The sequence below is a fragment of the Medicago truncatula genome, chromosome 4 (assembly GCF_003473485.1).
Source record: "Medicago truncatula cultivar Jemalong A17 chromosome 4, MtrunA17r5.0-ANR, whole genome shotgun sequence".
In the NCBI taxonomy this organism is placed as follows: domain Eukaryota; kingdom Viridiplantae; phylum Streptophyta; class Magnoliopsida; order Fabales; family Fabaceae; genus Medicago; species Medicago truncatula.
In genome coordinates this window covers 3,771,615-3,840,257 of record NC_053045.1, presented here as the reverse complement: position 1 = coordinate 3,840,257, position 68,643 = coordinate 3,771,615, and the positions used below count along the sequence as shown (strand labels likewise).

General features: G+C 33.4%; 7 protein-coding genes and 2 long non-coding RNA genes across 13 annotated transcripts; all 9 read right to left on the bottom strand.

The window, feature by feature from the left end:
* Nucleotides 1–846: 846 nt before the first annotated feature.
* On the bottom strand, nucleotides 847–6,630 carry LOC25491415 (solute carrier family 40 member 2). Its single transcript, XM_013599325.3, has 8 exons — nucleotides 6,194–6,630; nucleotides 5,338–5,488; nucleotides 4,484–4,680; nucleotides 3,565–4,050; nucleotides 2,610–2,781; nucleotides 2,384–2,521; nucleotides 2,138–2,248; nucleotides 847–1,546 (listed from the first exon to the last, which is right to left on the bottom strand). Exons 1-8 carry the CDS (start codon nucleotides 6,313–6,315, stop codon nucleotides 1,412–1,414), a joined length of 1,512 nt encoding a protein of 503 aa, XP_013454779.1. The 5' UTR covers nucleotides 6,316–6,630; the 3' UTR covers nucleotides 847–1,411.
* Nucleotides 6,631–7,944: 1,314 nt separating this feature from the next.
* On the bottom strand, nucleotides 7,945–16,167 carry LOC25491414 (protein SCAR2). Of its 2 annotated transcripts, none has more exons than XM_013599324.3 (9): nucleotides 15,768–16,167; nucleotides 13,936–14,099; nucleotides 13,651–13,774; nucleotides 13,414–13,543; nucleotides 13,014–13,075; nucleotides 9,075–12,918; nucleotides 8,900–8,986; nucleotides 8,703–8,807; nucleotides 7,945–8,609 (listed from the first exon to the last, which is right to left on the bottom strand). In XM_013599324.3, exons 1-9 carry the CDS (start codon nucleotides 15,920–15,922, stop codon nucleotides 8,559–8,561), a joined length of 4,722 nt encoding a protein of 1,573 aa, XP_013454778.1. In that variant the 5' UTR covers nucleotides 15,923–16,167; the 3' UTR covers nucleotides 7,945–8,558. The 2 variants fall into 2 exon arrangements, with proteins under 2 accessions (XP_013454778.1, XP_013454776.1); XM_013599322.3 differs by having other exon boundaries at nucleotides 13,014–13,072.
* An 831-nt stretch (nucleotides 16,168–16,998) lies between these two features.
* LOC120580265 (uncharacterized) lies at nucleotides 16,999–17,761 on the bottom strand. Its single transcript, XR_005645963.1, has 2 exons — nucleotides 17,649–17,761; nucleotides 16,999–17,309 (listed from the first exon to the last, which is right to left on the bottom strand). It is a non-coding gene; the product is annotated as an uncharacterized lncRNA (long non-coding RNA).
* Nucleotides 17,762–22,688: 4,927 nt separating this feature from the next.
* LOC112421043 (uncharacterized) lies at nucleotides 22,689–23,870 on the bottom strand. The gene has a single exon (XM_024781019.2). The coding sequence runs from the start codon at nucleotides 23,769–23,771 to the stop codon at nucleotides 22,695–22,697; it is 1,077 nt and encodes a 358-aa protein (XP_024636787.2). The 5' UTR covers nucleotides 23,772–23,870; the 3' UTR covers nucleotides 22,689–22,694.
* Nucleotides 23,871–24,513: 643 nt separating this feature from the next.
* On the bottom strand, nucleotides 24,514–25,427 carry LOC25491412 (glutathione S-transferase T2). The gene is made up of 2 exons (XM_039833822.1): nucleotides 24,768–25,427; nucleotides 24,514–24,648 (listed from the first exon to the last, which is right to left on the bottom strand). Exons 1-2 carry the CDS (start codon nucleotides 25,425–25,427, stop codon nucleotides 24,514–24,516), a joined length of 795 nt encoding a protein of 264 aa, XP_039689756.1.
* Nucleotides 25,428–37,555: 12,128 nt separating this feature from the next.
* LOC120580024 (uncharacterized) lies at nucleotides 37,556–38,267 on the bottom strand. Its single transcript, XR_005645642.1, has 2 exons — nucleotides 38,129–38,267; nucleotides 37,556–37,862 (listed from the first exon to the last, which is right to left on the bottom strand). It is a non-coding gene; the product is annotated as an uncharacterized lncRNA (long non-coding RNA).
* A 1,194-nt stretch (nucleotides 38,268–39,461) lies between these two features.
* Nucleotides 39,462–49,782, bottom strand: LOC25491411 (malonate--CoA ligase). 2 transcript variants are annotated; one of them, XM_024781960.2, is made up of 17 exons: nucleotides 49,427–49,771; nucleotides 48,129–48,298; nucleotides 47,073–47,225; nucleotides 46,556–46,745; nucleotides 46,362–46,450; nucleotides 45,996–46,065; nucleotides 45,806–45,858; nucleotides 45,565–45,672; nucleotides 45,198–45,296; nucleotides 44,869–44,961; nucleotides 44,664–44,741; nucleotides 44,329–44,433; nucleotides 42,409–42,499; nucleotides 41,979–42,052; nucleotides 41,717–41,896; nucleotides 40,575–40,628; nucleotides 39,462–39,859 (listed from the first exon to the last, which is right to left on the bottom strand). In XM_024781960.2, the coding sequence occupies exons 1-17, from the start codon at nucleotides 49,569–49,571 to the stop codon at nucleotides 39,815–39,817; spliced, it is 1,797 nt and encodes a 598-aa protein (XP_024637728.1). In that variant the 5' UTR covers nucleotides 49,572–49,771; the 3' UTR covers nucleotides 39,462–39,814. The 2 variants fall into 2 exon arrangements, with proteins under 2 accessions (XP_024637728.1, XP_039689117.1); XM_039833183.1 differs by lacking the exons at nucleotides 39,462–39,859; nucleotides 40,575–40,628; nucleotides 41,717–41,896; nucleotides 41,979–42,052 and adding an exon at nucleotides 42,620–42,722 and having other exon boundaries at nucleotides 42,403–42,499; nucleotides 49,427–49,782.
* A 2,406-nt stretch (nucleotides 49,783–52,188) lies between these two features.
* On the bottom strand, nucleotides 52,189–59,568 carry LOC25491410 (probable plastidic glucose transporter 3). 2 transcript variants are annotated; one of them, XM_013599313.2, is made up of 14 exons: nucleotides 59,366–59,568; nucleotides 58,967–59,093; nucleotides 57,976–58,069; nucleotides 57,817–57,884; nucleotides 57,587–57,719; nucleotides 56,975–57,074; nucleotides 56,597–56,709; nucleotides 56,115–56,208; nucleotides 54,872–55,025; nucleotides 54,560–54,703; nucleotides 54,390–54,463; nucleotides 54,134–54,222; nucleotides 53,853–53,967; nucleotides 52,189–52,630 (listed from the first exon to the last, which is right to left on the bottom strand). In XM_013599313.2, exons 2-14 carry the CDS (start codon nucleotides 59,034–59,036, stop codon nucleotides 52,442–52,444), a joined length of 1,437 nt encoding a protein of 478 aa, XP_013454767.1. In that variant the 5' UTR covers nucleotides 59,037–59,093; nucleotides 59,366–59,568; the 3' UTR covers nucleotides 52,189–52,441. The 2 variants fall into 2 exon arrangements, with proteins under 2 accessions (XP_013454767.1, XP_039689687.1); XM_039833753.1 differs by lacking the exons at nucleotides 57,976–58,069; nucleotides 58,967–59,093; nucleotides 59,366–59,568 and having other exon boundaries at nucleotides 57,587–57,667.
* Nucleotides 59,569–61,296: 1,728 nt separating this feature from the next.
* Nucleotides 61,297–64,881, bottom strand: LOC25491409 (protein CURVATURE THYLAKOID 1C, chloroplastic). Of its 2 annotated transcripts, none has more exons than XM_013599312.3 (7): nucleotides 64,727–64,881; nucleotides 64,433–64,559; nucleotides 63,435–63,529; nucleotides 63,240–63,326; nucleotides 62,670–62,732; nucleotides 62,317–62,354; nucleotides 61,297–61,598 (listed from the first exon to the last, which is right to left on the bottom strand). In XM_013599312.3, exons 2-7 carry the CDS (start codon nucleotides 64,533–64,535, stop codon nucleotides 61,544–61,546), a joined length of 441 nt encoding a protein of 146 aa, XP_013454766.1. In that variant the 5' UTR covers nucleotides 64,536–64,559; nucleotides 64,727–64,881; the 3' UTR covers nucleotides 61,297–61,543. The 2 variants fall into 2 exon arrangements, with proteins under 2 accessions (XP_013454766.1, XP_024637029.1); XM_024781261.2 differs by lacking the exon at nucleotides 64,727–64,881 and adding an exon at nucleotides 64,672–64,694 and having other exon boundaries at nucleotides 61,340–61,598.
* Nucleotides 64,882–68,643: the final 3,762 nt, after the last annotated feature.

Genomic DNA, 68,643 nt, shown 5'->3' with positions numbered 1-68,643 from the left:
GGAAACTTCTCTATGCTTTAGGAATTATCATATGTGATTGTGCAGAACCGTTGCCCATTGCTTTTATATAAATTCCCATGATCAACTCCTGTAATTGTAGTGTTCACAATTCTAATAAAATATAGCTTCCATTCCTTTCTCATTTTTCTTCTCCAACAACCTCCCAAACATCCCATGCTCCTAATAGAGTCTTATTAATTTTGATACACCAATTATCATAAGTACTCGATTTTAGAAGTGGAACTTGAAAGGATGCCGCTTAATGAAATTGGAGGCCTAACTCATCCTTAAAAAAACCGGTTCAGAAGGTGAGGATTGCCTCCTCTATTTAAACTCTTATCAAGAGTCTTATCTATCCGATGTGGGAGATGAGTTTTTCCCAATACACCCCCGTCACGCCCAGCACTCTTTGGGCTTTGGTGCGTGAATCGGCCGTCACGCCCAGCAGCACTCTTTGGGCTTGGTGCGTGGATCGGTAGGTGGCCCTTGAATTCGACAAGGCTCTGATACCATAATGAAATTAGAGGCCTAACTCATCCTTAAAAACCGGTTCATAAAGTGAGGATTGTCTCCTCTATATAAACTCTTATCAAGAGTCTTATCTATCCGACGTGGGACATGAGTTTTTCCCAATACCGCTTAATTGCACGCCATAACTATGGAAGGATTTCTTATCAGAACCTAAGCTCTGATGTCACTTTGTTGAAAAAGGAGAACGTTATAGTGAGCTTTTGGGAGAAATTGAGGAGGAGAGAATATTAAAGAGAAGGACAATTTCTATTCCGTGAGAGAATGCTTTGATTTCTTACTTGTTTGTTTTAATTGCTTGCTTTACAAACGACAAGCTTTCACCTATTTATAGGCTCCAAGAGAGAGTTCTGCATAAATTAGGAGATAATTCTACACACTTCAAGAGAGAGTTATACATATTATCTACTTACATTTAATGCCAAGTCTCTCATTTACTTCTAGACCTTTCTAGAACTTTCTTTGGACTACAAAAGTCAAACTAAAATGGACCTAACACTTAATTAGTTCAATGGACCAAATGATATGAAAAGTGAATACAAGAATTATGCTTCACAATAGTCAACTGGGGAGACCCTAGCACAAAGGGAGGAACTTTCCCACCACCGAAAGCACTTTGAAAGTAGATATCGGAAACACAGTTTTTGTGCTGTCTGAAGGTGTATTTCAGACAAAAACACGATTTTTTTCTCTGTGCAGATGTGTATTTCCGGAATCCTGTGCGGTTTTTTTAGGACCTCAGCCTCCTATGTAGCCTACTAATTTTATGGTTTCACCTTCACTGTGACATCCAACAAATTTGTACATGATCTTATGATTTGCTCACTTTGAGACTTCGCCTAGCTTTAGGCCTCAACTTGCCTCGCCCTACAACTTATGATGCTCATGCAGAAGAATTAATCGACCATACTTTATCAAAGTGAAATATATGCTTCCGCACACGGAACACATGGATGCAGTAGAGGTATGCAGCTAATGTGACCGCCAGAAAGGATAATAAACTCAACTTCCAGAACTCCTGAACAGATATAGATAACAGGATCAGATTCAAAGATATAGCCAGTTTTTTTTATAACCGAAGACAAATAAAAGTCAAATTGTTTTCTATGTTATCTTGGAGAGCTTATGGACTTGTCATAAGCTGTTTCTATCAGCTCTTCCAAATAATCTCACAGGTGCTTATGTCGGTAGATAAGCTCAAATAAGCAAATCCAAATATGCCCTTAATGTATGACGGGTTATTTTGACGTCTATTGATCCATGTTAGCCTATTTCACCAAGTGGTGAAAGGTTTGGCTGTTTTGTGGTAAAGTTCGTTTGGATGGGAGAAAGGAAGTATATGTGCTACTACAACGAATGAATATCTAGTCAAAGACATTAAGATGTTTTTTTATTTTTTATTTTTTATATATCCGATTTCATGCAGTTGAGATTGATAATTCTCTTTCAAATGATGAAAAGCCTAGAGGAAGACTTATCATTAGTGAATCTTACTCCATAAGAAAGGAAATTATGAAATATAGTAAGTGATGAACTCCCAATTTTCTAACTCATTCACTATTTATATACATTTGGATTGGACAAGAATAGTTTTAGTTTTTAAACTCACCTTTGGATCAGATATTATGATTCCCATAACATAGGCCAATAGATCCATAAAGGACTGAAGTGAATTCTGAACACCTCCAACAATCATACGATCCGACTCGGGAACAAGGTTCTGTACAAGAAAAGTGAAATAGAAACAATCAGGCCAAGATGATTATGAACAAAGGAACTTTGGTTCATCATAAAAATTTAAATCTAGATATCACATACGAAACAATATGGAAAAATATGAGCCATTATTTCTTGCCTGCATTTGTTGAAGTACAGATAAGTCAAACATCCACAGTCCAAGCCGAGATATTGCGACGCTTCCCATCAATATATATGATGTTAAAATGCCATTTTGGATCCATAATGCAGCTAAACATGGGAGGAGGCAAGTCCACTGCATCCAAATCACACATAAACATGTATAAATCGCAGAGACATCTAAAACTTCGATGTTGCGATCCAGATCATTTGTGAGTTTGTACCTGAGACCAAATAGACCAGAGTCCAGTTCTAATAGCTGAAATCTGATATTGTAGAACAGGATATAAAACTGTTGCAGCTATTCCAATTACAGCGCTTATTCCTCGTGCTATTCCAATAACATATGCAGGTATACCTTCCCATTCTAAAGTTGCAGTCATCAATGTTCCAAAGCTGAAGCAAGTAATTGGAATTTTATCAGTGATGCTTCATTCCTAACTTAACATCAAAGAAATGCAATACATGTTTCTGAAGTTGTGTTTGGAACCAGAGTTACTTAATGACCATAAAGTATCATCAACAGACATTGCTAACTCAGACTAATATTTTATTTATACAGAAATTAGTATTAGAGAGAATTTAAATGCACAACTAGAACAAATGCAAAGGTAGCTGAATCTATTTTCTTCATAGAAAAAGGATCATTTGGTCTTGGAGAGTGTCTGCAACTAGCACAACTCATTGTATTATATCGCATAGAATAATACTGAATAACATTTTAAAGGGGTACAGATAAAAATTATGTAATAACCAAGGAAAATCCTGAAAATCCTTTGTAAATATGTCATGTCAAGTATGATATTTTGGCTATTTTGTTCATGAATAGAGTGGACACTAAGCACTCTTGGAAGAGGCTAATTTCAGACTGGTCACGTTTGGATAAACAACTCAATTAGGCGCTTATAACTTAAGCATTTCGCAATATAAGTGCTTATATGTAATTATTCCTTTAACAAAAGATAAACCAAATTCAAATGGTTTTCATACAAGTTATAGGCTGTTTTCCTAAGCGATCTTCAATAGCTTAAGGAAATAAGCTGAAAACAGTTTATGAATATGTCACAAGTTGTTTTTATTCGCTCTCACAAAGTCTCATAAGTCATAAGTGTTTATGCTAATAGATAAGCTCAAATAAGTCAATCCAAAACAGACTCTAGATTATTCATAAGCTTTCACCTGAGTACAGTGAAAAATAGCAAAGCCAGAGCTAGTCCAGGAAGAACAACTTCTTGCTGTAAATAAACTCTCCAAGCATCAACATAAGAGATTTTTGAAATCCACTCAGAAAATTTTGTCCTGCTTTTTCCATCTAGCATTTCTGTGCTATCACCGTCAGTAACATTAAGCAAACTATCTCCCTTAGAAGTTGAATTATTCCTTTCTAGATCACTTTGTGATGAAAGCCTTTCCATTCTCCTCTGGCTACTTTGACACAAAGCTGGAATTCCATTATACACAGATGTAAAAAGCCAATACTCCACCCAAACAGAAGCACTATTCCAAAGTGCTAATGTTATAGCAGATGCTTTAAGAGATACAAAGCTTATTATGAAGCCAGTTATAACAGGTGCAAGTAGCTTGCAGGTTAGATCGATGCGTCTCGTAACTGAATTCATCTTTATCAGCAGTTCCGGTGATTGGCCTTCGGATATAACTAACAACCTGTGCAATGAAAGCATACTTTTCATACAATTTTTATCCTATACTTTAACCAGAAATTTCACATAATACAGTTTCCTTTAAGAAGTTATACTACGAAATATTGGTGCAATCTACATTACTTAAAGTGCGATTATTTTCACGTTGTGTATATTAAATGAGCTTTCGACACATCAACAGAATCATTATATACTCTCAAACGCAAATAGGTTGGTGAATAAAGGGACGCCAAAGGAGTTTTAAGGAGGTTCATCGCTCAAACTTCAAACCTTTGAAACTAACGTAACCACTAACTTACAGATATTTGCCTATAGAAAAAATGAAGACTATCAATATCTAATTCAAGCAATAGGTAATTGACTATAGTTACTTAATCAATTTTTTTCCTTCTAGCTAATGATATCAATCAATTTTAATTAAAGGTTAAAAATGTTACCATTCTCTTTCTATCAAGATTGTACCAGCAAGAGTTGAAAGCACTCCAATGCCACCACAGATATTGATTATCACCACAAGTAATAAGAAAACTGTGAAATTTGTAAACTTCAAAGATGAGTAGACAAGTAAGGTAACTACAGTGGCACCAGCAATAATAAAAGACAGATTTTGTGTCACCAGCCACAATTGCAATACCTGCCAATGAAAAAATGAAGATATTGTTTACTACAATAAAGTTCAACTTTATAGCAGAAACTAACAAGGAATTATTAAACAATTTGAAACAACTAAAGACACAATATAACTAAATTTTTTATTTTTATATTTTGTCCATATCTCACTGTTCAGAATGAAAATGACAATAATCTAAAGTTTAGATTCTAAACATGTGTGGTGATCAACATAAAAGTAGGATAAAATGTGCATTAGGAATGATCTCAAGTATACATTTTGCTTCAAGGATGTATCAATCAGACACAATGGATTTCAGATATTCATTCTCTCTATTTGAGGAACTTTCTAATCCCTTGCATTACACAAGCGAAAGATCATTTGTCCAGGGTTTTCAAAAGAGGGATAGACCGCAGTTTAGGTCGCAACATAAAAAATAATTATGTCTCCCCAACCATAATGCGACTGTGAGTCACATTTGACTAAGATTCTCAACAATATCAAGGAACTAGATACAACTGCAACCGCGATTTAAAACCTCGATTAGTTCAAAGATATATCTATACTATCCAATAATATTTTATAAAACTAACTTTTTGTTGTACCCATTTAACAATGATAATTAAATTATAGTGCAAGTACTTGCATAAAAAGAAGAGATAACAAATATTGGGATCACACCTTCACATAAGTCAACTTATCAACCCATGTTCCAATCAAAGGACCAAACAATGCAATGGAAGCAGATTCAACAGCCCCATATATTGCTGCATACAACAGTGAGTCTGGCCAAATACTGATCATATATAAACCAACAGAGAATTCCCACATTCTGCAACAAAAAAAAAAATGCAAAAATAATTTTAAAAATCTTAAGCCAAAACAAATAGTAAAGACCCATTTGGTCCCTCAAAATTTGCTCGTAGTCCAATTTAGTCACGACACAAAATAATACACAAACTAGTTTCTGATATTTTCATACTGGAAGAAATTAATTCCTGTTACACTGAGTCTGGGACTACTAATTTCTCATTTGTATAACAATATCATAGACTAATTTGAGTATTATTTTTTGTCAGGATTAAATTGGACTGCAAGCTAACAAATTGTGTCTTCACTACTTATTAAATTGATACTACAATAATTTGTTGGGTCATAGACTCCTAGTAACCTATGAAGCACAAACACAAATACGGACCCGACATGACACAAACATGTAAACGTTGATAATAATTTGAGAAAATGACAAAATTTAATCTAATTATATGCGTTGGTTTCGTGCCAGTGTTGAACACCACACCAACATGTGGCTGACACCATAACATACCTGATGTTTGTGCTTCATAAATAGTAACAAATAAACAAACATAAGATAATTGTTTATTATATTTGTTCCACTGACAAATATCTGATTTCACACGACAAAAACAACAATTTCAATTCACACTTTTTGATACAAGGTGATGATAAAAAAATAGAAAAAACAGAAAATGTTGAAATTATGTGGCAGTGAAATCAAAGGAAAACAGAAATGAACCTGGAACCCCATCTAGATAAAAAGTGGCCAATGTATAAATAAGTGATGAGAAAAGAAGATGAAGAATGAAATTTTGGTTCTTGAGATAGCACACTCTTTCTCAAAACTTCTTTTTCATACATTTTATCATATGAACAAGAGTGTCCTAACCCTTACTAGTATTGACTATTTAGTATCACAATACAATGGTGTTATATCATCATAAGTTTTCATAATAATCAAGCACAAGAATCATGCAATTTGTGTCATTAAAATGACCGATGACGTGTCAATATATTGATGACTTCAATATAACACTACTCTCACTCATCGATATTTCTGATTCAAAACGTGTCTAGTATCCGACACATGTCATGTCTAACACCAACACGTGTGATTACACATAATATTATTGTTTTTATTTTATTTTATGTGTGTCGATGTGTCTGTATCTAGTGTATGTGCTTCCTACTTAATGTAATGTTTGATGCTTTGAGATTTTCTAAAATACTAAAGTTTTTGAGACAAAAGAGGATCAAAAGTATAGGAATTGAGGGAATAATATAAAACGGGTGATTGAAAGTGACAGTTACTCAAAGCTATTAAAAAAAGGTTTAGCTAACTAATTGCTGGAATCTTAGATTTGATGTGCATTTGTAGCCACGTAACAATTGAATAATGCCAACAACAAATGTTTCAGTGTTGACACTCATTTTCTACGATGATGGTACTATCATTTTTCATGCGCCAAACGTTATAAATCAATTATTCAGCTTTCCACAACCACAAAGAGCTTTCGATGATATATATTGGATGATAAAGTTGAATACCGCTAATATTTATAGAAATTTACTCAAAATTAGTTTGTTATAAATTAAAAGAGCAATTTTTCTATTCACAAACTTAGATATTTATTAAACCTCTAAAGAAAACTTATATATTTGTTATTAGAGATTTATATTAATACATATTTTTTTAAAAGATGTCATTTGAAATTTATTTTATGAAAAGCTAATTTTTTTTAAAGGGATTTATAAAAAGTTACTTAAAATAACCTCACATTTCACGTATTTTTTGAAATTTATCATCCAAAAAAAGTCATAGCATTTGAACCTTCTCTCTCAGGTCACTTTGTTTACTATGCCACTTCCCAGATTGGAGAGACGGTTTAGGATCTCAGCACCTAAAGTAGCAGTTGGTTTAAGAAACACTTCCGAGCTTATATATTACTTATGTTGTTTTCCAAGCTAAAAATGGTTTTTGAGTTTAACCAAAGATAAAACAGTGTTTGAATATTTTACATAACAGCATCCGGGGTGTTGATTGAATGCATGTAAACCTCGCTATTGGATTTGTGACCATGCATAAAACCTTTTCTCCAAGTGACTGTGTGAACGAAAAATTGTCTCAAATTATAAATCACTTTACAATATCAATGAATTTTAATGTGTCCATCTATATATTTAGATGTGTGCATCTACGGGGCACAAATTGAAGCGCAAAATTTGATTGTTTTTTCTTCATTTCAGATTGAATACTTCTGAACAATGTTACGGAGTCGCCTCCTTTTCAAGAAGTGTGATCCACCGTAAATGCAGTTGTTGGTTGTATCGCACAATAAACATTGCATATAAACATCATGAATTAATCTCCCAAGCTGTATACGAAAGAATGCTAGTTGCCTCCCATGAAATAGAAGAAATGAGAAGGAATATAAACTGTACAGTGTTCAAGTAAACAAGAATATACCACACTAAATTAACAGCCAGGACTGATTATAAAAAAATAACTTGTCATTGTGTTTAATCTAATATGTAATGCATGCACCAGCAGAAATAGGCATTTGTCATCTTTATGCCCTTTTATTTACCACTGCCAAGTTTTGCTCATACATGACAAGAGTACCCATAAATAATGTGTATAAATGAACAAAGGTAATGCTAGAAACTGTACACTAATGATTTTGCTACATTGGACACAGATGAACTACAATATGTGAGGCAACTATCACGAAACACTAAATTACATAATTTCAAAACTGGATATTCATGACAGATACAAATATACATTTGCTAATATGAGTGGTATACATGGGGGTATTTGTTGATGGATTGAATCTGGACTGGTACAGTGGTTGCACACTGCGCTTTATCTGCCTTATCTGTCTCACGCGAAGTGAATTCACCTCTGAGAACGGACCTGCATTGATGCTAATTTGTATGCTAGGACCAGTGTTTATGCTTAAATATGTGAAGAAAGAGAACCAAGAGGGGGATCTCTTTGGAGTCATATAACAACTAGAATGACTTCATGGACATTTCCCGGTTCAAAGACAAAACTAGAATATCAAAATATTCACCAGTTGAGAACACTTTCCAGAATAAACTCAAGAATCACTCCAACTATCCTCATCATCTTCATCACTTCCAGCCAAAGCCTATTTCAATAATCAAGGTTAGTTGACTCAGAAGAAAAAGGATATCACAATCAAGAGTGGTGATAAAAATAAAGTAACAGAGAAAGGAGAGACCTGGCGAATTGAATTAGCTTTCTCCAAGATGGCAGCAAGCTTCATATTTGTTTTTGGACCTTGAATCCTAGGTCGTGTAGCCACAGCAGGCTTCAAGTTGAAAGACTGAGAGAGCCAAAAAGTAATTTTGAATACAAGATTCCTTTGAAAACAATAAGGGAAAAATAAGTATAAAGAAACAAGTTGCAAGTTCAAACCTTTGTTCGTATCTGTTCTAACCATGAATCTCTTTCATCTACCTTTGGTTCTATTTGAGGCATAACCCGCTCAGTAGCCCTCTTAAGCTGCAGTGGTTTAAAGGCAAAGTATTATGCAAGAATTAATACATAAAAAAATGATTCTGAGTCATATAAGAACTAGAAACTGACTTACCATGCTTTTGTCGTGAGCAGCAACAGCATCAATTAGAGGATTCCGAGGACGAGGAATCTTATGCTTTGACTTTACATTTATCCTTTCACTCTCAAACTCTGATGTTTGAGCAGATGGATCCAAGGATGACATTCCCCCCTCAAAGGGCTGGAATGTCTGATTGAGCTCCACACTTTCCATGTTTGGTGGCACCATGAGCGAAATACCCAATTGTCTCTGCTCCCCTTCTACATTACTTACAGAATGATTAGGTGTTTCAACTTCAGAACTAGTCTCCGTCAATAACTGACTTGGAGATTGAGTTATTTTTTCTTGTGGAGAGATGGAATCATGTTCAGAAACAGAAGATTCAGCGGATAGTATAGGAGAGCATGGGTTAGAACTTTGTACCATTTCTTCCTCAGAAGTGACAAAGTCACTGTGTGGAGACTCGTCAATAGATATAACATTACTCATAGACTGTGGAAGTGTTGTCCTTGTATCATCTGAACTAGTCTCTGTCATTACTTGACTAGGAGATTGAGTCAAATTTTCTAAAGGAGTGATGGAATCCTGTCCAGAATTAGCACATTCGGCAGGTGGTATTGGAAGGAATGGGCTTGAATTATGTACCATTTCTCCCTCAGAAGCAATAACGTGACTGTTTGGAGGCCCGTCCCTAGACACTACATTATGTATAGGCTGCTCAGGTGTTTTATCATCTGCACTAGTCTCTGTCTTTGATTGAGTTGGATGTTGAAATGGTTCCACTTGTGGAGGGGTGGAATCATCTCCAGAGAGAGTATATGCAGCAGGTAGTATTGGTGCATATGGGTTTGAAGTCTGTACCATTTCTCCCTCAGAAGCAACAATGTAACCATGTGGTGGATGCATGCTCGTAGCTACCATGGGCAGCGTTATGAAGGGGTTCTGAATTTGGTTTCTGTCCATCACGAGGTAATTATACTGACCATTTGCTTCATTAACCATGAGAGGAAACTGAAAAGGTAAAGCAACTGGATGCCCAGAAACACCCACGGCAGAAGAATGTCGAAGCATATCACTTTCCAAAGGCATGGCAGGTGAAAATGGATTCTGATAAAATAAAATCTCTCCATCAGAAGCCGGCAAACCAAATTGAGACTTCTTGTCAGGCATGATTGGCTGCATTGATTGGACTGAAGCCTGATGCACTTCTAAATCATCTCTATGCGAATCTATGGAAGCAGGTTGAACCTTGCCCATTCTCCATTGCATCGGAGGTAGAGGGGGCATAGGTGGCATCTCATCAAGTTTGTTTTCAGTTTCCATGGGAGAGAGGTCGGGGAGAAGAGACTTCAATGGATCCACAGCATACTGTGTAGAGTTGATCTCCAAGCCAGATGACTGTGGTGAAGAATGAACTGATGATGATTCATCTGCAGGGATTTCTGAAAAAGATTCAGAAGGAGCATGAGTGCCTTCTTGCTTCAATTCATATATCTGCTGAGATTGAGATTTCTCAGAGGCAAAGTTTTCCTCGTATTTGAGCGGAAACTCTCCATCCTTTTCACCAAGTTGTGATTGCAAATGGGGCTCTAAGTAAGTTTCAGACTCGAACTGGTTATAAGGTGGTGATGAAAAACTATTTCTGTCATTCTGTAAAAGATCATTCCGGCCATAACTGGTAGATTCTGACTGCCGAGTGTCAAACTCAGAAAATTCAGGCACCATTTTCGCATCATCTATAAAGCCAGTCTGATGGATTTTCACCCTAGGAGATGACTTTTCAATGTTATTTTCCAAATCTGGAAGATCACAGGGCTCCGATTTGTTAAGGTTCATTTGTACATCTGCAGAAACAATTTCCGGATGAACCGCGACCTTCTTTCCCTCTAGCACGGTCGAAGATTCTCTAGCAACTGCCTCATAGACTTCCGTCTCTATCTCATTTGGATTTGCAAAAGCAGAAAGAGATTCTTCTGATTTTGTAAGATTACTCACTGGAGGATGTATGATATCAGATGATGTTGTATCTGATAATGGTGCCAATTGATTGTTGCTCATCTCAGTATTTGAGTCCATGAAAATTTGAGTCAATTCCACTTCATTGGATTCAATCTGATAAGAATCTGAAGGAGCCGGGACCAGTTCTTGCTGATTTGAAAGGCTCCTTGACGGAGAACAAATCATACCTGAAGCTGGACAAGCATTGATACCCGCATCATTTTCAGCGCTATCAACAGAAGGAACAGGTTGACCTTTTGACGCAACAATTTCACTGACATCACCATTTATCTTCATATGATTACGAGGAGAAGATGGATTTTTAAAATGACCATCACCTTCATCTTGATCAACACTGCTTCTGGATCCAGTTATTTCATCACCATGCACCACATTAAGACCTGAATTCAAGTCTGGTTCTTCGATGGATGGACAAAGGGAATCTTTTGGTGAACCATTAGAAAATTGTAACAAATCATGAGAATGAATATGTGGATCATCATCAACCAAGTTGTCCAATGAAATTTTATCAGAAGAATCCACTGGGCAAGTATCATCTTTTATTAGGGAGGGAGAAGAAGGTTTGGAAGCAACAGATTCAACGAGACCTGCTCTGTCTGCATCATTGTCAGAAATGGTTTCGTCGGACTGAGTCACTGCAGGTAGCATCACTGGTTTGGTAGGTTCAAGATCAGAACACGACAACTTTCCTGAAGTCAACAGATCCGAATATGTTTTCCAAGAGTCAGAAGCCTCTTCTTCATGAACACGTACATCATCATGCATGACAAACTTCCTACTATCTGTATTTTGAAACTCAACAATTTTGGGAAGCTGGTTCGATGGTGTACCTTCAATTTCCGGTTCATAATATTTAGAAGTTGTGAATAAAATGGGTTCTGATTGTGTATTTTCAACAACAGTGCTCAATGAATCAGAATGAGAGAAATAAGATTTATCTTTCTTGGAAGAACTATTTACATCTGACGTAGAAGAGTTTTTGGTAGATTGAGAATCTGAAAAGTGAGTTCGCAGTTTCACGTGCTCATCTTCATCTACTCTGAATGAGCTACTATTGTCTGATGTTGAGGAGGTTCCAGTTGAGTGAGAATCTGATAACCGAGCTTTGACTTCAATATCTTCCTCATTTTTCTCTTGTTTGAATGGGCTATTGTCGTCAGATGTTGAGGAGTCTGCAAATGAGTGAGAATCTGAAAATCGAGCTAGTAATCGACGTTCTTTATTGGCATCTGTTACCTTTTGATTTTTCAAGAAGCTTTTTCTAGGTTTATACTCATCATCTGTTTCCAATTCTGACTCCATGGTAGTTAAAGCATCCATGTAGTTGTCAACCTCACTAGTCACATCATCAGAATGATGCCTATTTAAGCTGTTTTCAAATTTCTTTTGTTCCTTGATTGCCAGTTCTGTTTCATCAGACACCTTGACATCATTAAAAGACACTTCATCTGTTACACCTGCTGAGATTTGTTCTTTCACCATCACAAGATCTCCATTTGTCTCACCAACCCCTTCTGGAAATTGGTTTATATCAAATTCCTGCTCATTAGGGGATGAACAGGTGTTTTCATTTCTCCCAGTCGACTTTCTCAAAGGACTAAAGCTACTGATTTCAAGAATTTTAATCCCTGCTTCACCAGTATCATCTGATGTCGGTTTCACAGGTAGTGGAAAGATTGAAGTTTCGCAAATCATTTTATAATCAGGTGAGGGAGTTTCTAGAAATTTCTCCATGTAACTTTTCCCAGATTTTCCTTCAACGGAAGGCACGTTCAATTGTCTTTTCTTTAATTTAACTAGGCGTGCAGGATTACTATAACCATTCTCAATACGTTCCTCAAGAAGCAGCTGATGTAATCTGCAACGGTGTAAATAAAATTGAGACACCAGTCAACAATTTAAAGACCTAACCAGTTGAATATAAATGCACCAAAAAAAATGATTGGAGCTTACTTTGAATGTGTTGGTACAGCATTTGGAGCTTCACCGTCCCTTATCCGTCCTCCTTTCTTCTGCTGGAAAAAAAAAAAAACATAATTATATAATCAAACATGCAAAAATATACAATTTTACATTGCATAGAATTGTTGACAGAAGAGATTACGGAGGTATTGCAACCCTAGAATGAACATGAAAAAGCAGCACCAAACACTTGTCTGCTTGTAGCACATATGGTCATATATGTATGTATTAGAGGCACTGTAATGTATCATTCAATTTCTATTATAATTTGCAAATATTCAGCAAGATCCCAGCCAATAACACACAACATAAAGCTCGTTAGGATCACACATTTACAACAGGTCTCTGGTAGGAAACTATATAAAAATTGGTAGCGTAGAAAATTTTGTACCTTGACTTTACGAATTCTTTTTTCCCTGTGGACTTGTACTGTGGCTCTTACAGATGAAGCTGACTCCGCTTTAAAGAATGATGGATCAGTATAACGCTTCAGACATGCCCCAGCCCCAGCCACATCAAACCTTTAAAGATGACAAGCCAAAAAGAAAATTTTCAAACATCTATTACAGAATAATCATTTTCTATTTATGTTGAAATCGTACAAATCTGATGAATCAGGCCAACATACTTATCCAGAAGGAACAGTCTAGGGGGACCACGGCATTCTTCGTATGAATCCATTATTAATCGAGGTAAGTTTCCACTAGAAACGAGATTTTGTTCAGACTGAATATTGCGATGCCAATCAATCCCTGCATTGCATTAAGGAAGAATGTTTAAACTAGAAAAGTCACCGTTACACTTAAAGGCTACAACTTAAACCAAAATTACACCATTTTACAAGATAAAGGGTATTCAAATCATGATGGTAAACACCAATAACATACAGTATAACTCTGATGAGTAATCTAACCTCCATTAGTAAAAAATGATGAATGATGAGTTTGAGAAAAAAAGGCCTTTTCAAGTGAAGGAACTTCAGCCTCAAGCTGTTTAACACGAGCCGTAAGACTGTGGCCTCTTGCAGCAGTAGCCATTACTTCTTCATGTAAATCATGGAAGATCTCCGCAGCAAACCTAACCAAAATGAGAAGATAAATGCAGGGAACTTGATAAATTGTCTAAAACTAAGAAAAAGATTAAGAGAAAGAAAAGTAGGAAAGAAGAGAATCAAAGAAGAAATTGATATTAATCTCTGCCAAGGGAGAAATCTCTTCTCCAAAACCCAAATGCAAAAAAAAAATATTACTGTATCTAAAGAATGCCTTTTCCATCTATACAGTTATATCTATGTTGGTCCTCGTAACTACTCTAACTATTCCCCTCATTTACCAGAATACCAAGTATCCAGTTACCACTCTACAATACATCCTCATTGGTCCCCAAGTCTCCTAGAGTGAAGTAAACCTTCAAATACTGAAACTACTTGGTACCTAACAGAACTTAACAGCACCTGGTAACTGTTAAAAATTTGAAGTTAAAAGACAAAACCCAAGGCTGGTGAAAATGTTGGCACAAAAATTTAAGGAAACAACTTCAGGGGAACTCTGCCAATTAGAACAAATTTCGTCACAAACTAAGTGATACAGAATGCCACAACTATCACAACTCTGGCAAGACACATGATACATTTTTCGGCTCAGAATTATGTAAATTGTAAACTGAATTCACTATATTAAGCCATAAAGAGCTAGCTCAGCTGATTGCTGCGGATGTTGTGCATAAAAGATCCCAAGATTAATCCTTAGTAGCCTCAATACACACTCCAATACAAAAATCATACTGACCAAGTATGGTCCACTGAATTGCATCATCTCCTTATTTATTTCAGCAAGTACTCAAAAACATTAAACAAAAAACACAATTTTCCAACAGTTTACTTTTCAATTTGATGAAACTATTGCCTAAACCAGTGTTATCAATCACTAATTGCCAAAATAGCAGTTTGTTCAAATTCCTCTAAGTAACAATGCTATAGTGTTGCCATGGTCGTAATTCGACAATATTTGTACTACACAGCGTATTGCAGAACAATAGCGATCTGTTCAAATTCCACTACACTATAGCACCATTATAACCGCTCTCTAACAAGACTAGCCTAAACCTATCAGGAACTTTGTTATTTCAAGAATTAAAGTCAAGTCATTGATCAGTCAATCAAATCCAGACCAATACAATCTGTGCACTATGCGATTTGTTGAAATTCCACTACAATATAACGCTGGTATAGCCGCTATTTAACAACACTAGCCTAAACCTATCAGGAACTTTGTTATCTCAAAATTTAAAGTCAAGTCAACGATCAGTCAACCATGTCCAAACCAATCCAATCTATGCACTAAAACCACTCATTTTCTTCATTTAATTTGGTTTTTTTTTCCCTTCAAAACAAACAAAATTCAAAATTTAACAAAAAGCAACAAAAATAGAAACAAAATTAATTTTTTTTTCAATGGAAACAAAATTCAAATAATCAAACATTAATTACAAATTAACAATCATCCACCAAATTCACCATCTTTATATTCCTCCAATTCATAATCCAACCAAACAGATACTAAATCAAGCAACAGAAAAATCCAAATTAAACTCCCTCCATCGAATACCTCAAAAATTCTACTATCCTTTTCCAAATTCATCACTAATTCAACTAAAAAAAATCAGATTAAGCGCGAAATTGCTCAAAAAACTTCAAATCAGAATCAGAATCACGAAATTAAAGAACAAGATATAAAGAAAACTAACTCAGCAAGGTCACCGAGCTGACGAAGAAGTCCAACAAGACCAGCCATGGCAACAGCTTCAAGAAGAGCTTCAGGGTCATCTTTATCAGCAGCACGGTACAGTTCAGGATCCGCTAAACTGTACTCGTTTCGTATAAGATACTTCGATATCGGCATTTTTCTTCTTCGATAACGAATTCAGCAATTCAGAAACCCTAGAATTTGGGATTCGATCTTGTTTCTTCTTCCGGTGACTTTTGCTCCACCGTGTTCCACCATGGAAGAGAGAGAAAGAAAATGTATAATAAATGTACAGAGAGAGAAAGTGTGTTATTTTAAAATTAATTATGAGTACTATTATAGTATTTAATATTTTAGAAATGAAATAAATGAATATACGGTGGTGGTCGGTGTGCGGGAGAGTCACATTATGACAGACGTGAAGAGAGTGACGGATGCGGGACACGGATTCAAGCAACTGTGTAAACTGAAAAGTCTATTTTGTCCAAGATCTTTGTAGGTTTTGTATTTTTGGTATGAGAAATTTCTACAATCACTTTTGACAACTCTCTTTTGTATTTTTGGTAAGAAAAATTTGTACAATCACTCTTGACAACTCTCTCTCACATACTATGTTTTTATTCTTTCCCGTACTTTTTCTCTTTCTATTGTTTTTTACAAATCAAAAGAGAGGGAAAATAAGTTGTCTCAAATGGTTGTTCAAATATCACTGCTCTTTCGGTATTACGGTGATGTGTATATCAGATTCAATATTCAAGTTATCGTGATTCTAACATACTCATTGTAACGTCAAACATGGACATGATATATATTGCAAGGTTAGGCTAACAAGTGCCTTTAGACTGGTATTGTTTCATTTTACGGCGTGGTTCGTTGTCAGAGTCCAATATGAGCATTTTCCCCTAAAACGTTCATTCGTTGAATCAATCAAACATTTTGGTTATTGGTACTAGAAACATGGATCACAATTCAATTGCTTTACTGTCCAATTTTATTGAGTCTTGACTAAGTTTGATGTATTCCAAGACTCATGTATTCACCGGTAGAATTAAGAAAGAATTGGCTGACTCTTGTTTGATTATTCGCGCTAACCTACCATTTGTTGAGGGGAAATCGTCTATATTCATATCACATATTTTTCAATATCAACTAAGATTATGGTTATTGTTAGGTGTAAACAAGAAGATTAAATTGAAATCATTAAAATATTTTGACAATAAACTGCAAAAATGAGAATTCAAATAACAACCTATATTGTATTATGAGTTGCACTCGTTGATAATCATGTTCACAAGTTTTATTGATTTACACAAAATTATTAGAAATTGTCTCTTCCAAAGTCATGTTCTAGTGCAGTTTTATTTATTTTGACCACAATAATACAATGGAACTTATTAGTGAAAACAACAACAACTCGTCTTCAGAAGACGAGTATAGCATTGTCCTCTTTGAAACCCCTTGGAGCGACATTCCTTATCACAATTTGCAATGCAAGGTACTGTACATTGTCCTCCCGGAGGAACTACCAAACTGGTAACGAATCCTGAATAATTCAAAAATCATAATTAAGATACACATCTTATCGATTCCTTTTAAAAGAAAATGGTTTCAATCCAATGTTATTTGGACCCCATGCATTGCTTAAAGCACCTAGTATTTCTTAGATAAGTAAACTATTATTATTTATTTTTTTTAAATTCAGAAAACAAAATACAACTTCATCAAAGAGTTGTTGAGTTTTACTGATTTAATAAGCTTGTATTTTATTTTCTTCCTCCTTTTGAATATGAAGGCACCAACACAATAAAACATTCAACGAAAAAAAATACAAATAGATTAGTAAATTGTATTTCCAAAATGTATAACTAATTTCTACCCTTACCTGAATTGATGATCAGAAAAATGCATAAAACTCCCAGAAGATAAGATTGATTGGTGTGATTGGCCATTTTGAAGGATTTCAACTTGTATTTTAATTCTTGTAAAGAGCAAGACTAACATCACTTCCATTAAATAGACATCGAAAATGTGTTAATAACATTGAAAATATTATTATTTGTACTTTGTGAAACATCACTTTTGATTATAATATATTATTATCAATATGAAAGCATTAATTATTGTCAAAAAAAAAATGAAAGCATTAATTAGAGATCATATTAAAAAATTAAATAATCAATAGAATATATTTTATGACTACAAAATGGCACTCTTTTTGAAAAATAAAGTGGGAAAGGGATGTAAAATCATTCTATATCAATCTGTTCATAATTTATAGTTCACTTTTATGTACCAAATTTAATAAAAAGGCCAACTCAGTTAAATTATAGTATTTTTTTTTTATAAATTAGAGAGTTAAATAAATTTTTGGTCCCTATAATATAGATTTATTGTCACGAAGGACTGACATTATTTTGATACTTCACAACTGCAACACACTTCTAAATATCGATAAAAAAAGAAGAAGAAAATACCAAGTTGAGGGAGGAAACTAAAACCCAACAAAAATAAGAGAAATGACACTTTGATAGCCCAATTCTATCTCTAAAAGTAAATATAAGGTTTCAATTTATATTGATATTTTTTAAATTAAACATTATGTTTCAATAGCAACCAACATAGAGAGGAATATTAGGGTCACACTCTCTAATACACCCTTTAACACACTCCAATATATTTCCTCCGGTCCTAAATATAAGAGAAGATATCATTTTTCGATCCATTGATTAATACTGTATTTATTTTATATTATAGTCCATATACATTAATAGTTCAATGAACCTAAAAAAAAAAAAATTCTCTTATATTTAGGACCGGAGGGAGTATAACATGCCATGTAATCCACTTTTTTTTTTAAGATATTTACATGCTAACGGTTCATTTTAAAAGAACAGAACAATTCATTTTATATTATTTTTTATTATTTGGACTTCAACTTTTTATTTTCACAATTCAACCTTTCACCATGAGTGTCTCAACATTGATAACATTGTTAGGAAGGTCGGAGATGGGTGTACCACCATGTTTTGGGAGGATCCTTGGTTGCTTGATGTTCCGTTAGCTGTGTCTTTTTCTAGACTTTTTGCGTTGTTGGAATTTAAAGAGGTTACGGTGAGGGAGATGTTTTTGTTAGGATGGGGGGTTGATGGGGGAGCGTGGAGGTGGAGGTGGAGGCGGCAATTATTTGCATGGGAGGAAGAGTTGGTGGGGGAGTGTGTTGCGAGATTGGCTAACTTTGTTTTGCAGGAAGACTTGACTGATAGGTGGGTGTGGAGACTTCACTCGTCTCAAATCTACACGGTGCATTCAACTTATTCTTATTTAACGGCGGTGGACTTCAATATCACTGCAGAGTTTAATCAATTTTTATGGCTTAAACCGGTCCCATTAAAGGTTAATATTTTTGTATGGCGTCTTTTTCTGAATAGACTTGCAACAAAGGACAACCTGCGTAAGAGGAACGTTCTTGAGGTTTCCAATGTGTCTTGCGCGACCTTGTGTGGTAAGGAGGAGGAAAGAGACCATTTTTTTTTCCAATGTGATCATTATGGTCGGTTATGGCTCTTGTTAACGAATTGGTTTGGTATTGTTACTGTGTTTCATGGCAATCTATTTTCACATGCTCATCAGTTTTGTGCTCTTGGAAAGATCGTAACAGGAGGATTTTTCAGAACCAAAATGAACATCTTGAAGCTCTTTTTGAAAGGGTTAAACTTCAGACTTATTGGTGGTTGAAAGCAAACTTTGTCATGTTCGCTTTTGACTATTCTTTTTGGAGACAAAACCATTTACATTGTTTACAGACTGTCATGTAATGTCTGTTTTTTTATTTTTGATTTATGGTTGTTTTTAGCCTTGATGTGTATTGTAATTAACTCTTTTCAGTTCCCTTCGGTACTCGTTGTGCTTGAGGGATTGTTTGTTTCTATTATATTCATTTAGCTTCTTCAAAAACAAAAAAAAACCATGAGTGTCTCAACCTTCCACGTTCTGCAAAATTGTACTCTTTTAAAGTAATTGACAAACACATCTAGATCTAAATTGTTTTTCCTCATTGACAAACACCATTTGCAATCTTCTGCTAAAAGAAGACATCCAGATCTAAATCGTTTTCCCCAAAATAATGCAATTGACAACATTGAGTAGAATATCTTGCCAGATTTCAATTGAAATCTAAAACAATTACCAAATGAATGTTTATACATATTTTCAATTACAATTACAAAGCAATATAGAAGTCAATCGTAGATCACGGTATGCTTCATTGTACCCAAAATAAAAGGAATCAATATTGAAAATCAATCTAGATTGAAAGAAAAAAAAAATACAACAAAAATGAAACCCAAGAAAAACTAGAGATGGAACCCCATAAGAAAGTGAAAAAGGCAGATTTGAAGCGAGATTTGAAGGAGGCAGAAACGTTGAACTCTCTCTCCCCATCTTTGTCTTTTTTTATTTTTACGTAATAATATATTCTCAAACTTATTCAACCGGTCAGCAGGTGATTGAATAAAAGAATTGGATGACATGACATGTTTTAATTGGAGTGTGTTAAAGGGGTGTGTTAGAGGATATGACCCTAACATTCCTCCTCAAATAATATGAGGTTTAGTCCCAAAATTAATCGCTCACTTTAAAAAAATTTGTGGCTATGCCTCAATGGTGTAGTAGTTATTTTTACCTTGTCATTTTTAAGATAAAACAATCCTCCAAAAATTTGAGTATGAGTTAGTTGTTAACATTGTCAAAAACTTATATTTTTTGTGAATAGTTACTTTTGAACATGCATTACACACCTAATTTTAGGGGTAGTTCAAAAGGTTGTACATTACGACTAGACATGATATCCCAATATAGTGAATGTTCCAGAAGTGTTCTGCCAAACTTTAGTAGGATGCAACCAAACTTTCACATTTACACATATGAGTCTATCAAGAATACTTACACTTATGTAGCTATGTACCCCCACTCCTAATAGAGCATATAACTTATTATTATTATGAAATTAGTTCAACTTTTCTTTACACCACATAATATCATGCTCAAAACATATATGAGATTTCAAATTTATTTATTCTTAGCATGACCCGCATCTATATATAAATTTGTATCATCCTTTGGACTTATTCCTTGGGATCTACATCTATTGGTTGGGTCACCATCATCTGAGAACATTACTATTGGCACTAGGTGCCGTTTAATTTGGGAAAACAAACTTTTTTTTCATTATGAAAAAGTAAGTTTTTAACTTAGATTCAATGAAGAATACACTTTTATCATACTTTCTCAATACTAGATTTTTCTCCCTCTCTCTTCAACCACAAAATCATCAACCATTTCTCACTTTCTCTCTACCTCCTCCTCTCTCCTTTCTCTCCGTACAAGACCATCATAACCACCACCACCACCATGTTTAACACCTAGATCTCTCCTTTAGCTGGAACTGCAACAAACCCTTTTGGAAATGGATATTTTTAAGGTCCTTCTGAAGCACCTCTTGAAGCTGCTTCAGTTTGTCCTGGTGTTTATGGTAAAGGTGCTTACCCTGGTTATGCTGGTGATTTGCTTGTTGATTCTACTACTGGTGCTAGTTTCAATGCTCATGGAAGGAAGTATCTTCTTCCTGCTTTGTATGATCCTTCTACATTATTTTGCTCAACCCTTGTTTGAAGAACATTGCAATTGAAATAGCTTAGTTACTCTTCCACTGTTCTTGTACAAATAAGAAATTACTTAGGATTAATTCATTTATTATTTCTATAATTTTTTGATTATGCGGATTTTGTAATGATAAACAAGCAAATGTACTTTTGTTTGATTTTTTTTTTAAAAAATATATTGGTATTTTTAGTAGATTATTAACTTTGGTTTCAAATTTTATTTTAATTTTAATTTTAATTTCAATCTATGTTTGAGGTAGGGGAGAAGGGTGGTGGTGGAAGATGATGTGGGAAAAATTTAATGTTGAGAGATCATGATAAAATTGTGTATCCTATTTAATCTAATAGTTAAAACTTAACTTTTTTATGATGAGGAAAAAGTTTACTTTCCCAAATTAAACGGTACCTTGGCACTAGTCTCATTCTTTGAGGTTTTTCAAAACCTTTCCCCTTGCCAATCATTTCGTCAAACGATCGATCAATCTTTCTCTCATATTAATCCATTCGTCAAAGAATTGGTCAATTTTCTTCTTACCTCGTATGATCCTTTTATTTATTTTATAATAGCCGCGACACTATCATATTAGATTAATATGACCATAATTCAGTTTTCATAATTAGGAATATCTAAAATGTTGTTCTAATCAACACCGCTATAACTTTCAGGCATAACTGTAAACTAACCAACATCACTGTAATTTATTAGTACAATGAAAAACTTCTGATAATAGTCAATGTCATGATGACTTTCTAGTACAACACATAAATCTTGGTGAAATCATCTTAGGTTCATAGTCCTTATAGCGACCTTGTGACTTCAATTGCACACATATGCTACTTAGACCATTTACAATGGTAAAACAAATTCAACAACCTTCAACACCCACTTTTTCAATTCCCAACACTCCACATCATTTTCTCTCTCTTAATTCAACACCCTTTCAATTTTTACCTCTCCAATGGTTTTTTATTCAACACCCTACCCCACCACCTTTTATTTCTTATTCTTATTTAATTTTATATTTTTGTTTTTATAATTATATAAAATTACAATTATCGATTATAATTAAATTAAAATGAAGAAACACTTAACAATTTTTTTTTTTTGTAAAAACAAAATTTATTTAAATAATTTATTTTTATTTTCTTAACATAAATAAAATGCAATACAACAAACTAAGTACGGGTCACACAAATAGCTTAAAATGCAAGACAACAAACAAGCACACAACACACAAGTAATTTACTTAGTTCGATACAAATCATCTTCAATCGTGAAACATTCCAAACTTTGTCCATATGTGCTTCACTAGATCTGCTTGCAATTCGTGATGAACATTTGGATCACGCAACTCGGATCTAGCACGCACATGATTTGCAAAAGTGGGTAACACCTCGGTCGAGTATGGTTGTGCTGTACTAGATCCACTTCCCTCGGATTGCTCAAAATCGGTCCAACGTTGAGCATATGTATCTCGTTCATCCTCAACAATCATATTATGCAATATGATGCATGACCTCATGATGATACCCAAATCGGCTATGTCCCACAAGCGAGCTGGTTCACGGATGATTTTAAATCGAGCTTGAAGCACTCCAAAAGCACGTTCGATGTCCTTCCGACAGCTCTCCTGATGTTTTGCGAATAACTTATCAGGTTCACTTTGAGGAAGTCTAATTGATTTGACGAAAGTTGGATAAGAAGGGTAGATACCATCAGCTAGATAGTATGCCATATTATAGGGACGTTGATTCACAAAGAAATTCACCCGTGGAGCCTTTCCCTGTTCCACATCATCAAACACCGGTGACCGGTCTAGAACATTGATATCGTTCAACGTTCCTGGACATCCAAAAAAGGCATGCCAGATCCATAGATCATGAGATGCAACTGCTTCAAGAATAACTGTGGTGGTTCCCTTATCCCCCCTGGTGAATTGACCTTCCCATGCTTTAGGACAATTTTTCCACTCCCAGTGCATGCAGTCAATACTCCCGATCATCCCTGGGAACCCCCGCATTTCACTAACATGTAGTATTCTTTGAAGGTCATCTTGGTTTGGTGCTCTCAGGTACACTTCCTCATACAATCGTATGATTCCTTTACAGAATCTACGTAAGCACTCCAATGCTGTAGTACCTCCTATTTTGATGTATTCATCGACCGCATCTGCTGCCACGCCATATGCTAACATTCGCATTGCTGTGGTACATTTTGCTAACGGTGATATACCTTCTTTGTTGGCGGCATCAACTCGCTGGGTGAAGTAGTTATCAGTAATTGAAAGGTCTCCAACGATTCGAAGGAAAACATGCTTTTGCATCCGGTACCGACGACGAAACATTGCATCGTCATATGTAGGCTCATTGGCAAAGTAGTCGTCAATGAGTCTTTGGTTTGCCGCTGCATGATCTCTATTTAAATATTTTCTACTACGAGATCCACTACCTTCCTCTAATTCTTTTCGACGCTGAATAAATCGGTTGACGATATAAGTGTCTTCAATATCACGTTTTTGTTTGTAGGCTTCGATATCAAAAGGATCCATTGATAGTCTTTGGTGATATTGGAAATAGATAGGAATGAGATTTGTGATATTGGAAATAGATAGGAATGAGATTTGTGATATTGGAAGTAGACATGAGTCCCTATATATAAGTACATTGTGTGGTGGACACTGACGGATTCGAAATAAGTTATTGTATTGTATTAAAGCAAACACTGATAATTATTAAAGCAAACAGTGACGACTAGACAACACTCTGATAATTATTAAAGGAAACAGTGACGAGTAGACAACACTCTAATAATTATTAAAGCAAACACTACGGACTAGACAACACTCTGATAATTATTAAAGCAAACAGTGACGAGTAGACAACACTCTGATAATTATTAAAGCAAACACTACGGACTAGACAACACTCTGATAATTATTAAAGCAAACAGTGACGAGTAGACAACACTCTGATAATTATTAAAGCAAACACTACGGACTAGACAACACTGACAAATATTAAAGCAAACAGTTGGGACTAGACAACACTGATAATGTTGACTGAATACAAACAAATATTTGATTAAAATTAATTTTCAAACAGCTCACGCTCCAACTTCCCCAACAGCTCATTCTTCCGGTCATCGAGATGCTCTTCGTCCCTTAACTTTAGATACATTTTCATTTTTTTAGCTTGAGTCTTTTCTTGCAGCAACTTGTTTTTCTGTTGTTTCACCAAAGTTAACTCTTTCAATTGTTCAATCTCTTGCTCTTTTAATTCTTTGAATTGAACCCATTCCTTTTCCACCTTCTCCAATGTCTCGCCCTTGCTTTTCTTCTTACCTTTTTTTTAGCTGCATCCCTACCCATTGGACGAGCACTAGATCCTACAGAGTCCTCGTAAGATCTCTTAGATCCACTACTTCCTGAGTCAACATTTCCTCCCACTTGACTACCATACCGTGGTTGATCTCGGAGAGCGCGCCATTCTTCCATTAAAGTAAATTGAACATTCTTCCCACATCCATATAATTCTTGAGCTTTTTTGAAAACATCATCTTCCGACCAACCGCTTCCTTGCATACGCTTAGCGCTATCATAAGCACCAACCCATTTATTTATTAATTTGTTCATATAATTAAAACGGTTTCGGCATGCAACTACATCGCGCGGAGAATCGAATGAGCAATGCTCGTTACAATACTCAGCAATTTTACCCCAATATGATTCACTTGTCTGGTTTCTTCCGACAACACTGCATGTTCCATATTTTATCCACCCACTAATTAACACCAAATTTTGTTCAGTGTTCCATGATGGTTGTTGGTTTCTCTTGCTCTTTGGAGTTGTATCCTCTGGAGTTGGACCAACTTCATTATCTCGTGTCATTCCACCACGATTTATTTGTGATGAAAATTCAGGATATTCACCAACACTCTGAAAATTTTCATTCACCATTGGCATATAACCATTAAATGGGGGTGTTTGAGATGAATATCCCATCATAGATCTAAAATATGGATTAAAGTTGTTTGGAACAAAGGATGGGTGATTGAAATTTGAGGCAAAACCAAAATTAGACATGTTTTGAGGATTTTGGTTGGGGAATTGATTTGGGTTTTGAGGATGTTGGTTGAGGAATTGATTTGGGTTTTGAGGATATTGGTTGGGAAATTGATTTGGGTTTTGAGGATGTGAGTTGGGAAATTGATTTTGGTAGCTAAAAGGGTAATCAGAAGAATTTTGGGTGTTGGATTGATTGTTAGTGGGATCCATTTCACTAATTAAAGACTAAAACTTCAAAAGAAATGCTAATAATAAGATTAAGAGAGTGAAAATTATGGTTTTTTTTTCTGTGTCCAAATCAAATGATCCAAGTCTCTATTTATAGAGAAAAAAAAATCACGAATTTTGGTGAAAAAAAAAAAATTAAAAAAAATTATTTGCAATGAAATAATTGAGTCCAAAGTATTAAGAAGATAAAAATCCAAGCCAGCCAACCAGAAAGCGACGCGTGGCAGCATCTATCCAAAACAGTTTCTCTCTCCGCGTCCCTCTGTCACAGACGCGCCTTGTCGGCGCGTGTAACGCACGCGCCAAAAAAGCCCAATCCGAGCGCGCCACGTGGCTTCCGGCGTCAGGATTCAACCTATTGAATGTATTCATCATCTCTTTCCTCCAGCTCACTTTCAACACCCCCCTCTCCAATGGTTTGCTTGTTGAATATGGGGTTCAACACCCCCATTGCACATGGTCTTATTAGGACTTGTAAACCTACATAGTAACCCTACAACATAAGTTGTAGGCCTAGTGCAATTAGGATCACCGAAGGTTGTTGATGACAAAACGGTCCAGCCTATTTCGTATCGCCCGTGATTGACCTGCAAAAATAAAAGGCAGAGTAATGTGGACCACTAGTCGTCGTGGGTTTAAAATCTCACATGTCCCTTTTCATGGTGGATTGGCGGGGTGCCACGTCAAAAAAAGAAATCTATGAAAAATAATTGATAAGTTCTAAACAACTTTAAAACATGTAAAATAAAAGGGTTAAATATGTTTTTAGTCCCTATAAATATACCAACTTTTCGTTTTAGTCCCTTTAAAATTTTCCTTCAACTTTTTAGTCCCTTAAAAAAATTTCATCTTTACTTTTGGTCCCTCTTTTAAAGTAAACTCATATATAGAATTAATACTTTTTAATGAAATTTTTCAAGAAAAATTCTAATTATTATAAGAATCTCTCCCAAAAAAATTTAGAATTTTTTAACAAAACATGAATTTAATATGAATTTTTATATTTTTTAAGGTTAAAAATTCATATTTAATTTGTGTTTTTTCTAAAAAATTCTAGTTTTTTTTGGGAATTTTTTTTACAATATTCTTAACATTTCTGCACAATTTTATTTAAAAATACAAAAATTAACTTAAAAATAGGGACCAAAAGTAGTGATTGAAAATTTTATAAGGACTAAAAGTTAAAGGAAAATTTTAGAGGAACTAAAACGAAAAGTTTATATATTTATAAGGACTAAAAATATATTTAACTCAAAATAAAATAAAAACCATTCAAAGAAATCAAAATATAAAACTAACAATTCTAATAAGGGAAACATAAAATTATCATTTAAAACTTCAAACATTCATGATCTATTAAACCAACAAGAAAACCATAAAACCTTAACAAAATAGTCGGTTTAAATCCAACATCACAAACAAAAATTGGATTCAATGTTTAAACCCACACCAACAAAAAAGTTAATAGCAAGCGATAAACAATAATTAGTGTTTTTTTAAGGGAAACAATAACTAATCTTCGACCCAAATTAACAATAGTGTTTGATGCTCTTAGATTTCCCAATTATTACTCCCACCCAATTCTTATTTGCTTCAAGATGTACCCATTCATAGACAATAATATTAAACCTCTCAAAGTTTATAGTTTTTTCAATCAAATATATAAAGGTATGTTCATATGGATTCAAATGTTGGATTTTAAAGGATTGTGGCAACTATTGAAAGTTATTTGTAGTTCGTTTGGAGTCTTACATTGCTTAAGTTATCAGATTGTTAATGAGCTTGAATATTTAAGTCCATTTAACATGGGATTAAAGTCTGGTTAAGGACTACAATTTGAGAATTGTATCCACGTCCACATTATCACTATTAGAAAAAGCAAAATTAGGGAGGGAATTTGGTGGCTAAAAAAAATAAATTCCCTCACAAATTCCTTGGTCGCAAATTTTAGTGACGAAATTAGAGAGGAATTTCACGTTTTTCCTCTCTAAAATTCTCTCACTAAGTTTTTCTTTTTTAGTAGTGTAGACGTGACAATGGGTATTGAAAGTTGATTGTAGTCCTACATTGCTCAAGTTTTCGTTAAATGTATACATACTAGTATACATTTAACATGGGTATTGAAAGTTGTTTGTAGTCCCTAGATCAGTCCAATGGTAAGGGAGTTTTGTTGTAACGATATTGAGGTCCGATTATATATACATACTAGTATAGTGCTAAGCACGAGATGTCATCACGACTTAGATAATGACTTTCATATTTTAATATACATAAAACTAACATGTAGTTTGATGAATAATAGTAAATATGAATAGGAATATTTGTAACCATTTTTCAAGTTGATTTTCTAAAGTAAAAACAACCTATAAAAAAATAATACAATTTACTAAGATCTGTGTATTGTTTTTTTAATAATATAATAAAAAAATATTGAATGGACGTTTTACCAAAATCTATTAGATTTTAGTCCAATTAATTCTTATATTTAAATGTTCATTTTGCATGGGTCTGATTTAAACATTCTTATCGTAGGAGGAAGATAATGATAAAGATTGAAAATTTCTTCTCACTATATCAAGTGACAGACACACACATAAGAGAATGACACTTGTGAATTGTTGTAATAAGAATAACCTTACCTTAATATAGATAGTAGATAAGAATAACCTTAATTTAATATGAGACAACATCTGGACAAGAAATAAATTTATCAAAGTCCGAGGTGTATTTCAGTCGCAATATGAGTGGGGCGGCAAAGGAGGATCTGTCACGGATTATTGGCGTCCGGCATGCGATGGGTACCGAAAAGTATTTGGGGTTACCCTCGATGATTGGTAGAGATATGAGGTCCGTTTTTTCTTTTATCAAGGATCACATTTCGAGATGAATAAATGCGTGGAGGGGATGAACATTATCGAAGGTGGGCAAGGAAGTGTTATGATCAAATCTGTGTTACAATCTATTCCTTCATACATAATGAGTATTTACCTTTTGCCGAATCAGTTATAGATGATATTGAGAAGATGATCAATGCGTTTTGGTGGGGAGGAAGGAGTAACAACCGAAGGATTAAATAGATGGCTTGGGAACGTGTGGCATGCCCCAAACAGTTTGGGGGAATGGGGTTTCGGAATTTCAAAGCTTTTAATCTCACTATGGTAGCTAAGCAAGGATGGAGTTTTCTTTCTAAACCTGAATCTCTGGTTGCTAGAGTTCTTAAATGGAGGTACTTTCCCCGATCTTCATTTTTGGATGCTAAACTCGGTTATAACCTAGTGTTCCGCTTAAGGTTTAAAGTTCGATTCCCCCCGGTGTCAATTTAGGTGGGCTAATTTAGCTTCTTAAAAAAGAAACACAAATATTATATAAAAAATCGTCCACAAGCTAAATAACATGATAAACACGTGATCTTGCAGTAACGAGCCACAACGGATCATGTTTAGGAATCTGAGAGCCGGTGTTATAAGGAGCCAAGAATACCACCACGATAACACCTTGGACAACATGATCCATGGTAGTCCATGGATGTTATATCTTCGAAGATTGTAGCAGCTTCCACTTATGCACACCTGATTGAACTTGGTGGAATTCAAGGAAAGATTAATTTGAAAGTAGGAGGAAAAGAAAAAAATAAACTAGTGCAAAAAGCTTGAAAAGAGAAAAACGATTTTTTAACAACAAACTTTATATGATTTGAAAAATATTGAAGAACAACAAAAATTTGACAATTGAGTAACATGAAAGAGAGAGCAGGAGAACGATGACTGACTAAGAGAACAAGAGAACCCAAAAAGACGTAAAAATAAATTAGAAAATTTCAATTAAAAATAATCTTTAAATTTAAGTTAGAGTTGTATCCCTTAGGCTTTGTTTTGATTGACGGAACAAAATGGAGCGGAGCGGAATGGAATAAATATTCCATTCCATTGTTTGGGTATCATACGACGGAGCGGATTAAATTACTTGTTCCATTGTTTGGGAAGTGAACGAAATTGAATAGGTTATTTTGTTTTTTGAGAAACCATTGATGGAAAGCTAAAACTCTCGATCAATCCATTGATTTTGGAGTTCTTTTATAACAGTCTTGAGTTTTTATTTTTATGTTTAGTTCATTTTTTAGATTCAATTTCTTTTCCGTTCAATCTTTCATCTCTTTGATTTTTGTTTGCAAAATCGTTTTTCATGCTAATACTTTGGTTTATTTCAAATAGAGATTGATATGATCTACTACACTTGGTTATATGTTTGATTGAATCTGGTCATTAGGTAACTGTGGTTTTGTGACATTGTTGATCAATTGATATCTCACTCCCCACCTTAATTTATTTCTTTCGTTTGTTCTTAACTTTAGTGACAATTGATTTAGAGATCCTTGTGAGACGACTAAGGTTGACTTATCTTGTTATTACATTCACTATTATGATTTATTTTGACCTATTTGCGACAACAAATGAATGTTCAATTATGTGTGTATATTTCAAAGAGTACAAAAGAACCCGAGGCCAAATCACAATAAGCTTGTTGTTTTAAGACCATCGTCTTCAAACCAATAATATGAAACATTTGATTCTCTAGGGGACCTCTCTTTTTAAAAAAATTCTCAAAATATATTTCCCTTAATTGTGGAAGGTACTTTGAGACTCAGAAGCTTACTTTGTTGAAAAAGTTGCATTAAAAGAATTAATGTGAGAAAAACATAAGAAAGGAGGTTTGAATTATGTAGGTTTTTCTGAAAAATATTTTTCTAAGTTAAAAATAAACCAGAGGATGCAATATATATGAAGCCTTTTATTTGAATGAAATGAAGTAGTCATGTTTTCGTAAAAAAAAATATTTTCTTAATTAAATTTAAATAACAAGAATGATTTTTGAGGATGCCAATGTTATGATTAGACAAATTGATGGTCGTCAACAAAGATGTATTGGACTCTTATGTTTAGTTTGAATGACTTGATCATTCTTGTCAATACTTTGTATGATACTTGTAATATTTCCATAAAAATTTTAAGTGTTTCTTATTAATTTTTCATCCTCCATTATGAACATATATATGTACTATGATTGGACAATCAAGCAATCTTATTGGTCCGTTCAAATACTTAATATAAATTTCTCAAAATCTTGTTAATAATTTAATTCAATTGAGACCAAATTTTTCTTCCACAACTGCATACTTTTGAGTGCAATTAAATATATATGAAAGTTTTGTTTGAATGTGATAATTTAAAAGTAGAAAAAAAGTTAGTTTTATAAGTAGTAATTTTGATTAAAGCTTAATATCGAAGTCATTCAAATACTTTCACAATAAACCATCAAAGAGAGAATGAAAATTATATAAATTAGATCTTATTTTGAATCACACACGTTGACAATCATGTTCATAGTTTTTATAGAGATTCTTACACATTGTAAGTTTCAATGCCATGTTCAAGAGCATTTTTATTTCTTTATTTTGATTGCAATGATACAATAGAACTCATTAGTGAAAACAACAACAAGTCGTCTTCTCAAGATGAGTAAAGCATCCACTTTTCTGAAATCCCTTGTCGTGACAATCTCTATCACAAGTTGCAGTGCAAGGCACCGTACATACTCCTCCTGGAGGTACCACCACACTAGCAACGAATCCTGAATAAATTCAAAATAAAAATTATATATTATGGATGTATCATTATTATTGAATTTTGTAAAAGATTCATAAAAACAATACTACTTCATAAGAGTTTTTGAGTCATACCAATAACCAAGTTTTTTTTTTTTTTTTTTTAATATGGAGACTATGAACACCATATAACATTCAATAACAATTTTCATTTGATGTAGTAAATTTTATATTTAAAATTTAATTCAGTAGGTAAAACTAATTTATGTCCTTACCTGAACTCATCATCATAAAAATGCAGAGAATACCAAATAGATAAGATTGATTGGTTTGAAATGCCATTTTGTTTGATTTCACGTTATATTTTATTTCTTGTAATAAGTAAAACTAACATCACTTCTATTATATAGGCATCAAAAGTGTATTATACTTTTACTTTATTGAATATCATTAAATTTCATTTGACTATTAATCATATATATAATTATAAATGTATATATTTTTATTATCTTTTAATATAAATAAAATATATCTATATATTGATTAATTTATTATTACCAATATGAAAACATTAATAATAGGTCAGATTCAAAAAGTTAAATTAATCAATATAGTAAATTTTATAAATACAAAATGATATTCCTTTTAAAAAAAAAGGGAAATGGACTAATTTTAGTTTTAATATCTAGATTGTGAGTTTTGATATTTAAATTAAATTAACTTAACTATATTGAGAAAGAATTTAGGAAAAATCACAAAACTAGTACCTTAACTCAGTTTTAGGTAACATTCTCGTCATTTATCTTTTTTTTCTCCGATTTAATCATTTATGTTATTATCAGGTAACACGTTCTTTATCCTTTTTTTGCCCGTTCAATCCTTTATGTTATAAATTATCAATACTGTCCCTAAAAAAGATGTCAATATTGTGTTAATTTTTAAGGGATTTTTTCGATAAAATATGGGTTCTATGTTTTTATGATTAAGATTTGGGTTTGTTTATGAGTTTGATGATTTTTTTCTAAGTTCTTTTTTGATGATTTTTTTTTTTGATAAAAAGGTATAACATTGTTGATATTTTATAACATGAAGGATTAAATTGAGAAAAACCAAGATAAATGACGAAAATGTTATCTGATTATAACATAAAGGATTAAATCGTGAAGAAAAAAAAAAGATAAACGACGAAAGTGGTGCTTGAAATTAAATTAAGGAACAAATCGTATAAATTTGCAATAAATTTATATAAAAAAATGGTCTAATCAAAATTGGTAATTATTTTGTAAATTGTTTTTATGCGACATAGATAACACTTTTACTATTGAAACTGAAATAAATAAGATTGTCCAAGTGAAAAAAAGAAAAAGAAAAAAAAGAAGGTATGAGCTCCACAAAATCTATAGATAATAATAAAACAAACTCATTATTTTGGCAAGTTTGTCATTTGTCATCTTTTAAGAATACTTACTTATGTGGATGATGATGTGTGTTAGTTCTGTTACTTATTCGGTGCTTATGAACTTTGATAGGGTGGGGTCTATTGTACCCGGCCGAGGGTTGCTCCAGGGTGACCCTTTATCATCATATTTATTCATAAGGCATTTAATGGAGGTATTAATCATGGGGTACAAGTTTGTCGTGGTGCTCTAGTGGTGTCCCATATGCTGTTTTCAGATGATTGTTTCTTGTTTTGCAGGGCAAATGTGATTGAACCACAACGTTTACTCACTATTCTCCAAACTTATGAGACAACATCTGGACAAGAAATAAATTTATCAAAGTCTGAGGTGTATTTCAGTCGCAATATGAGTGGGGCGACGTAGGAGGATCTGTCACGGATTATTGGCGTCCGGCATGCGATGAGTACCTGAAAGTATTTAGGGTTACCCTCGATGATTGGCAGAGATAAGAGGTCAGTTTTTTCTTTTATCAAGGATCGCATTTCGAGATGAATAAATGCGTGGAAGGGATGAGCATTATCGAAGGCGGGCAAGGAAGTTATGATCAAATCTGTGTTACAATCTATTCCTTCATACATAATGAGTATTTACCTTCTGCCGAATTCAGTTATAGATGGTATTGAGAAGATGATCAACACGTTTTGGTGGGGAGGAAGGAGTAACAACCGAAGGATTAAATGGATGGCTTGGGAACGCGTGGCATGCCCCAAAGAGTTTGGGGGAACGGGGTTTCAAAACTTCGAAGCTTTTAATCTCACTATGGTAGCTAAGCAAGGATGGAGTTTTCTGTCTAAACCTGAATCTCTGGTTGCTAGAGTTCTTAAAGGGAGGTACTTTCCCCGATTTTCATTTTTGGATACTAAACTCGGTTATAACCTAGTGTTCCGTCTTAAGGTTTAAAGTTCGATTCCCCCTAGTGTCAATTTAGGTGGGCTAATTTAACTTCTTAAAAAAGAAACACAAATATTATATAAAAAATCGTCCACAAGCTAAATAACATGATAAACACGTGATCTTGCAGCAACAAGCCACAACGGATCATGTTTAGGAATCTGAGAGCCGGTGTTATAAGGAGCCAAGAAGACCACCACGATAACACCTTGGACAACATGATCCATGGTAGTCCTTGAATGTCATGTCATCGAAGATTGTAGCAGCTGTTGAGGCAAAATCCCTGATTAATTTTAAAGATAATAAACTTTAATGATTAAGGATTAAATGGACTTTGATTAATTCCTTGGTATTTAACTTGTGCTCTTGAGTGTTTTCACTAAGACAGAAACAAGGTTTGAATCATACCAAGATGCATAAAATCAAAGGACATTGAATCCATGAACTAACTCTGAAGTTCAGAAAGTTAGTTCAGAATGTTGATCAGAAAGTTGATCAGAACGTTCTGATGATAGTTCAGAAGCAACCCAGTTCAGAAGGTTGCTCAGAAGCAACCCAGTTCAGAAGGTTGTTCAGAAGCTACCCAGATTCATCAAGAACGTGAAGAGCATACAAGTACACTTGACATGAATAAAAGGTCCAGAAAAGTACATCTGCATGGATCTATCAACAAATAAAGGCATGGACAAGGATCTATGTCAAAAAGATCTTTAATGTTCATCCAAGACTATGAACATTAAAGTACTAGGAATATTCCAAAGAGAATATTGTCCTAGATGATGCATTCACTGCAATTCAGTTGTATCTTACTATTAGGTTTGATTACATTAAAAGTTAAGTCTTATAAATCAACCTAAAGTAAGAACAAATAGAACATTCTGAGATCAGAATGTTCACTTCTGCACATGCTTCCAGCCATGAACAGTGTAGTTGGTGGAAAGGTGGAAAAAGCTAGAAAAGGAGATCTTGCATCAGAGATAACGTGTACTCTGAGATGAATCAAGCAACTCTCCTTGAAGCATGGGCCTGAAGATTGCAGATCCACTATCCTCTCTCTCTTGCACCAAATCCAAGACAGATTTGGTTCAACTTTATCCTACTTTTTCAAGCAACTTTTGATGCATTTGGAGAAGTAACTTTTGAAGGATAAAACTTGAACATATCTTATGTCACGTATGGAATGGACCCATAAACTCATCTGACATTCATCCTGGATGAACCCAGATGAAGAACATCATGAATATCAAACATTATGATGAAGAACACAGCAACATTCTGATGTTCATCCTGGGAACTCAACAACATTCTGATGTTCAGAATGTTCACCCAGATTTTCAAGTAAAAGCTTGTGGGGCCCAAGACACATGGCATAACACCATTGGTCACCTTACAACGGCTATATGAGCCCAAAAACTCTATAAATAGAGATCAAAGGCTCAGCATTACTTGCACCATTGCAAAGCATACAAGAAAACAACAAAGATTGTTTGAAGCTTTTGCAAAACTGAAATTGATCAATCTCTAAGGCTTTCGTTTACTTAGTGCAAATCAATACTTTCTGTTATCTGAATGATAACTTCTTCCTTCTCCTTTGTTTGATTCACAAACATTCAACCTCCATACAAATTGTAACAAAGTCTCATCTAGCTTTAGGGGTACTAAAGTGTTAGTTTGAGCAAAGGTTGTAAAAGTCTAAGTGGTTAACTTAGCAACAAGGTGCAAGCCTGCTGAGGCTTAGAGAATACAGAATTGTAATTGTTCAGGTGAACAAAGATTGTAAGGTGCAGGATTTGAGAGGTTATCTCAAGCATCATAGTGGAAACTCTCACAAGATTGTGAGGAGTGGACTAACCCACATTGGGTGAACCACTATAAATTCTCTGTGTGTTTATTCTCTCTTCCCTATACTCTTTACTTATTGCATACACAACACACACAAACACATTTACCTTATTAAACTGTTTTTGCACTCAGACATCAGAACGTTCTGAAGTCTGCTGTTAACTTAACCATTCCAAGTTTCAAACTTGAGAATCAATTTACAGGTTTAATTTTTAAAGGGTCACAATTCAAACCCCCCCTTCCTTGTGACTATTTTATCCACTTCAGCAGCTTCCACTTATGCACACCCGATTGAACTTGGTGGAATCCAAGGAAAGATTAATTTGAAAGTAGGAGGAAAAGAAAAAAATAAATTAGTGCAAATAGCTTGAAAAGAGAAAAACGATTTTTTAACAACAAACTTTATATGATTTGAAAAATATTGAAGAACAACAAAAATTTGACAATTGAGTAACATGAAAGAGAGAGCGGGAGAACGATGACTGACTAAGAGAACAAGAGAACCCAAAAAGACGCAAAAATAAATTAGAAAATTTCAATTAAAAATAATCTTTAAATTTAAGTTAGAGTTGTATCCCTTAGGCTCTGTTTTGATTGACGGAACAAAATGGAGCGGAGCGAAATGTAATAAATATTCCATTCCATTGTTTAGGTATCATACGACGGAGCGGATTAAATTACTTGTTCCATTGTTTGGGAAGTGAACGAAATTGAATAGGTTATTTTGTTTCTTGAGAAACCATTGATGGAAAGCTAAAACTTTCTATCAATCCATTGATTTTGGAGTTCTTTTATAACAGTCTTGAGTTTTTATTTTTATGTTTAGTTCATTTTTTAGATTCAATTTCTTTTCCGTTCAATCTTTCATCTCTTTGATTTTTGTTTGCAAAATCGTTTTTCATGCTAATACTTTGGTTTATTTCCAAATAGAGATTGATATGATCTACTACACTTGGTTATATGTTTGATTGAATCTGGTCATTAGGTTAACTGTGGTTTTCTGACATTGTTGATCAATTGATATCTCACTCCCCACCTTAATTTATTTCTTTCGTTTGTTCTTAACTTTAGTGACAATTGATTTAGAGATCCTTGTGAGACGACTAAGGTTGACTTATCTTGTTATTCAATTCACTATTATGATTTATTTTGACCTATGTGCGACAACAAATGAATGTTCAATTATGTGTGTATATTTCAAAGAGTACAAAAGAACTCGAGGACAAATCACAATAAGCTTGTTGTTTTAAGACCATCGTCTTCAAACCAATAATATGAAACATTTGATTCTCTGGGTGACCTCTCTTTTTAAAAAAATTCTCAAAATATATTTCCCTTAATTGTGGAAGGTACTTTGAGACTCAGAAGCTTACTTTGTTGAAAAAGTTGCATTAAAAGAGTTAATGTGAGAAAAACACAAGAAAGGAGGTTTGAATTATGTAGGTTTTTCTGAAAAATATTTTTCTAAGTTAAAAATAAACCAGAGGATGCAATATGTATGAAGCCTTTTATTTGAATGAAATGAAGTAGTCATGTTTTCGTAAAAAAAAAAAAAATTCTTAATTTAATTTAAATAACAAGAATGGTTTTTGTGGATGCCAATGTTATGATTAGACAAATTGATGGTCGTCAACAAAGATGTATTGGACTCTTATGTTTTGTTCGAATGACTTGATCATTCATGTTAATACTTTGTAAGATACTTGTAATATTTCCATAAAAATGTCAATTGTTCCTTATTAATTTTTCATCCTCCATTATGAACATATACATGTACTATGATTGGACAATCAAGCAATCTTATTGGTCCGTTCAAATACTTAATATAAATTTCTCAAAATTTTGTTAATAATTTAATTCAATTGAGATCAAATTTTTCTTCCACAACTGCATACTTTTGAGTGCAATTAAATATATATGAAAGTTTTGTTTGAATGTGATAATTTAAAAGTAGAAAAAAAGTTAGTTTTAGAAGTAGTAAGTTTGATTAAAGCTTAATATCGAAATCATTGAAATACTTTCACAATAAACCATCAAAGAGAGAATGAAAATTATATAAATTAGATCTTATTTTGAATCACACACGTTGACAATCATGTTCATAGTTTTTATAGAGATTCTTACACATTGTAAGTTTCAATGCCATGTTCAAGAGCATTTTTATTTCTTTATTTTGATTGCAATGATACAATAGAACTCATTAGTGAAAACAACAACAAGTCGTCTTCTCAAGATGAGTAAAGCATCCACTTTTCTGAAATCCCTTGTCGTGACAATCTCTATCACAAGTTGCAGTGCAAGGCACCGTACATACTCCTCCTGGAGGTACCACCACACTAGCAACGAATCCTGAATAAATTCAAAATAAAAATTATATATTATGCATGTATCATTATTATTGAATTTTGTAAAAGATTCATAAAAACAATACTACTTCATAAGAGTTTTTGAGTCATACCAATAACCAAGTTTTTTTTTTTTTTTTTTTTTTTTTTTTTTTTTTTTAATTTGGAGACTAAGAACATCATATAACATTCAATAACAATTTTCATTTTATGTAGTAAATTTTATATTGAAAATTCAATTCATTAGGTAAAACTAATTTATGTCCTTACCTGAACTCATCATCATAAAAATGCAGAGTATATCAAATAGATAAGATTGATTGGTTTGAAATGCCATTTTGTTTGATTTCACGTTCTATTTTATTTCTTGTAATAAGTAAAACTAACATCACTTCTATTATATAGGCATCAAAAGTGTATTATACTTTTACTTTATTGAATATCATTAAATTTCATTTGACTATTAATCATATATATAATTATAAATGTATATATTTTTATTATCTTTTAATATAAATAAAATATATCTATATATTGATTAATTTATTATTACCAATATGAAAACATTAATAATAGGTCAGATTCAAAAAGTTAAATTAATCAATATAGTAAATTTTATAAATACAAAATGATATTCTTTTTTAAAAAATGGGGAAATTGACTAATTTTAGTTTTAATATCTAGATTGTGTGTTTTGATATTTAAATGAAATTAACTTAACTATATTGAGAAAGAATTTAGGAAAAATAACACAATTCGTCCCTTGACTCAATTTTAGGCAACACTCGACTTTATCTTTTTTTCTCCAATTTAATCATTTATGTTATTATCAGGTAACACATTCTTTATCCTTTTTTTCCCGTTCAATCCTTTTATGTTATAAAAAGTCAATATTGTCCCTAATAAAGATGTCAATAGTGTCAATTTTTAGGGGACTTTTTCAATAAAATCTGGGTTCTATGTTTGTATGATTAAGATTTGGGTTTGTTTTTGAGTTTGATAAATTTTTTGTATGTTTTTTTTTATGATTTTTTTTTTTTGATAAAAAGGTTTAACATCGTTGACATTTTATAACATGAATGATTAAATCGGGAAAAAACTAAGATAAAGGACGAAAATGTTATCTGATTAAATAAATAACAATGTTTTTATACAATATAGACAACACTTTTACTATTGAAACTGAAATAAATAACATTGTCCAAGTGAAAAAAAGAAGAAAAAAAGAAGGTATGAGCTCCACAAAATACTTTTAAAAAGTGATGGAAAAAAAAAGCAAAAGAAGATTCTTTAATCAGTTTTAACCTAATTTGTTGAGATATGGATTTTGCTGACTTCAGGGATACACATCGTAGATGTTCTTTCCATTTTACTTTTGGGTTTTATTGATTTGCTTTTAACAGAATAAATAAAATACATTTGATTTTCAATTTGATGAAGATGATGAAGGTTGACTGATGGGGAAGATGTAGATTAAAATGATGGAGAAGATGAAAAACCTATTCTTTTTAATTTTTTGCTTTTAACAGAAATATTAAATAGTAATATAATTTTGCTTATCTTGGCGCCACAACAGCATTTTAACGGAGTTGGATGGAAAGGGTAACGGTACAAACATATGCAACATAATACAATTTAAAGGACTAACTTGATACAAAATAAGTCCAAAATGACTAATTTGTTACAAACACTAACTTTTCGGACCCATTAAAAAATCTAACTTTAAAGGACCTCATCATGTATTTGACCTTTAAAATACTATGATTAGTTATATTTTCTGTTTTTCACTCCTAAAGATAAGCTAAATCTTGCTTATTGTAATTCTGAAGAGCCTGAATAAACTCTTCACTTTCATATAAATAATTACTGCAATTTTCTTTCAGTTTGCACCAATATACAACTGGTTTCACAAAACTGATTTGCCCAGTAAATCATAACAATGTTCAAATGGTGTTTTTACTGTTCTGAAGCTAGGATCTTCTTCAGCTCTTTTTTACTTACCTGAAATTTCAAACAAAGAAGAATTAATTTTCCTTCCTAAAAAAAAGCAAAATTGGATCCTCTGCAGCGGATGTGTTGGACTCTTAAGTGGAAGTAAGAAGTCCCACATTATATTAAAATATAAGTGTTGAGCATCATTTAAATAAGGGGACTCATACTCAATGTTCTAAGGTTTTTGGCGAAGATGTGGTGTTCAAACCACTTGTGTAGTTATTCTTAATCCAATGTGGAGATTTATAGGCTACCCTCGTGATTCAAAAGTAGGATCAGAGTCGACGGTTTCTAAAGTAATAGGCTCCTACTCCTAGTATCAAAAGCTTGTCTAGCAATATGGAGGCTAGGTGGCATCTGGAGTGAAAAAGTTCTGCTTGAGGGAGATGCCAAATTAATGGATAGACACGCTTGAGGGAGAGATTCTTGGAGTGTTAAGGGTGAGTGGGAAGTTGCACATTGGATGCAGATGTTTGTGTAGAGCAACCAATAATTAAAAAACTCATGTATTCAATGCCTTATAGTTTTTGGTAAAGATGTGGTATTCAAGTATGGTTTCTATTAACCCAATGTAGAGATCTCCATAGTGTTTTAGGCTCTCCTCGTGAGAGTCCTATATCTAATTGCTATACCGTGATTGCACCGATACAGAGGATCCAAACACTTCACAGTGAAATGGTAAATGACATGTGATTAGGATGTCATAGAAGCAAAAGTAACTTACCTTTCCCATTGCATTGCGAGGGAGTGAGTCCCAAAGGATCAGACGAGTTGGTATCTAACAAAGATATAAACAAATTATTAAACCAAATTTACTTTTGAAATTCCTACAACTTCGATGAATGCAAGATAAATAAATACATTAGATTCAAAATGTTACGTGAACTTTTTCCGCTACCGCAGATGATCATTGCACAATTTAATTGAGCAATCTAGTATTTTAACAAGTGTTTTGTCTAAGTAAACTTCAGTAGAAATACCCACATAAGAATCAATTGGAACATGAAGGAAACGAAATCGATGAAATTTGAAAATTAACAGAATGAAATCACCAGAATTATATGGATACAAAATTTCAGAAAGATATGGAGAGTATGATTAACTTGAATCAATATCACAAGCATTTTCAATGGCAGCTTGTATTTAATTGACACCAATTGCGACAATAAATTAGATGGTTAACACAATTTAAATATGTAGTTAATTATGTCTTGTAGATGGTTAATGAATATAACAAGGTGTCTCAACTTATTAACCGTCAAGTGAACACAATTAACCCCGATTTCAAGTGTTCAAATATACACATACTATAATCATCCAAATTATGTTCAAATGAATCTTATATTTGAGGGGTTCAAAGATACATGATATTCTTTAGCCACAATTTATATTCAAATATACACTTGAAATTCGTGGTTAGTGACATAAAACCGTGGTTAATTGTGTTAAGTGGATGGTTAATGAACTGGGATACCTTATTACATTCATTAACCATCAACTGAACTGTGTCAACTCCATATTTGAACCACATTGAACATCTAATCTGTTGTTGAATTTGATGTCAAAGTTGTGGCAAAATATCACTGCTCTTTTAGAAAATAAAGTACTTAAAATGCGTATGACTTATTTCTTTGTTTTTTTCCTTTTTTTTTTTTTAAAGAAGCACATATTTCTTTGTTTGAATACAAGTTTTGGATAACGTAGTATCATTCGTGATTATAGGTTATTCATAAAGGAGGGGTTAAAAATTTCAGAAATATAAGTTCTATAAAAATGATATCATATATACAAATGGATGGTCCACAAAAACATCCATTGCGAGCAGACTGACTATAAAACAAATAAACAATGACCATGTCACCATACCTTGTAAGGTGCAAGTTTATCTTTGGCCCAAGTGGATAACTCTTCTATGCTTAGAGCCGGCTTTGACTCTTCATCTCGCTTTCGTTTAACATCAGCTTCTGGCACGATAATTGCACCAACAATTTCTCCATATTCTTTGTGTGGTAAGCCCAAGACACAACATTCTGAGACAGCTGGATGCTGCAAAAAGGTTCAGAATCTAAATATCATATCATATAACAACAACTAGCAACCATAAGATGTGAAAACCATAGCCACTTGCCTCTATTATAACTGATTCGATTTCCAATGCAGACAGCTTATAGCCACCGGCCTTGATGATGTCCGCACTAGTACCTGATAAACAGTAGAAAATGTACACAATATGTATTATTTCCATCACAATCTAACTTTTACTACTCTGATGATAAAATCAGACGTAGGGATCTTTTCGCTTTTATTTAGCGAAGCACTAAAACAGTTGACTTCTTGTACACATCCAGTCAATATTGCAAAATTATTAGGGAAAAAACCACGCGTCCCAAAAATTGCTGATAACACTTCAAGCATGGTTTTTACTTGTATTGGAAGATTCATGTTGGGAAAAATTGGAAAGATACAGATCACGGTTATTTTGCTAAAAATTTAAGTTCAGGTGCATTATTATGCATGAGAACCATAAAACATGTGTAGAGAAACAGAAATTTCCTTACGTCCTAGAATGATGTAATATCCATCTTTATCTGTTGTAACTGCATCTCCGGTCTTAAAGAAACCTTCTTCTGTAAATGATTCCTTAGTTACCTACATGGAAATAATAAAATTTCTTAGAGGAAAATGTTATATTTCTTCTAAATGGACTTTCTATTACTAAAATTAATATTGTATATTGATAGGAGCTGAAAATATCTCAATATTATTTACCCGACATAAGAGAGCTCAGCTCCTCACAACAGAGAGAAATCCTCATGAAAACAGAGGTTTGATTTGGTAGTAGTGAGATTGAAAGAGAAAATGTTATGGACCCCTGTGGGGGACAGAGTCACAGTTTTAGAAATGGAAGAAAGAGGTAAACCCATAGTTGTTGATAGAGTCTCTCTTTTAAATTTCAAGTTTTTGATAACCAATTCTTTAATGATCTTATTCTAATGCCCAAATGCCTTTTTAAAAGGCTAAAACTAGCATGAAAAATATCCTGATAAATCTGGGTCATAATAATAACTAGTAACTACCATCCTAATAGATAGAATCAAAAGTAACAATGAATAGGATCCGAAATCAAGGATCCTATTTTTTGGGCATTGGAGTCAGACATCAGCCCAATCGTCCTTTTTACATACTCAAAGCAAGTACATCTGTGACTTGTTGGCTAAGAAAAGTATGACTAATGCAAATAAATTACCACACCTATGGTAAGAGATGCCAAATTGTCTAAACATGTGATAAATCTCATGACTGGACCTTCTCTCTAGTTTTTTTTTTGCTGAAGCGAAACATATGGAGATTGATCTGTTCTTGGTGCGTATGAATGCTCTCGCGAAGCAATTTATTGTCATGCATGTACCAGCTACATATCAATGAATTGACTTACGTAAAAGCCTCTGCCTTCAGCCTAATTTGAGAGAATTGTCTACTCTGTCCTAATTCACTGATGTGTATTACTCGGCTTTCAGCCCACTTAGTGTGATAAGGCTTGGTTGTTGTTGTTGTTGCTGTTGCTGTATTACTCAGCTTTCACTTAGTTTATTATAGTAGCTAATTAGTTTACAAATAGTTTTTGTTATAACTGAATAATGAACTCTGAGCTAACTCGTCTTTGAAAAAGTCTCTCCTTGAACTCACGTGTTTTTATGAGAAATAATTCTTTGACGATTCTATTCCAATCCTCCAATGTTGTTATAAAGTCTACAAATTGCAAGAATGAGATCCTGGTTATCCTAGTTATTTAGGATCACAACTAAGAAATATCTTAATTGATAGAATCAAAACTAACAATGCTAATTGATAGAATCAAAAGATTCTGTTTTGCAAATCTTATGTTGAGAACCTAAATAAACAAAAATAATTCAGACTTTAAAAAGAGGTAGGTAATCCTAATCAGTGGAATTATCATGTGCCTTTCTTACTCTAGTATTGCTGGCCCACAAAAGCATCCACAATACCTAGAGACTGCAGCAAGCAATCTTCACCTAGGACAAAGTGACCAACTTTACCCTAAATTTTCCACTCTCCTATATTTCTCTGCAGGATACGCTCCCTATAAACATTTAGTTTTTTCCCAATGAGAACTCTCTCAATTCCTCCCTAAGATCCCTACTTTTCCCCCATATTTCTCTTAGCATATAACACCTAATTAGTTTCAGCGCCTAACATATTCCTTTTATTGAGTTTAATCCTTAGCACCATAGAACTTCTGTTGCTCAAAATGTGAAAAACCTATAACAAATGTAGAGCCTTAGGATAGTGGTGGGGCATAACAAGGAAATAGGCAAAATATCATGTTAAACGTGCATTATACATCAATAAGAAATTGTTTGTACTATAAAATAAAATGAAGAACAAGTAATAGTTATTACTAATTGATGATTTCAGAATCATTAGATTTAAGAAAACAGCATTCTGACTGAAAATACCTCTGGAAGTTTCCAATATTCTTTAAACAATGATGGACTTTTAACGCAAAGCTCGCCGGCTTCATTAATTTCATTCCCATGCTCCTCATCTGCAAGAATCTTGACCTGTTACACATACAGAAATCACTTTAATGAGTGTTGTGACAAATTTGTGCCCAGACCATATGATAAAAATCATCCAGACTGCTGTTTCGGGGGTCTGATCATGTAAACAGATTATGCAACAGTGGAATTGAGAGATAAAAAAGCCCATATTCTATGATCAATAGCAAATGGAATTTTTTTCAAAAATAAAAATAAAAAATAGCAAATGGAAAAGTTCTACTTCAACTAACCTGCACACCAGGCAATGGTTTTCCGACTGTGCCTGCCTTACGCTCACCTTTCAATGGATTTGACAATGCCATGACAAACTAGAACATTGATAGAATAGAATGAGATTCATATTAAAAATTGTTACAAAATTAATGAGAATTGTAGCAAAATACAATACATATGATTCTCTATAAAGTTGAAGAACTTAAACTAAAGCGACCTTACTTCCGTCATGCCATATCGCTCCAATAAACGATGGCCAGTGATAGCTTCCCATTCTTGCATAACAGGTTGAGGAAGTGCAGAGGACCCACACATCTGAATAATAGCATGATAATATATCAGATTTCAGAAATTGAGTTAGTATTAGCATACATAACATAAAGTGCAGCGAGTTTATGCATGGTAAATTGCCACACCAATAAGTTTTACTACTCACTGATTAAGTCAAATTAAAAAATAAAGAATAACCTTCATTTTCTGAAATTCAGACAAAGATCCATTGATATTCTTTCAAGAGATAAAAACTCTTGATGCATGGAGCATCAACTTACCATTAAACGCAAGTTCCTTGCAGCAGATGCTGACACAGCTTGTAGCTCAGGATCCATCGCACGATAACCTTGTATTAATCGGGCGTACATAGTTGGAACCTTCAAATAGGAATTATTTAACCATGATGAGGTCACCCAAGACAAATTTTCCAATCATTGCGACTACAGTTGATTGAAAATAGTATGTATATGGATTTGATTTTATTTTTTTGAAATGTGAAAAGTTTTCATTTTTCAAGAATAAAAAAGAACACCATCATATGGTCTGTAAAAGCTGTTTCTTATGATTATGGCAGCAAATATAATTCTTCTTCATTTTTCAGCCAGGCCTAAATTACACATCAATGCTGATAAGAATGATACGTACTCCAGTGAATACAGTTGTAGCATCATCAGCCTTAGATCCTTCAGTTGGATATGACTCACGCCATCTCTTCCAAATTCCGCCGACACTAAATTTTGGCAAAAACTCAACCTTCAATAAGACAATGAGATTCTTAGCATACACACAAACTATATATTCAAAATGGATACTACATATTTGAAAGCCACTTGAAACCAACATATACATTTTTTTTCTAATTGTATTTGCTAGGAGAATAAATTACCGTGGAACCTGCATAGAGAGGGGCCAGTAAACCATTGAAAAGCCCGTGGACATGTATTTCATGTAAGTCAAGGATTGACGTTGCAAAGATATTCCAAATAACATATTCAGAAAATATACTAAATAGTAATATGTTTTCTAATTACAAAAATATGGAATAATGCATACAAAAAAAAAACTTCAATGGATATGATGTAGTGGTAGACAATGCAAAAACTGATCAGCAGATGTGTACTCCCATGCTTTTGTCAAGGATTGGACCTAAAATCAAGACATAATGAAAACAAAAATTAGAGAAAAACAGAAATAAAGTAGGAACGAATTGACATGCTCAAGTCAACAAAGACTAAAGTGTGTTAAGTTATGATTCAAATGAAGTTACAAACAGCAGAATTTGTATGATTTGATTATTCTACCAAAATAACTTGAAAAATAATAGAATTAGTGTTCAGAAAGAGGATTTATCAAAGTAATGAAATTGTCTATTTGATCCTTCAAAAAAGAAATTGTTTATTTGAGGTAGGACTAAATGTAACTGGATAATTCATAAAGCATACCTGAGCAATGATGCTTCCGTGTGTATGAACAACTCCCTTAGGTTTACCTGTTGTTCCACTAGTGTACAAAATGAGTGCCGGGTCTTGACCTAAGACAAAGGATATGAAAAACAAATGATGAATGAGAAAGAAGTGACAGCAAATAGCAACCAAAAGATTATGTTCTATCCAATATTTAAAAGCTGATATCATACTTGATCTTTCGAATTTTTCCAGGAGAATTCCGTCTGCATCAATTTTCCCATTCTGTGAATGTTCATCTCTGCTCTTCTCTAACGACTTATTAGCAACTGGTGGAAGATGAAAAAATTGAGAAGAGGTTTTATTGGCAATGTTTTGCATTAATTCACTATGATCTTCAGTACTCAGTATTGCAGACGTGTCCTATAGCCACAGAATAAAATTGAAGCATAAAGGTTGTGCAGAATAAATAAATAAATAGGCCAACAATTGTACATATAACCAATTATTTCTTCCTTAGGTACAATATGAAATCTATAATATGTAAGGTATTTATGTCATTAACTTTCACAAAGGCAAACATCTACATATAAATCAGCTATTTGAAAGTTGAGATAAAAGGTATGAAGACAACGTCAAGGGAAAATTAATGAAGTCCTGACTTCATAATGTTCACAGGTCATATGTTAAACAAATAAAAGAAAGGGGTACGATGGAACTATATAAGAAATGGAGGATTCTAAAGCATACCGAGTTATTCATCACATACAGTAGCTCTACTTCTGGATAGCTGACTGCAAGTGGAACAGCAACACCCCCACTAAGCCAAGTCCCAAGTACTGCAGCAACAAATTCAGCAGAGGGTTTGGCTACAATTCCTATTCGAGCTCCACCAAGATTTCCCTGGGTTTTGGAGCCATCAATAATTGACTAAATAATTATTTTCTGCATATGTATGGATGTAGGATCACACTCCCATAATATAACAACAATCACACAAATGCCAAACAACAGACTAAGCATTTCATTACTCTTCAATTCTTAACATATGATCAAAACAGAATAGCTTAAAAAAACTGTGGGTTTTAAAATATAAGAACAGGGTGCCTCCTGTTACATTCAAGTTGTTTCCTACTGTTAGTATGAAGGTTTCAGACAACACAAGAAGACCCCTATATAGTATACATTTTATGAAATATCCACCACCTTGTAGGCAGTTACTAATCTTCGTCGAAGAACCTTTAGGACACGGAAGGTGGATTCTCCCTTCCCAACCAAGTTTTCTCTATATGCCAAAATTAAGAGAACAAACTCATGAACATTTGATAAAGTTGCCTGAGTCTCTTACCAGTTTGACCAACTACATGTTGGCTATTCTTGTGCATTTAGTTCAAGAGGAACATATGCATCTTACAGAGTGTCTCTTTGTTCTTAAATATGCAATGGGATATATGATGGTATCTTTAGCTTCTTATTGATGCTGAAGCATTTTCCCCTGCTTGTTTCAAAGAGCTTCCACCTTAGATGTGCCTGAGTCTCTTACCTGCCTTGCTCCATTCTTAATTATCTTCATGCCTTTAGATAGTTTTTGTTTTTTGTGTTCCTAGAAACCGTACTATGCCCCCTTTTTATTTTATTTTTTATATATAAATTAATAATATTTTTTATATTTGAAAAAGAATAGCATAATAACTCTTTTAAGTCGATGGGAATTTCCATTCATCATATTCGTCCAATGCTAACCAATGGCAGTCCCTATTTCATCAGACAAAGAGAATAGTAGGGGAATTCCAAGTTGTAACTCACTGCTTTGACATTACTTCCACATAAGAGATTAGATATCTTCTGCGCCGAAGAGATAATTTGCATGTAACTATAACTCTTCTGATCAGCTCTGATAGCAACATTTCCATGGGATGCAAAGTCTTGCTTTGCAATTGCTTTGAGTACCTCCATAAATGAAGAAGATGGAGATGCTATATAAAAAGAACAAACAATCAAATAGTCATACAAATGAATTTAGTAGGTACTAAACCATGTTTACATTATGCTTAATGAGCAATCACGGGATTAACCATTTGACAGTCTTCTCAAGGGACTAATCAATAAACTGCTGACTGTTGAGAACCAAGATGACCCTTCTAGACTTTCAAGCAAAGCAATTACATAATCATAAAATAATCATAACAACTCAATGTAAACCTTATTCCTTACAAACTGTACATTATAGTAACAATAAGTAAGTTATAATAACTGAGAATTTTATACAACTGTCTGTAGCATTTAGAACCAAGTAACCCTTTATCGATATGTTAAAAGTTGAAGCCTAAGGTTCACAAAACAACAACAAAAGCATTAACTATCGATGTTGCATGTACAAATAATTGCTCAAGACAACTCAGCTTTATGCTTCTTTCTGTCACCGGCATTCGAACCTGGATTGCAATGGAATAGCTTTTAGGACTATTGCCACACGGCCAGAAATGCCAGTTCCAGACAACTCAGCTTTGCATAACACACTATTTTGTTTCATTTTATTTATCTACCCTTAACATCTTATATTTTTTTTAATCAAGCCTTAACATCTTATACTATAATGATACCAAAACATGTGTAAAATTTGGATTTGGATTTTCCACAGTTGTGAAATTTCGTATATTTGTTATTATTACAGAAATTTCGTATTTGATAATTACGTAAACTTACACAAGCATATCTATATACACCAACTTATTGACTAACTACCTAGTAATAAAGTAAAATTAATGGCTTATTTGAGCTTATCTGTTAGCATAAACAATTGTGAAACTGTTCAAGAGAATATGACCATAAGTTGTTTTCAACTTATTTCCTTAAGCTCTCCTTGTAGCTTATATGAATACAGTTTGACTTCATTTTATTAAAACAGTTTATATATAAGAACTTATATGATAAGTGCTGAATTAAGCTTGTTTATTCAAACATGGCAATGATATCAAATTCAATGTAAAAAAAAACCAAACAATTGAGCTCAAGTGGTTAAGGAGGTCATCTGACGAATTGTTTAGGAGCATTAACATACAAAAAAAAAAAATCATCGGCCAATGAGAGAAAGAGAGACTTACATGAGTGTGACGATGAACGAAATTGAGAGAAAGAGAAGGTCGGGTGAGTAGAAGAAGAAGAAGTTACGTAACCAAAAGAGTGAGGAAGTTTACGAAAAGAAATGAAAGTAAAGTGTTTGTTAAAAGTCCTAAATGAGTTTCTCATTTTGTATTTGTAGAAGAAGTGGGTGGAATGAAACTTTGTGTGTTTTTTTGTAACTTGGCGTTTTCTTCTATGTCCCTTTCTTTCTTTATTCAATCAGAAAAACGTGAGCGTTTTGTTTTTGTTATGGATATCTATCTGCTTAATCTAAAAGGGTTAGGTGATTATGATGATAAAATCTGTTTCTGGATGGATTATATAAACAGATTTTTTGAGAAAGAGGCTTATTGTTGCGTGAATTACACTCATTCAAATCAATTTTACCTTATTTAAGTATTTCCCATTTGGCTTAAGCAAATTGCCAAATCCTCCAAAATCACGTTTCATTTTTATAGTATTGTTTTTGTAAGGAGACATTGCACTGCAGCATTTTTTCTTTTTTTAATAAATTGAAAATTCATGATTCGAATTTCAATTTCCGTCTATATAACACAATATCATTGTCAACTAAGTTATGCTCGGAGACATCTATTTGAACCTTTTATGAAGTCTATATAATTTTATTATACTTTTTACTTTATTTCATATGTATGAAATTTTCACTGTTACATAACGGTTGTTGGAGAATCGGTGGATTCTACTCTCTCAGCCGAATTTTCTCTATAATCAAGAGATATATATCATTATCCTTCTTTCAATTGAATTTTTTTTGTCCCCGTAAATTTAGCTAAGTTAGTAAGGACAATACATAAAATACATAATATATATGCAAGGTTCGAACCCTCACCACAAAAAAAATTGATTTTTTATTTTTTTCATAAGTTGAAAATTCAACCATCTTGTTGCATGTTCAAGGGATCTAAATCTTTATCCATGGCTTGTTGGTGAGGAGTGTGAAATTTTATAAACTATCTTTAATTTTGATTCTTAAGCAATGTAAACTTTTCCGGATTGTATTTTGTAACAAATATAGAGGACTTAATACATCCTTTTTTTTTTTGAAGGATGACTTAATACATCCTTAACACACAGTTAAAAAAACCATAGGAAAGGGTCACATAACTACTTTTAAAAATATTTGCCAGGGTGGCATCCTAATTAACTTCAAAATTAAGCCACTCGCCTGTGTAGTTTATGCATATCTACCACGTCATATATACAAGAGATAATAATCAAAGGGTTAACGTACACATTGCAAAATATAATGAAGAAGAAAAAGGTTTTTGGTGGACTTCAGCTCACCAGGTTCAGAAAAGACTTTAAAGTTCAATGTAATATTAACAGAGGTATTTATATATCATTTATTAAATATTTTACTTACGAATTAGTCAATTTCTTATTAACTTAGTCAACTTTTATTGGCAAAAAAGAAGTTTTTATTAAAGGATAGAGAAAAATGTTGATAATTACATGTGAAGTTTTCAAATAATCTCATTTGGGAAAGCAAACTATGATATGTATAAATTGATTGCTACTAAGTACTAACATACACTCAAAAGCTATAGAAAAAAACTACTGCAATGTAATGTCAAAAGATAGAATCAATATCTCATAAATCCTGGATGTCAAAGTCTTGAATCCAGCGTTTCAGGATTGGCATGGAAATTATGCAATGAAATCAGGATTGTTTTAAAGTTAACTCTTTTTTATACTAAAAAATTATGTGAGTTGGGTCCTAGAGGTCACACGAGTAAGCATCAAGACTCAAAATATTAATAGAGATACTTGCAGATTATCCATCAATGAGATCTTTATATCGATAACAAGAGTTAAACTTACGCATTCACATAATATGAATCAATTTTTTATTAGTTGTATCTAGGTGGTGGAATTTCAAAGTTATCTCATTCGTGGTGTATTTTGCATATAAATATAAATTACTAAGAAAAGTAGTGATTTATTTAATGTCTCCATTTTATGTCTAAATGTTCATAATTTTTATTATATGGATATGCTTAACTCTGATTTATCATGCTATAAATAGTATTAGTTAAAGTGTATTTAGAAAGAACAAAAAATAATGAATATATAGTAGTTTTGAAATGAACTTATAGTATTCAAAGTTTTTTTTTTTTTTTTAAAATGTTTATATTTAAGGATAAAGCTATTGTACCTAGTTCGGTTTTGACAAATAAAATAAAATTACTAAGTTTGAAAATTCATCAAAGTGGATATATATGTACCTAGTACGATAGTCATCATGAACATATATGTTTTGAATATTTTTCCTGTCCTTTGGAGACAGACTGAGTTGTCTACAAGTTCATTGACCTCTTCATTTCCTCTACTTCAAGGAGAATCCCAAAGTTTAGAGAGCAAGAATATTTTCCTTAAGAGTTGGGAAAAACTCATATTTTTCAAAAACAAAGTTCACAACTCATTAGGCCTGAACCCAACATGTTTAGGTCAAGCAAATTATGAAGTGAGACCTTTTAAAATAAGAAAAAGTGACATAAATTATACACTTAACAATACTAAATGGTAGAATTGTTAATTTTGTATTTTACAAATGTGATAAAAGTTAAAGTTTGACATATAGTGTTCATCTAATCATCTATGTCATATACACACAGAGATAGAGGAGCAGTCTGAGGAGGAGAAAGAGAGAATGTGGGGGAGAGAGTAATTAAGTAGGAAAAAATTTGTTGAGTAAAAAGATTTTGAAATTTTGTACTAGTCCTCATCCCTTAATTTGTCTAGTCCTGCAATTATATTTTAAATCAAACATAGAACAATTACTCATGTTGTACAGTCTCTTACTTGTTTTACAAGTCATCATACCAAAACTTAACATTTAAGCTAATACAATGGCAAAATTTCATGTTAAAGAGGTAATTTCTTTATCTTTTCATTCACCAAAAATGTTTCTATAACTCATTCAACAAATGGAAATCTATCCCTATACCTCATCCATATGATCCTATTCAGCTCATTTAGACTATTTCTTGTGCAAGAAGTGCAATCTCAATTTCCTGCAGTGACTTCCCTTTTGTTTCCAGAACATATTTCTTCACAAAAATCACAGCTAACAAAGAAAATGAACCAAAAATACTATACAAGAGTTGTGCTCCCATTTGTTCCAGCATGCGCAAAAATAATAGCCCCACAAAGAAGTTTATCACCTGTTAAAAAAAATGTTAACGAAAAGAGCCAAATGAAAATGACATTGATAAACCTGGAATGCCAAAACTTATTTTTCAAGCACGTAAAATTTATTTGATGCAACTGAATATTACATCAAGAGAAGAGATTTCAAGTAATTCTAACTACTGAAAAATCAGAACTCAAATTGCAATTCATACTTTGCGGTCGGGACGTTGACATTGACACCAAACATGACACTAACACATATACAACATAATAATTAAGGAAATGTAAGTGATTAAGGAAGTTGTAAACACATGTGTCGGTGTCATATCAGTGTCGGACACCAGACACACTTTCAATTTGAAGTGTTGGTGCTACGTAAAAAATATGTTAAAATATCTAGAAAGTATCTCATGTTCTTTCATAAATATGTTGGATTATCTCTTATAACTGATTTCCATAAAAACCATGATTTTTTTTCCTTATTTAATTAAAAGAAGTCTAATATTTAGCATAAATGAGGATTTTTACTTTGTCTTACATAAAGATACATTATATCATTCACATCAGTTCGACTTAAATGCACATACCACTGAAATATTTAAGCAGAAATTCAGTTTTAAAACTCAATATTTGATAGACTTTGCTGAGATGTATGACTGCGACAAAACCAAAACAGTGGCCAAAGTGGTTGACTTCGGCCTAATCTTGTACTAACTATAGTAATGCTATTTTTTTTTATAGATTATTCAAATTGCACTCCCCGTGGCAAGATCCTTGACAACACAGTGAGAATGGGAAAATGTCACTTTAATAGTAGTCTGTGAATAGAGACAGAATTATTAGAAAGTTAAGGATAATAATGGTTATTTTAAAGTGTTAAGAAGATTGGTGGTCAATTTCAGTCAATCCGGTTATAGAGGCATGGGATCCAATTGCAACAGTTATGTGTGTTATTAGAGAATGCGGCATATGATGAAAGAAGCGAGGGACAAAGGGCCGTGTGATCATAAGCACCAGGGTCAATTAACCAGAGATGGACTAGTAGTTGCAGTTAACATTCCCAAGATCACAACGCAGCAATGTTACTGATTTCACAGCTTAGCAAGGTGATCCCAACAGAACTAGGACTAGGACTAAACACCGCTTAGGACTAGGACTAAACATCTAGAGTGTCGATAAATGCGAGTTGCCCACTATCAAAGATCTCAACAGGAAGCATCAAATACTAATGAATGCCAAAAAAAAAACAATTACCCAATGCACAGCCAAGCATATTGCCATTGCCTTGGCTCTGATCTTGCCAGGTAATATTTCGGACATGAGGAGACAAGGAACTGGACCAGCACCAAGAGCAAATGATAGCACATACCTGCATTACATATTCCACTTTACATTTAGAACACATATTATTAAACATGAGCACTCAAGTATGTAGAGATCTTCGAAGTTATTTGGCAGTGCAAAGAAGGAACCAATGCCTTTCAAATTCATAAGCAAGGTCTCCAAATGCAAGTTAAAGTTTTCTAACCACTTACAGCAACATGCCACCTACGGATAGATACATTGCTCCAAACCCAGATGCATAAGAACTTGCAGCAATGGCTTGTAGACCCATTGTTACTGCCTATATAAGAAAATGAGTAAAAGTCGGATAATATAATTGGATAGAAAACAAACTCTTGAACAATCTAGTTTGAATTTAATAACATGTCTGATGAAATTTATGCAAGTAACTTTCAAGTTTAAAATTATTAACTCAGAAAAGTTATTATTTTCATTTTTCTTTCTTACCATGCCTAAAAAGCTACCAAGGAGAAGCACTTTCCTTCCAAGTTTATCCATCAGAATCATTGAAATAACTGAACCTGAAGTGGCGTACACAACAAAATTGAGACAAATATACAACAATTTACAGATTAACCTAGAAAAAAACACAAAGGAGTTAAGCCAGCGGCAATTACCCAATAAATTGCATATTCCTACACATGTGTTTCCAATCTTTGATGATACACCAAAGCTTTCAAAGGTAGCTGAAGAGAAATAGAACACAGCATTTATGCCGGACAGTTGCTGCAAAGCAAAAAGCGCAGATCCAATGAACATCACTGCAAAATGCATTTAGTGGTTTAGAAACCCGAATTAGACAACTATATACTTTCAAAAAGAATTTGTTATAAAGGATGACATGATTAAGCAATTGACTAGAAGATACAACGATATACTGTCCACAAAAAATATTTCAAAAATTCGAAGAAAAAAATTATGATATATACCTCTGGCATGGCAGCCAAACAATATTTCTGAGAGCTTCATTGTGCCGGACTCATCACCTCTGTCAGACTTTGTCAGTTCACTCATCGCAGGTTTCACATGTAGTCCTCCCAAGAGCTTCTCAAATTCAGCCTCAGCTTCAACGGTTCTTCCTTTCTGTGCAAAGCGAAAAATAGGAAAAATAGATATATAACGAAGGATTTATTAATAGTAATTTTAACGGATTTAATCATTGTGGGAGGGCAACTAAGAAATACAAAAAAGAGGTAGCTAGTGTTAGAATAAAACATAAGGACAAATTAGTAAATGGACAGTTAAAGGGAATTAACTACATAATAAGTAGGGGGCTGCAAGAGGAGAGCGAGATCATTCAAATGGTTGTTCTAGAGAAATGGGAGACCAGAACTATAATTTATAGTTCTGGTCTCCCATAAATTTCTCTAGAAGCGAGATCATTCAAAGTGTAACCATTAAGTGGATAGAGAAATGGTTGTTCTAGAAGTGGAAACCATTGGAGGAGAGTCTTCTCTCCTTTTATCTGGATTCCTAATAATTTGTCCAACTTGCTGCCTTAAGGCAGGGACCTATCTTATATATCCTTCATTTAGCTTATTTCTATCTTATGTGGAACTAACCACTCAAACTTGAACGCAAGGGGAAAGGAAGATTGTTCGAATTTGTAAACATTGAGTGAATAGTTAATTCGCTCTGTTGTAGAAGGGAAAACCCTTGGAAGAGAGTCTACTCTCCTATTCTTATTCTTTCAATAAAGTTGTATTCTTTCTTTTCATTTCTATCTATGACTTGTCCAATTATTTTCACTCGGTTCCTAACAGTATCAATCATAACGGAAAGAGAGAATATCCTTTAAATTCACTAAGGAGAAGAAACAACATAGATGAACACAAGTCACCTAGCAATAAAGCCTTTCAATAGCCTCGCATCAGGAAAATATAGTCCGTAGAAATTGAAGAAATCAAAAATAGGTTAAACAAAAAATAAATAATAAATAAATAAATAAACAAGAGAACTTGACCAACTATAGGCTCTATTGCCGATCTTTTTAGTTTATATATCATCACAACGATCAAGTTCATATTTATATATCTATAAGCCACTATCGGGAAAACATTTTTATCATACTTCATTCCACACAATCAATTAGCCACCAACAAAGAGTCCAAAATAAATGCATTCGATTTACCAATAATAGTCAGTACTTAATAATTTACATGGAGATTTGACCTTGAAAAGCCAATGAGGACTCTCTGCACAGATCTCCATGAAAAGAGCAAGTGCAGCAGCAGGGATGACAGATATCCAAAAACAAATCCGCCACCTGAGCACAAAATTTACACATCAGATGCTTACTCTCTACAAATAATATCAGTTGGGTAAAAAGTACTACCTCCGTTCCTTTTTAAGTATTATTTAAGGCGCTGTTTTACACAAATCAAAGAAACCAATAAGTTTTGTTGTTTATTTGTATCTATTTCTCGCTCTGCAATAAATAATTAAGGGTGATATTGACAAAACAACATGTGATGTTGAAATGAACTTTGAAAATGACAAATAGATAGAAACAAAAACTTTCGGAAAAAAACAACGACAGTTAAAAAGAAACGGAGGGATTAACTTGGAAAAATGGAATTGATACATAATGCTGCTGATAAAGTAAAGATATGATATGATCATGAATTTCATCAAGCCAATTTGACATTCCATACCAACCAACTATTTCTTTTGAAGGGATTCCTATAAAGAGAGAACCCATGATTCCAAGACATGTTGCAATCTGAGTTAAGCCCCCATAAGTACCCCGTACAGCTGGAGGTGAGACCTATTAATGCAAGTGGAGCTTACGATTATTAACTGAAAATACTTCTATTCATAAACAAAGTGACCTCGTACTGTAGAAGAAGAAAAAACATTTGTAGCACCAACACTTCAGATTGAACAAGGGTTCGTTGTCTGACATGGACACATGTGGTTACATTCAAATATTTCACTTTCTCAAATTATTGCCGGTGTCGTGTTTAGCATTGGTGTCGATGATTCACAGAAGAAGAAAAAACAATATTGATGATATGATCTACTATACATACCTCAGCCACATAAAGAGCTGCAACAGGCGGGCCAAGTCCCAGTCCAGTACCAACAAAAAACCTTCCCAAAAGCATGCCCCAGAGAGATTTTGATGTTGCACTGCAAGAAGTTTCGAGTAATAAGTGTATAGTTGTATGCATTTATTTATTTTGATGACTCTTTTCTTTCCTTCATGTTTGACCTCTTTTCCATTTTTTCTTGCATTATCTTTTTGTTTTATACAAGAAGCCAATAATTGAAAACAATTAGAAAGGGAACATGGACATCATAAATATGAAAGAGAATGTGTTAGAAAGGGGCATGTTATTTTTTATAACGATGGGGATGATTAGAGTTGTAAAGTGATTTCTCAGTCTTTTTATACTTTTCCTGATTTGTTCGAAGTTATAGTTAATATTTATGTCTACCAAAAGCGGCTTGAAAAACAAAATTTGAATTCAAGACAAACCAAAGTAGATTGATTTTGATGCTTCATGTGCATTTTTTAAAGAGTGTTAAAACATGAAATTTGTTTCAAATCTACATTTTTACGCTTAATGCTGCACTAAATTCATAATTGTTAAATATCACCTGTACAGACACAGACCTATAAGGAATTATGCAGTTCATACCTCATTATTGCTCCAATGATCATAGGCAAAGCACACAGCTGGAAACTTCTTCTACGCCCAACCCCATCTGCAATCCACCCACTGAAAGAAGATCCAATAAAAGCACCTCCTAAACATATACTTACTACAAGACCTTCATAAACATACACATAAAAGGAAGTGGATGAATATTTATATTTATATGCAAAACTTTAGAGATTAATGTTTGTCAGAAAATTAAGATGAAGTACCTTCAGCCAATGTATCCCCACTAAAGCCGAGATCTATAGAAATGCTCTCTAAGGTTTCATTGACTACTCTGTGTTGCCGATGGTGACAAGAAAATTAGATGATTTCATACAAGGACAAGAAGATGAAAGAGTGTGAAGCTTTGGTGAAGTGTATCATACCCAATATGGTAGCCATATAAGAATGAGGAAATCGAGGCCACTATTACATGTCGCAAAGAGCGCCGCCAACAAGGTTTGGCACTCTGTACACGCACTGAAGATATGAAAAAGGAAATTATATTGTTAGTTCTATCATATCTACCAACCAACAATGAACTTCTGTCATATCTACACTATGTGAACATTCTTTTTTTTTTTTTGAACAAGTGAACATTTTTAAATATACAAGGCATGACTGACCATGTATTCTAAGGTATACTACACAAATTTTTCTTTCAATTCCAAGCCAAATTTTACAAGCTCAATAATGAAATGGTTTGTCAAAATGTTTATTCAAATTATACGCGTAAACTATTGAATTCAATGAAAGGAAGTCTTGATGCAACAATCAGTGTTACTGCAATGTGATTAGAAAGTCCAGTAATTCTCATATCGGACCTAACTCATCCTTACAAAATGGACTGATAAGTTGAGGGGTCCCACTTTATAAATTCATTTCAAACATTATATCTATAACTATTCATCCTGGGACTTGGGTTTTTTTCCCAATACACCCCCTCAATCCCCTAACAATATCGGGCTTGGTGTGTTGCGTTGCGTCGATATAAATGGTTGGTGATGGATAGGCTTTGATATTATATGAGATTTTTATATTGGGGTTAACTCATCCTTACAAAATTGGTTTGTAAGGTGAGGGGTGTCACTCTTGCCTTTAGTCTATATAAATCAGTACCCCCTACCCCACCCAAAAAAAAATGTCAACAAAGAAATTCATGAACCAAACATGCATAACATATGATTATGCAATTAATATACTATAATTGAATACCAATGCAATATAACCCTTGTAAAAGTGGGCATTTCCATTTCTTCCTCAAATATTCAGTCTCACACACACACTACTATCAACTTCTATAGTGCATTAAATATAATTGAAAACTAATAGAATCACTCAAACATAAAATGAATAAATCCCAAAACAGCAAGGTACCTAGATTATCATCTTTACTATCATGCACAATTAATAATTCCCTTGATGCGACTCGTTGTCTTCCTCGCATCGCGAAACAATAAAATCCTTATACAAACCTCACAACAGATTACCTTTCAACAAATTCCTGCACCAGAACAACAACAAAATCAAAGTTGCAAACTTTTTCTCAGATCTAACATGCCCACAACTCCATTTTCCAAAAAGATTACTTTTTTCCATCCACATTATTGTTTCAAAAAATGGGCTGGACATAAATATCAACATTATTTCATTATTTTCAAAAAAGTGATTTTGAAGAAAATTACAAAAATTTCAAAGTTAAAAAAAATAACAAACAAATGAAATCTTACATTGAATTAGAAAAATAAAGTAAGAGAGAAATGAAAGAACGTGTACCTTGTTATTGATGATGTTGTAAAATGAAGATGAAGATTTAGAAATGCAGAAATTAGAATAAAATGATGATGTAAAAGAATGAATGAGAGTGAAGTGTAAAATTTGATGATGGCAGTTGAAGAAGAAGAAGGAGGCACGTGTCAGTTGTATGTTACACAATCTTGGTCAATATTGTACTAAAGTTTCCATGGATTTCGTTCTTACGCAACAACTTAATTAAACTTCAAGTAAAGTGTTTTATTTTGTTTTTTTTATAAGCAAGTAAACTGTTTATTAATAGCTATACTTTTTTTGATAAAATTATTAATTCCTATACTATACTTATAAGTTAATTTGTCAAAATAAATCAGTGTTACTAAGTTTTTTGAGGTACAAAGTACAATGATGTCGGTAAGATTTAGATTAATTGATAATGTCGAAATTTTTATTTTATATGTGTATTACGCAATGATATTATTGCACAATTCAGATGTACTGTTTGTGTAAACTTTTTCATGCATCATTCAATCAAATATCACTATGCAAATATTGGTGAAATATTTTAAAAATTAATACGATAAAGTGGCATGTAATTTAATTATACTTTTTATATAGGGTTGTGCCCAACTAAATATTTTTTTATGTATTATTTAAAAAAAATATTTCTCATGTATAAATTGGTTTTATGTTATCAACATTGGATGCGTGTGGAGTCATGATTATTGCCTCTCAAGGCAGAAATGTACGTGATAATGTGATTCATGAATCTACTATTTGTGATTTTTTGTAGATGTATTGTGTTGTTGTTGTTTTAAAAAAAACAAATAAACACTTAATATATTTATTATAGAAGCGTCACTTTTCGTGTGCCAACCTATGTTACTAACTCTACGAATAAGAGCAATTTTTGTGTGGACATAACAATTTGAACACGTTTTTTGTTCATACATTAAAAAATGCATATTATATAATTATTTAAAATACATATTATTTAATTATTATTTTTCTTTTTTGTGTGAACAAAAGATGCGTTTACATCCCTTAAAAAAATTTGTTCACATTAGAATTATTCCTACAATCCATGTTATTCTTTTGCCACATTAGTTTTAAGGTTGACGTGTTGATCTCTATATTATTATTTTTCCAAATAAGATTAATAAGATTGTTGTTATACCCTCGTTATTACGTCAAAACTATTTGATTTTTCTTTTTTACAAAACGTCAAAACTATTTGATGCCCACTAAAATTCTCTTATATGGGATAGCACTTGTGTAGGTCAATACTAAATACCTATGGAGATATTTGTACTCAATATTCATCTCCAAATGCGGGAGATGGGAGCATTAAGACCATTGGAAATGGACACACACAAAACAAAAACAAACAAAAAAATTGAAAAAATTAAATGATGTTGATGTGGCTATATAATTTTTGTCTAATTTTGTTAATTTCATGTAACTAAGCCTCAATAATATTAATTTGGGGTTGTGCCCATGAAAGCCTTTCTCATATGACCGAAATGTTATTGTTGGATATTGTGTTCAGTCCAGGTACAACTCTACATTTGATAGTTTTTCTTATTAAATTAAAAAAGATTTAGATGAGTCGAGTCTTAAGGCTCGTTTTAGAAAACGCTAACATGAATACTTACATAAATACCAACAAAATTCTCGCGCCTGCAGCGAGAGTTCAATCCACCACCCCCTTGTGAGGCACGATTCGTCTCTTTACTAATTGAACCAAGTTTTGTTGACTCCAATAATAGTTTGAAAGATTAAATTAAATCAAGTTTAGGTAGAAGCCTAAAATGTATAAATTTGCAGTACGGTCTAACCTTTCTTTTAAAAATGTAATCTCTAATAATCTAATCAGCATGAGGTCGCATACAAAGTTATCTCACTATTAAGGTAAGCTGATTTCATAAACTTAACTTCGTTAAGTCAAGGTTCAGTGGTAGAAAGAAAGTTTGCTATATAGTAGTGAGTAGTGACAGATTTAGTAAGCAAAACAAATTTAACAATCAACTTAAGAGTTTAGATTAAAATCATTTTCAACTTTTGTACACAAAATTAACACAATGGACTTAAGCTTCAGTTCATTTATGTACTTGCACTGTAATTTGACATAGGAGTGAACTTTTTGTCGCTGATAATCTGCACTTAAAATCACATTCTGGAGTAAAATTTCAGCAGCACATCTTACTGGCCCAAGATATCTGAAGTTGATTTGTTCAGGATTTGGAAAAGTTCTTCCCTGTATCAATAACATACTCAAGTAAAGTTGCTTGCATATTACTGACTGCAATATAAGCTAACAAACTCTTGAAAAGTACCAGTGAGTGAACTTAAAATCACTGTAAGTCTCATTCTGAGGTGGCTAATCACTATTAACAACTTATCGCGTGTTTATTTTATACAACATGTGAGGCAAATGGAACGATTGCACAATCATTCCAATGCAACTGTTTCCAAACCAACCTAGGGGAATCTTCTGGTTTGGAATCAATTATGAGGCCTCCAAATGTTTGGTTGTGAAAATAGTGTGAAAACTGAGAAGATAGAAATAAGGGAAAAATATAGTGGATTTGATATACTGTTTAGAAAGAGAGTGTAAAGAGATAAAAGCTAATATTTTTCGTAAACACAAAGATACCCTTGGCAAAAAACTATTTATTCTTCTCTCTTCTCAATTTCTCATGCAACCATTGAGAAGAAGTGCGGTACTTCTCGCTTTATCTATTCTCTAATTCTTTTGTATCTCTCTCAAACCAATCAAAGGGTTCAAAGGATCGATCAGGTGAGTAATAGGTTTCTTTTCTGTAATTATTATGGCTATGGTTATACACTAATCCTTGATACTAACTTTCTTTTTCTTTCCTCACTTCAATTATGAAGTCAAAGTCTTAATATAATTTTGTGATGTGGCTCACATCAGACAAACTGGAAATCAAGAAAGTGATATAAATGCTTACCGGTCAGGCTTGAATAAGAGATAGCGATAGGTGAACCACTGAAACAGAAAAAGAAATTAAAGTTACATGTCAGTTCATGTTGCCAAATAAATCAATCAAGTCATCAAGTCCCTCTTGCAAAAACAAAAACATAGTCGGTAACTCAATGTATTCTTAGATGAATGCACGCAATTTATTATAGTTTCTCTATTTTTTGGAACAGGGGAAAATTATGCAGTTGAGAATGCTCACAAGTGAGATTTATTTGGCTATAGTTTAAATGAAGAATACAATTTAGTACAGACATTCTGACATACAAGTATTAAAAAATATATATGGTGCATTTATTCCTCATGAGTTTACACAAAACTTACCACTGAGAAAAGTATTCCAATCAGTTCCAACGAAATTGGGATAACTGGCAATTTGTCAATGGCCTATATACAAAATATCACAGAAAAAATCAAAATCAGAATGGAAGAGGGATAAAATTAAAGATCGTTTTTTTCACGAAAAAAAGGTACAGCCATAATAGCTATATTTACAAAGGAAAGAATGAATGTCACCAATGTCGGTTCTCGAGAGTTTTCTTGGTTGGAAGTTTATTATTTGACCTTGAAATACTCGGTTCAAAGCTAACACTGGGAATTTCACTAACACAGTTTTACATTAGGGTTTCTATGGGAGTTGGGGGAAACTAAAAGAGAAGGGTATGGAGTAGTGGTGTATCCAGGATCCTTAATCAGTGGAAGCAAAATATATAAACTAGATTCAGTGAGTTCAAAATATATAATTAAAAAAAAAATGAGATTAAGTGTAAGGCTAGCCATAAGCTCTTCCCTTTCCCCTTATAAACCTATGTCCCAAACATAACCTTAACGTTCGGTTAATATTCTACAATGTCGAATTCAGTTCCAAAATAGTGCAAGATTGGTGAAGATTACCGCTATCAAATTTGTTGATGCCCAAAGTGCTACTACAGCTGCAAAGCCCAAACCAAATAGTCCTAACCGGTCCTCAGGTTTATCCCACTGTTAGAACATCAACAAACAAAAAACAAACAGAAACTTGGGTAATATTCAGTCTCTTTCTTAAAAGGAGACGAGAACAATGGGAGTGGTAGGAGAAAAGAAACTCACAACATTCTGAACAGACTTGAAAACAGTAAGTGAAGTTGAAGATTCAGAACTTTCTCCAGAAGCCTTCACAACAAATGGAACGTTACTCCGTCTCCCTGTGATTGAAAATCAGGAATCAGAAACATATAGGAGATATAAACATTTGTAGTACACACCAGCAGAAAGTAAAAGTAATCAAATCAATGGTGTAAGCCACTGAAGTTCAAAAATGAGCATTCTACACATGAAAATCATATTTCAAATTCAAATGCAACATTTTTAATTGGAGTCAAACTAGTGCATTGCTCACCAACTGTGCAAAACTTCAGGGAGCATATATCATGGCAGAAAGCCATTTGAATTTTTTTTATGTATAGTTAGTTCAAGCACTAAGGGGGAGCCTTGGCGCGGCAGTAAAGTTGTTGTCATGTGACTGAAAAGTCACGAGTTCAAGTCTGGAAACCTCTTGTGTAAAAACCATGGTAAGGCTGTGTGCAATACACCAAATGCTAGGACCCCTTCCCGGACCCTGCATATGTGGGAGCTTTGTGCACGGGACTGCCATTTTTTAGTTAGTTCAAGCACTCAGACGAGCTTGCATGTGCAGGGCATATTTTTTTTGGTGGTGTCCGGGGTTCGAATCCCAGACCTTGCATATATTATGCATTTCCCTACCAACTGATCACGAGGATATATATCACTACTTAAACAAAAACCTATGAAGCACCCACTAACACAAACACAGACATAACACCGATAATAATTAAGAAAATTGAAGTAATTAAATGTTGCCGCATGTGTAGGTTTTTGACACCGAACACACATTCAATCTGAAGTGTCAGTGCTACAACCCCGTGTTAAACAATGTCATACTTTCAATTATTGTCACAGATATATGAAATGAATATTGAAGATTTTACACAATTATTTACACAATAAAACAAGTTTCATAAGAAATTCAACTTTGAGACATAATAAAAACAAAAGCAAAGAAAAAGAACAAACCCAGAAAGGGTTACCTGGAGGAAGAGAAGAAACAGAGAAATTTTGGAAGTTCCCTGGAAATGAGTTTCTACCATGAAGCAACAATGGTGGTGGCAAGCTTGCAATAATGGAAGCCATTTAAGTCAATGATATAAGCAGAATCTGGAAGAAATAATAATAATGATGATAATATTCAGCATAATCTATAACAATATAATTAATAAATTTATATAATAAAGAGCAAATTTTAGTCAATGATATAATCAGATATTACCAAGAATTAAAAGGAATAATCTAAAATTAAATTAAGGAAAGAAATAAAACAATACCTTTGGGTTGCTCTACTGCTGGAAATGATGAGTGAGGTTGTAAGTGAGAACAAAAGCTTCAAATCCAAAGAATGTGAACCACAAAAAATAAAATAAATTGATGTTTATTTATTATTTATTTATTTGTTTGTTATTTGACCTTTTGTGCTTTCCTATTTTTTTTTTCATCACAAAGAGAAGTGAAGAGGCACCAATTGAGTGGAATAATAGGAAAATGTTGGTATGGTTAGGATTATTTGGGCACAATTTTTAGACACTTATTATCAAAAATGCATCCCGTTTAACTATTTTAAAGATATATATGATGTAATTTTCTCACTTTTTAACTTTTTTTAAATATGTGAATGTGTTTGGATATTGTATTTACATAGCGCTGTGACCATTCGACATTTTGGAGGATCGATCTGATATTATCACCCAAATATTTTTTCCTCTGTGGAGATTTTTGTTTTAAAAAATCTTCAATTTAAATCCCTAAACAACTATTCACTCTATAATTTAGTCTTTAAACTACATAAATATAATAAAAATTCCTTAAAGTATATGTAATTTGTAGATTTGGTAACTAAAACATATGAAAATCCTCGATTTAGTTATTAACATCTTAATATCATGGACTAATTAACTATTTTATGAATTTGAGAGACTAAATTATATTTATATAATTTATAGACTAACTTGTTGGTTTTTTCTATTTTTTATTTTTTTGAAGAACAAAAATAAAATATACCAACAAAAAATCTTTTCCGACATAAGGGGTGTGTTTGATTTGCTAAAAACCGAATGATGTAACATGACAACTTCAATTGTACAACGTTTGATTCGTAAATCTGTTTTAGGGGCAGGACAAACTTGAGGCAAGGGACATGACAAAAAAGTAAATTTATTTTCCATCACTAAACCATATCACAACTTTTTGTCCAACATTCAAGTTGTCTAAAATACCAAAATAGTCTTTTGTTCGCAAAAAAACCTTATAAAAACAAAAATTATTCAATATCATAAATTTTGTCATGTGCTAATTTATATTGGTTTTTTTTTTTTTGTTGTTGAGAGAAATCTATCTTGGGTTATGTTGTTGTGTTTTGTGCCATTCTGTGCATCAAACGCACCCATGGAGTTCAAAGATGGGATTCAAGGTGCTACAAAGGTCGTAGTACAAAAACAACGAATCAATAAAGAGAATGATTCAAATGTAATTTCCCCAACATCTTCTTCCCCCGTCCAACATTTGTTCTAAAACCCATATCATTGTGAAGCATTTGAAATACCTCTGGACGATTTCTTCCTAAATTGTGAAGCCTATGAAGACTAATTCTTGTAACATTTTGATATCTCTTTGTAAAGTTACTCATCATTATAGTGGAATGGAGAGCTGTCTCTCCCCCAGACTAGGCCAGTATTAGACCGAACTGGGTAAACAAATTTCGTGTACTCTCTTTCTCTCGTTGTTTTCTACTTTTATTTGTGTTTATAACTATCACCCACGTTGTTTTGGTTGCTTGATTAATTTGATTCGCACATCAAGTTTTATTGGTGTGATTTTTTAACGAATTCAACACAATTGGTGTCCACTGTGGGGCAATGATCAAATCGATAATTAAGTTCCATAGGTTCGAAGTGGGATAGTGAGAAGTTTACCGGATATAACGATTTGGGGTTATTGAAGGTAAAAGTGGAAGCAGTGTTTATACAACAAAAGTGTGAGAAAATTTTGATGGGTGAAGGTGTGTTACCGGTCACCAGGTCACAAGCGAAGAAGACTGAGATGTTGGACAAGGCCAGTGCCATTGTCTTGTGCCTCAGAGATAAAGTTTTGAGAGATGTAGTGAAGGAACCAACCGCGACATCGATGTGGTCAAAGTTGGAGTCTTTATATATGACAAAGTCTTTGGATCATCGCCAACTTTTAAAGCAACAACTCTACTCATTCAAGATGGTGGAGACAAAGTCCATCATGGAGCAACTTACAGAGTTCAAAAATATTCCTGATTATTTGGAGAACATTGAGGATGCAGGTGCTTTGGTGGGGTCTTGTTTGGGAGAATGAAGAAGGTGATGTTTCTCACCTTGGGAATAATGCCTTACAACGCGGTGATCGTCTGAAGAGACGTTAAACACTCAACATCAGCATGGAGAGGCGGTAGTAAGAATACTCATGGTGTAGAATTGTGGAACTACTTAAAATTCCTAGTGTACTTGGATGCAAGGATGATCTTCAAGAAGGCAGAAGGCATTCCGACGGTTGAAGAGGTTATGGTGTAGACTCGTGGAACTACCTACAATTTCTAGTGTAGTTGGATGCAAGGATGATCGTCAAGAAGGCGGAAGGCCTTCAGATGGCTTAAGAGGTTATGGTGTAGACTTGTGGAACTACCTAAAATTCCTAGTGTAGTTGGATGCAAGGATGATCTTCAAGAAGTCGGAAGGCATTCCGATGGTTGAAGAGGTTATGGTGTAGACTTGTGGAACTACCAAAAATTCCTAGTGTATTTCGATGCAAGGATGGTCTTAAGAAGGAAGAATGCATTCTGATGGTTGAAGAGGTTATGGTGTAGACTTATGGAACTACCTAAAATTCCTAGTGTAGTTGGATGCAAGGATTGTCTTCAAGAAGGCGGAAGACATTCCGATGGTTGAAGAGATTGGGTGGAAGCTTTTGGTGTGAAACCCTAAATCCTAAAAATAATTACTACTATTATTTAATTAAAAATAGAGTTTGATTCGCAGTGAAGAGTGTCAACTAATTTTTTTTTTCTTTCTCATAATATAAGAATTCTTCCACAAGATTTAGGATATCACATTACCTCATAACAAAGATAATTCACATTTCACTTCTTTAAAAATTATAACATCGAATCATGTGCTTTTGAAAATACTTTCTTTTACATCATAGAAAATAGTTTTCTTATACAAAGCTAAATAAGTAAGAATATCCCTTTCCTAGTGTCACTGTCAAAGCAGAGCTTTTCCCCAAATTAACAGACAATATAAGACAAGTCTTCATGGAAGACATGTACTTGACTCCAATACTCATAACCTATACAACTACGGTTTCGCAACCGCAGGGCCAAGCCAGCAAACACAAACAACGAAGGGTGAGTTTCGAGAACATGTAATAGTATAAAATAAATGAGAAGAACACGTAAACAATTAAGTCAAAGTCATATGACATCACAAACATAATATTTAGAAACTTGAAAAATATACTATATCAACTCAATCCACATTAATAAAAAATATCATTACATCATAAGAACTAAAACCTTCACAAACACAATGTCACAATTCAATTCCAAAATAGTCACAAAACATATAGTCACCAATAACCATCTTCATAAGAACATCAACATATAATCACCTTCATTATCTCACACAATTACACTTATTCACCAAATACATATCATCATCAAATTTTATGCATATGGACGTAGTACTAAGACCTATATGAATGTGGTACCACACCTATCATCACCAAGTTGCCAGAGATATGTTACTGGACTTTTCATCACCAAATTGCCAGAGATATGTTAATGGCTTTTTCATCACCATTTTTCCTAGACTCAATTCAAGTATGCATGCATGAGACCGACTCGTCTAGTAAATACACATCATCAATACATCACCTATTAATGCAAGATTACCCATAACTATGCAAAACACATCACGACAAAAACAAGAACATTACCATAGTTAAACGTCACCATTTTCATCACCAAATATAAATATAAATTATCATCACCATAATTAAACATCATTATTTTCATCACCATTATAAAATGGACATCATCATCTCTCATCGTATTTATTTATATACATTTATATAAAATCAATCGTCATCACTCTTCGTCACATGCATATGGTCCCCCATCACTACTCTCTATCAAGCTGATTATATCACCACATTATCTCCTCTT

Excerpts from the sequence above, each read along its gene's own strand:
- LOC25491415 (XM_013599325.3), bottom strand. The coding sequence starts at position 6,315 with ATGTATGAAAAAGAAGTTTTGAGAAAGAGTGTGCTATCTCAAGAACCA. Across the intron at positions 2,249-2,383 it reads CTGTACTTCAACAAATGCAG|AACCTTGTTCCCGAGTCGGA; the intron begins GCAAGAAATAAT and ends TTTCTTGTACAG. Across the intron at positions 1,547-2,137 it reads TCATAATATCTGATCCAAAG|GAGTTCTGGAAGTTGAGTTT; the intron begins GTGAGTTTAAAA and ends ATATCTGTTCAG.
- LOC25491411 (XM_024781960.2), bottom strand. The coding sequence starts at position 49,571 with ATGAGAAACTCATTTAGGACTTTTAACAAACACTTTACTTTCATTTCT. Across the intron at positions 42,053-42,408 it reads ATATTACATCATTCTAGGAC|GTACTAGTGCGGACATCATC; the intron begins GTAAGGAAATTT and ends ACTGTTTATCAG. Across the intron at positions 40,629-41,716 it reads ATAAACTTGCACCTTACAAG|ATACCAACTCGTCTGATCCT; the intron begins GTATGGTGACAT and ends TATCTTTGTTAG.
- LOC25491409 (XM_013599312.3), bottom strand. The coding sequence starts at position 64,535 with ATGGCTTCCATTATTGCAAGCTTGCCACCACCATTGTTGCTTCATGGT. Across the intron at positions 63,530-64,432 it reads TGTTTCTTCTCTTCCTCCAG|GGAGACGGAGTAACGTTCCA; the intron begins GTAACCCTTTCT and ends TTTCAATCACAG. Across the intron at positions 61,599-62,316 it reads CTCTTATTCAAGCCTGACCG|GGAAGAACTTTTCCAAATCC; the intron begins GTAAGCATTTAT and ends TTATTGATACAG.
- LOC25491412 (XM_039833822.1), bottom strand. The coding sequence starts at position 25,427 with ATGGGATATTCATCTCAAACACCCCCATTTAATGGTTATATGCCAATG. Across the intron at positions 24,649-24,767 it reads GGGATGCAGCTAAAAAAAAG|AAAAACAAGTTGCTGCAAGA; the intron begins GTAAGAAGAAAA and ends GTGAAACAACAG.
- LOC112421043 (XM_024781019.2), bottom strand. The coding sequence starts at position 23,771 with ATGTTTCGTCGTCGGTACCGGATGCAAAAGCATGTTTTCCTTCGAATC.
- LOC25491410 (XM_013599313.2), bottom strand. The coding sequence starts at position 59,036 with ATGCGAGGAAGACAACGAGTCGCATCAAGGGAATTATTAATTGTGCAT. Across the intron at positions 56,710-56,974 it reads CAGCTCTTTATGTGGCTGAG|GTCTCACCTCCAGCTGTACG; the intron begins GTATGTATAGTA and ends TTGCATTAATAG. Across the intron at positions 55,026-56,114 it reads GTCCTCATTGGCTTTTCAAG|AAAGGAAGAACCGTTGAAGC; the intron begins GTCAAATCTCCA and ends CGCTTTGCACAG.
- LOC25491414 (XM_013599324.3), bottom strand. The coding sequence starts at position 15,922 with ATGCCGATATCGAAGTATCTTATACGAAACGAGTACAGTTTAGCGGAT. Across the intron at positions 13,076-13,413 it reads AAAGAATTCGTAAAGTCAAG|CAGAAGAAAGGAGGACGGAT; the intron begins GTACAAAATTTT and ends TTTTTTTTCCAG. Across the intron at positions 8,808-8,899 it reads TAGAACAGATACGAACAAAG|TCTTTCAACTTGAAGCCTGC; the intron begins GTTTGAACTTGC and ends TGGCTCTCTCAG.